This window comes from Atractosteus spatula, chromosome 9, assembly GCF_055471065.1.
Source record: "Atractosteus spatula isolate fAtrSpa1 chromosome 9, fAtrSpa1.hap1, whole genome shotgun sequence".
In the NCBI taxonomy this organism is placed as follows: Eukaryota; Metazoa; Chordata; class Actinopteri; order Semionotiformes; family Lepisosteidae; genus Atractosteus; species Atractosteus spatula.
In genome coordinates, this window is record NC_142714.1 from 8365921 (window position 1) to 8438009 (window position 72089).

Here is a 72089-nt window from a genome sequence, read left to right on the forward strand (position 1 = left end):
CCCTTTACTGTTAAAAATTCAACAAAAGTGCATTGTATGCCACATGTGTACTCTGTATTTACAGCTCCTTAGATATTTGATTATTTCTTTAAACTTTTGGGCAGGTGCTGTGAGTCATTCACTGGGTGTTGCCAGGTTTATCGAATTAAGAGGCAGACTCAGATTTCTATAGGACACAGAATTACTGCGTTCCTTCATTCAGGGACTTAAGCTCAGCAGTAAAAACCACACATCTCGTGTGGTACTATAAACTTGGCTTAGCTCCAGGCTTTAATAACAATATCGTTTTCCAATTAGTCAGGTTTTAGAATTAGTTTTTGTAATACTAGAAGAATGAGTAAAAAATGGCAGTTGGATCTGTTAGAGATAACAGTTTATATGATAGGGAGTTACAAAAAATATGTAAATGTCAAATGTCACAGCATATTGAATACTGTCATCATAAAACAGCATTGTTATTAATAGTACTAATTTTCTATTATTCACAAGCGGCTTATCAAAGATCCTACACATCACAAAAATGTTCTCCTATTTGGATGAAATTCAGAAATTTAAATACACTATGGTGAAGTTTCTGGAAAATGTCTCATGTTACAAGAATACAGGAGTGCTAAACTGGATTGAGATATTATGCTTTCAAGCAGAAATTTTTTCATAATATCGCACACAGGCACAAATCAAATTCATCTTTAAGTAATTTAAAAATAATGAGACACTGCAGCTTTGAAAGCACACAGGAGTATTAAAATCCAGACAATTCGTTTGTTTTTACACCTTCACATGCTAAAGACAAGCATTGTGGGAACAATACAAGTGGGGTGGATGTCACATGACCTGTTGACATCCTGTTTCTAGGCAACAAGTTGTTAAAGAAGCTGAAGCTGAATTTGTTGAGAGCCCTAAAGGCATTTCAAGGAAAGAAAAGTCAGATACACAGCTGAGAACTATCAGCTGCTCTCATTGTTTTGGTTCATTTCCACAGGCAAGATCCTGGGGCATTTTCTTGTTAACGGCTATTTATAAATACGTTACATAATTGTAGTATACATTCAGTGTTTTAGAGTATCGTTAATCTTGATGCTAATCTATTAGTGCTAACATAAAATCACAGAGAACAGGTTGATTCACATGCATGTTAACAGAATTTAAGGTCTTAATTACCACTTTCCCCAAAATACGCACATTTTATATAAGATACGTGATCAAAAGACAATGATAAAGTAGTCTCTACAATGACATTTATGTGGAGGAAACCGAGATACTAATGAAACCTGAAACAAGCAGTGATTATTTTGCAAGTGATACTTAAGCTACAAAAACTGCTTAGGTCTATAAAGTTTAACAAACACTTGAGAGTCCAGAATGGAGAAGAGAAGGCACGTCTTTATGGAAGGAGATGTAGGTGTATATGAGGCTAACTGCACGCTTATGCTGCTGGGTCTTTGCCAAATCTTAAGGAAAGCTTTCAGAAGCCAGGGACTAAGTGACCTCTTCTCTTTTCTTAATTGACTTATGCATAATAGAAATCACATTTGCAGTGTTACTGTAGCGGCCAAGTTTGCTCGAATATATTTTTAAGGGGATATACGCTTTGGTCTCTAACCCTAACTTTCATGTAGTTTTAAGATAAGATCACTTTATTAGCCCTATAGAATTTCTTGCATTAGGAATTTGTCTTTTTCACATACCCCAGCTTGCTCTCCATGAGACACACAGATAGGAAGAGAGAAGCTTGGGGTCAGAGTGCAGGGTCAGCCATTTATACAGCGCCCCTGAAGCAGTTGGGGTTAAGGGCCTTGCTCAGGGCCCCAAAGGAGTAGGATTCCTCTGCCAGCCGCGGGATTTGAGCTAGCAACCTTCCAGCCACAGGCGCTGATCCTTAGCCACAGAGCCACCACTCCACCCCAGTGGAGAATTTATACAGCAATTCTGACATTTCTACTCAATATTCATTGATATACTACACCCTACTATGCTTTCAGGGTAGTATACCACATGAAGTTGATTAGGGTAAACATCTCACGCATTTAATGACCTGTTAGACCTATAAAAGCAATCTATTTAATGGAGCAGCAGGGTGAGGGACTTGCATTAACCTGGCACGTTTACTGACAGTTTAACAAGTCAAAGTGTGGTCATCAGCAGCAGCAGGAGGCCGTTTCGATGCATCAAGGCTCTGTTGTGCAATCTGCCAAGAGGTGAGCTATGGCTGAGCCACAGGCCAAGCCTGCAACCCAACTCCTTCCTTCTCATCAGGGACAGCGTCTATTGTGTTACAGAGCCAGTCTCCTCTGGAGCAGGCAGGTCAGAGCCTCTCACCCACAGGCTCAGGTCCTGGGAGGTGCTTAAGTGCATTTCCTTCAGGAGAGCTAAGAAGATAAGAACGGTTGCAAGCGAAGAGGGGGCCGTTGAGCCACTCTGATCCCAGATCTCATCCAGCCGTCTCTGAAAGGATGCTAATGTACCGGCCTCAGCCCCATGGCTGGGTTGCTTATTCCAGACGCCCAAATAAGGAACAACACTGGTTTGCTAGAGACTCAGCTGGAAGACTTGAACCTGCTCCTCCCTAAGCACTACTACTTATCACTACTACTATTGCTGTCTGTGCAAGATGGAGAAGAAAGTGGCATATGAAAACTGTAAAAATGAATTAATTCTACAGCACATGACTTTGTCATTTTCACACTGTGGTAAAAATACCAATACACTGCGCAGAAAAGAGAACAAGCTTTACAGAGTGTGCTCTGTGACGTTCTGATGAAATGACAGGAGGTCCTGAGATGAGCTCCTTGCTGCACTCTCTCCTCTGTGCTGCCAGTGTCTTATGATCATGACGGTGAAAATCTGGATTTACACAAGCCCTTCTATGCCAAAACCACTTGTGGCATCACAGAAAAGAAGATAAAAACAAAAAAAGTATATATATAGGTGTGTATACAAAAAGCATGGTAAAAACAGTACTGTATTAAAAAAGTACTGTAGAAGGCTAAAATGATGCAGAATTAAAATCTTTTTTTTTTTGTTAACCCGGGAGATCCTGAAATGTTTTTTTGTTCCCAAAAAGCTTCACAACACATGCAATAAGTGCAACAACCCCTGAACATGAAAACCTGACCTTCTTAGTGATGAAGGCTTGGAAGTGTTTGGAGAGCCTATTGAAAGCTCCTCCCAGACCCCTTTGGTGGCCGGTGCAGTAGCTGTGGTCAAGGGGGGGTGAAGGGTGCCCAGGGCCTCACAGCCCTGAGAAGCCGGGGGTAGGGCTGTACTCCTGCCAGGCGCTGTGGAGATGGCCAGAGAGTCCGACTGCAGCCCTGCCAGAGCCCGGGGCGGCTGGCCCACTTTTTCCTTCAATTTAGAGGGGCTGCTTTGAAACTGCAGGGGGCCGTGCAGCTGGGTGGGAACTGAATAAAAGCAGCAACTTGAAGGAGTCTGTGAACCTTCCTGGTGCCACTCTGCTAGCAGGCCCTGTTGTTCTCACTGTGCCAGCGCACACTCCAGCCCCCAGGAGCCTGGTTGCTTTTCCGAGATAAGTCAGCAGCAAAGATATGTTTTGAGGCTTCTCCCAGGAGAGGCTGTAGTGCTTATTTTCTGAAGCAAGAGGAACCTCCTGTTCCAGCTGGAACCCGGGAGTCCTGCAGCCCGGCCTGTGCTGACAGCAGCAGCTGCAGAGTGTGGAAGATCCAAACACAGCACAGACAAAAACGATCAGCGTGGGTTTGCAAGCCTCTTCCTCCCAGTGCAGGGAAAAGCAGGGCACATTCCCCTGGCTGATGGCTCTGTTCTGTCTTTTTGTAGCTGCATTTTAGATCCATCTAATGAAATATCCACATAGCTTCATATCCTAGCATCAGAGAAGGTCTCATTACCCTTTTAATAGTCATTTCCAGTACAACAGTTCCATAAAACACGTTCAACAGTGTCGCTGTTTTAAACATGTGAAGGGCATCTCCTCCCTTTAACAGTATTTATCGAGTAGTAGCAAGATGAAATTGCCCAGTTATAAATCTACAGTTAGACGTCTGCTCTTAACAAAATCCTGCAAGACAAACGATGCAAAGTAGACTCTAATCGAAGCACCTGACAGATCAATGACCCTTTGGTAGAACAAATAGCTCTGTTATCAGAGTGGTGTATCTGAGGGATGAAGAGTGTTGTCAGATATTTATGATTTTAATAGAGAAAGGACAGCATTTCTGCTATTCAATAGTGATAAAACAACTAGAGAAGCAAACTCAGCAGAGCACAGAGAGCATGACATGGCAATCTTCCTACCAAGGCTAGAACATTTGGGTTTGAAATACAGCTTGAGGGCCCAAAGACACATGGGATTTTATCATTCGGAAATGGCAACATCGTCAGTCTCTAGTGACACTTCAAGCCCTGCTGGTGGTCTGATGTAAAAAAAAAGTGTTTGGTCACATGTTCCAGCATTTAGGATAAAGAGACCGTGCTTAATTTGTTTGATTACCTCAAAAACATGCACCCCAAGACTCATATAAGAAGCTCCACATGGACTTCAATGTTGATCCATCCAAGGGTCTTTAAGCAGCAGTTTGATTTGATTTAATAATAATAATAAACCTTATTTCATATAGCGCCTTTAAAGGTGGCTTCTCAAAGCATTTACAGAATGACAACAACAATACAAAAATACACAAGATATGCACGATGAGAATACACAGTTAGAGGAGACAGTAGATGGGGGGACTGAATATGTAAGAGCAGAGGAGTAAAGAACAGAACCAGTTAAGTAAAGGCTCTTTTACAGAAGAAGATTTTGAGTCTGGATTTGAAGGAGTTTAGAGAAAGTGACTCGCTGATATCCTAGGGATAGAATTTGTGAAAAACAGTGGAGTCGGTGGTAATGCTATGAAAAGATAATGTCTATTCTCCAGACATTTATCCCCTACCCAGTTATGTTAACATGTTGTAGCTGTGTTTTTTTACATCACCATCATCATCATCACCACCCCAATCATTTTGAATCCCTCGTGAGCTAGATTGTTCTCCACGAATCCCAAGGTGTCTAATAAGATATAGGTTTTAAGGGTACGTGTTGAATGGCAAGTGATGAAAACCTGAAGGAAAAAGTTCCCTGATTTCTAATCCAAACCATTAGTCAATGTATCAGTTAAGGTTCAATGAAAACCACCAGATCCTCTAGCTCTCAAAGACTGGATTTCCCACCTATGACCCGCAACTACTCCAGCTGTAGGTCTGTCTGGGTTATATAAAACCTTACAGATCTTCACGTATGTCACCTCACACCAATATCACACCATTAAGTTATAAACCATGAGCAAATCCGTGATGTCTACCATACTACTTTGTGCAGTAGAAACCCCTCTGTGGCCTACTGTATATAACAGTCGCTGATGGCAATGCTCAAGTGAGTTATATCCCACTGCTCCACCGGAGATTTTCCAGAGTCCGCAGCAAACCTTTCAATGGAGCTCGAATCAAGATCTTCGAAGCCTCGCCGTCACCATACAGCAAGGGCTGTGCACATGCAAGGAGGAAGAAACAAACTGCAAAAGCGGGTGATAAAAACCTCATTGCAGAGCAAAACTGTCTTCCTTGTCGTCTGTAACATTGCTCTCTCATGAAAAGAACGAAGGTGTTTAGTGCAGCGTATGAGTTCTGCATTGATAACAAATGCTTTGCATTACAACCTAAAAAAAGCGAAAACATCTGGCCCATTACAAATGCAGGGCTGTAATTGCTATTCTGTTCATTTTGTGCCATCAACAGCAAATAAGAGCCACAGAACCAGGAAAAAATTGGATTGCACTCTTGAATTGGAAACTGTTTATTACCAAGATAAAGCATTGCTGGCATCCTGCCTGAGCTTTGCAGATGCAAGCCAATTTCTGCCAATTATCTTCTATGTAAAAACTATTGCAATCAGACGACAAGCTCTTGCACAGTATTGTATTTGCTATAGTACAGAGGCTGCAGTTCCTAAATCTAAATAAAAAAGGATTCATTGTAAGATGCATGGTTTTTCTACTGCCTGGGTTATATTCAATCTTATATTCTTCGTATATGTTGTCTCACCCCGATGGCACACTATTAATTTACGAACCATGAACACACACCAAGCACCAGAATTTCAGAAGACTACTCGTGCTATTCAAAACACTCTCTGGGACAAAGTTTGTCATCTAAATCATTAACTCTGACCAGCTGTGTACAATACAAATACGGGGACTGGCCTAATGAACGTGTTCCCACAACCCACAACAAAAGTCATCCCGAATGACCACTGCTGCAAACAGGAGCTCAGCATGGACCTGCTCCATGGCTGTGGCCCACTCACGCCTCTGCCAAGTGTTCTCCTGTGGCCTGGAATCGTTTCTCAGCTCATTTCCTGCAATCAGCAGGCTTCCAGAAACACCGAAATGGCTGTGTCTGGGCACGTGCAGCTCAGTGCCGCGACAGCCCCCTACCACTCTCCTGGTACTGCTGCAACCCACGAGGCGCCCGCTTTGGAAAAGCATCGGCGCGGGGTTTCACCACGCTGTCCCTCTCGCGCTCAGCCTTTCCGAGTTCGCGGACGTCGCGGCATTACAGCGGACAAACGCCGGCTTGCCTCTTTTTAAAATTCCCTTCCTCTATTTCCTTTGCATTTGTAAAAAAAAAACAACCCCGGGCAACCAGGTGAATTCTCAGCCACCCGGCACATTTATGGAAACAGGATTTCTTACAATCATCACAAAAAAAAGCCCTCACAAATCATTGTGTCACAAACACGGTATTACTACATCCTTCAGGGTTTTTCTCCGGGCTCTCTAACTGCAGGATTGCTTCATTTGTTGTAAGACGTGGGGAGAGTTGTTGCTATAGAGAAGCCAGGGTTATTGTCTTTGGTTTAGTTCATGCTTTTATCTGTCGCTCCCTCCCCCCCCCCCTTCTCGCCATGTGTTTGAATGAGCCACAAGTTTCGCCTAATAATTACCATAAGGTTTAAAAAGTTGAACACAAATATCACCTTGGCAACTTGACTTATCCGACGAAACTCCTGAGTCATGGGGAGAACTGAAAGGGCTTTCTCCCCCCTTGGTCGGCGATGCCGGCGCTGCAAGAGAGAGCCGACAAATTAGCCCTGTTTGTGTTCAGATGACACCGTTTACAGCTGCCACGCACGACGGAGCGTGTGGCTCGGGCCTTTGTATCGGAAGCCTAATCAAACAGGGTCCAGTTACAGCGGCAGTTTCACTTGCACAGCACCGGGGTCAGGGAACGTGACACGTGTGTCACTCTCTCGAAAACACCGCGCATACTTCTTCGGTGTGCCGAAGGTGGGGTTTGTTATACATTTGATAATCAAAGATTGCAGAGCACCTGCAATCGGAGATGATAAAACAGGGTGCTTTCTTGAAGTCTTGGTTTCTACACGTAGGTGCAGAAAATTGCATTTTAAAAGGGCCTCTACCACTAGTATTAATAAATTATCATCAATGCTGATACTTTACTAAGCTGACAGGTTTACAAGAGGCAACATTCCATTCAAAACCAGCAATGGAGTGTAAAAAAAACGAGCGTAGGGTGAAAAGGCACCATGTTTCTAAATAAGGAAGAAAACAATACGAGTTTGATTTTCCCCTCTGGCAAACTAGCTATGGATTGAGCAGTTTGCTCATAATTTAGCCTCGGGGAAAACTGAGCCCTGGATGTTTCACTGCAAAGTACCCATTAACCTTTGAAATCCATTACGAGGACAATTTGAATTCAAAGGGCAGTGTTCAATGGAAGTTCAGTATAGGAGGAGGGAGAGAGGTGGGATTTGAATTTGACTGAAACAGGTGCTTGATGAAATAACGTCCTATTTTTAAACCGAAAGGTCCTCACAAACCCTCTTGTAATGAAAACTGAATAGTTTACCAAAAATTATCCAACACTCTCCCAGAAGACCTCTGACAAAGCTTTCGCAAGGCAAGCCTTGAGCCTCTGGAGAGAAAATGCAGTTTCAAAATGAGGTTTAGCACAATGTCTAAAAAAAAGGGTTCTTGGAAAGAAAGGATTCAAAGGGATTATTCTGAAAGAGAGCAGATTAAGCCCCACATGACAAGGAGTCCTGTTTGTGCTAGGAAGCATTTTGAAGAAGAGAGGAAAATTAGAGTGAGTTTATCATCAAAGGATCTGTTGGCACCAGCAGGTAAATATACACCTGGAGTAATCTTTTGGGAGTGAAACCCATTTATTTACATTTAACGCAAATCAGGTAAATAATGCACATGCAATGAGCTTTATAAATAATGCACTATTTTTAATAAGACAAGAAAATGTTAAAAATAATCACAGATCAAAAATACAAAAGTAAAAAAAAGTACAAAACAACATAAATAGCACTATAAAGTATGTCATATCCACCTCAAATCAAGCTTACAAGGACTTTAATATAGTCAAGTACTAGTACAAATTTAAATAGCAGAATAGATGTGTTCCGTATACTTCAATACTGTTTCTCATACAGACAAGCTAATCAAAAAAAGAAACACAAATCTAGGTATGCTTAGTAAAAAATACGTCACTACTATTAAATTACGAGATTGATTACGCTAGGAAATTGATTTTAGGTAAAACCCACGTGTAAAATGAACTGGCTTGTGGATTTGAGACAAGTCTCTGATTTCCTTACAAGCGTATGATGACCAGCAAGCTCGTTTCATCCACTTTACCTTCATGCTTACACCAGAAATCCCCCTCAGTCTTACATCAGTACAAATCCAGACACTTCAGTCAAAGCTCTGTCTCCTCACTGAAAAAAGGCCTGAGCGCTATACGTCAACATTGATTTATCAAAGAGCTTCAGATCTACACATCCGTCTGGCTACGAGAACAGATTCAACACCCTTCTTTTCCAACAGCAGCATTCACCCAAGCACACACACGTTAACATAAATACACTGTCTATGCGGTACTGTAGTGTTAATGGTGATCCTGACTTAGCTTAGCATAAAGTAACTACCTCAAGAAATACAATTCATACTGCAATAACAGAACAAAAACAAAACACAATCATTGGAAAAAAGCCTGAAGTGAGTTTACGAGCTACTTAGTCTGGCCAATCAGAGCACTTTTAGTATAATAACCAGGCTCTGTAGCACAGTTATAGTGGTTTGTTAACAATAGTCTCGTCAGCCTCCTATTGTTAACAACAGTCTTGTCAGTATGATATTGTTACCCTGATTTTCAGCTATTTCTGTGCAAACGTACTGGGAAGAAAGCTATTTTTATCCCAGCTATTTTGATACTTAATCGTTATGACACTTCTACACATCTGTTTAAAAAGTACTTAAAAGTATACTTTAATTTCTGAAAGCGATAACATAAACGTAGCTCGTAAGTGGCATGCACTTATACACTGGATCCCTGAATGTCTGGTAGTTTTGTCTAACTGGTTAAGACCTGAGTTGGCAGCAAGGCCTTGCATGGATCTGGACCCTGATTGTCTAGCTGCCTGTTTGCTGCAGATTTGACGTTTATACTGTGTTTGCACAACAGAAACAAAGGGCAACTTTTCTTTTCTTACAGATCAAAATCCATTGTGGTTACAATTCTTCTTCAGTTGCAGTGCAGGTGTTAATGATCATGAACATCAGTTCACCTTCCTGGTGCCTTTGATGGCATATTTGTATCAACACAGCCTTCCTCGCACCTTCCACTAAACACACACAGCAGTTAAGTCTCACAAGTTCAGGACTTCTCCTACAAATACTTAGCAGTGTTGAAACAGATGTCTATCCTGAAATTCATTTTGGAAAAATGCGTAAAAAAGGGCAGTATTGAAGGTCACAAACAAAGGAACAAAAACACTATTAAGAACTAGACGACATAAGTGCCAAGGTGTTATTCACATCGATGAGGGGCACAAGGGGCTGATTACACGTTGGTGGATATTTTGTACTTGGGGGACATGTTGCTGTGGAACCAGATGAAGCTGAAGATGACGCCCATGGTCTTTGGGATGCCCTCGTCGTAGGCAAAGTTCATGGACTCCTGGAGCGGCACCTTCACCACCTCGATCAGCTCGCCCTCCTGGGGCCGCCCCCCGCCCTCTCCCACGCAGTTCTCGTCCGACACCTCCGCGTAGAACATGGTCTGCTTGGAGCCAGTGACGCCCACTCCTGACCTGCCAACGGGACAGCGCAGAGACGTGAGCACCCGGCCACTAGCCTGCGTGAGAAGGAAGAGGACGACGACTTCCCGGAGGCTCTCAAAGGGTAAAGGTTCTTGTGGCAGGCTCCTGTCAGCAAGGTGACCCAGTGCCGAAGAAGGGCCGAGAACTGCCGGTTACTTTATTTCAGCTGTTTATTCAGTTGAGGTGCTTTTGACACAATCCTTTAGGATGCTCAGCTGAGCTGAAAAGGGCAATCGAACTCAACGTTGGCAGAACTGGAACTTTTCTGAAGGAGTGTCAAAAGTTGAGAGTATTAAGGCACCAGTGTGCTTGAATTAATGCACCAGGAGGAATTTTGCTTCATGCCTGAACACATTTTAAAAATGCCAGCTATCAATTAAAGCACACACCTCCTGCAATTGCTTAACATTTCTTTTTTCTTAATCTCAACACTAAGAATTCGACAGCTGTTGAAAGGTGGAAACCAGAGCAACCCACTCCCTTGGTTATTAAACATTTGTCCTGAAAAATGTGATGCTTTACTGCAGGGGCCTGTGTGTGCCTGCATCGGAAGTCAGGATTGCACACACTGTGCATATCTTTGGAATGGGTTCATAGGGGCATTAGGGCAGCTAAAAGGCATGCTTTAAAAACTCTGCAGTGTTTACATCCTCTCAGCAAGAAAAAAAAATACATCCAAATAGTATCCACAAAACTAATCCTACTTTCAATTCTATGATTTGTATAATGTGATGTATGTATAGAATATACTGTGTAAGTAGCCTTGCTGATAATCAATTGCTTTATCATGTATCCATCTAAGCCTGAGATGTCTAGTCCTGCTCAAGGAAGGCCATTGTGGTTTTATTCCTGTCTCCTCAAGGCATCAGCATCTGAAAAGCTGGTAGAACTTGTTAAATGGGTCCAATTAAGCAAATACTGAAATGATTTCCATTCTCCAGTCCCTGTAGGACAAGCACTGGGCATCTTTGACTTATATGGGCTGTTGCCTGATAAGCTCAAACAAAAACTGCATGCTGTATGAACACACATCAAGACTGTCTACAGTCTCAGGTTGCTGTCGAGAGAAAATCGAACAGAGAATGTGAGACACCCCCACTGTGGAGCTGTATTTTCCAACAAAAGACTGACGTTAGCTAAAACCAATCCCCAGACTGTGAGAGCGGGTTGGGAGATATCCCCCTTCCTGGCAGCCTTGAGGCATGAATCTACAAGCACATGACAGTTTTCCCTTCACAAATCTAAGGTTTACATTTTTCTTAATATCTTGTACCTACAGCACACTAGTTCTTCTCACGCTAAAGGCAAAACATAAGCTGCTTGTAGTGACTCCCCTTACTGATGGTTATATTTCCGTTTGGTTTTTATTTCTTCGGCACCAATCTGTCAGCCCCTGGAAAAACAGACTACAGGGAGAACACCTACTTTCACATCCGGAAAAAACGTTATTAAGCCCACTCTGGAAATGATTTTATTGTGGACATTCTTACTTCAGCTTGTGAAATGTACAACTGAGCCTGCAGTGGAAATGTTGCCCATTTCTTGCATCTGTTTTTTGTGCTTTTGATTCCCACTTCCACTGGCCTGAATAAAAAAGGTGATCTGCATCAAAAATCAGCACAATATTCTTCAGAGGGGAACTAAATATGAACACAAGGAGAAAACAATCAAAGCATCTCATCTGGTCAAAATATAGAACACTTAGCTTACAAATCATTTATCATACAAGAAGGTGCCTTGCTGAAAATTCCTGCCACGCTATAAGAAGAGCTTGTTTACAGCAGGCTGCTCAGGTTAGCAGTGGGCTTGAAAGATCCCTTAGATACAACTGTGGGTGTCTTATCAGGGAGGTTGATGTTGACAGATCCAGGTGTGATTGATTTCACTGATGGATCAGGACACTTGCCTGCCCAGTAAAGGGACAGACAATCCTGATGACTGAGGATAGATAGATAATACTTTATTAATCCCGTAGGGAAATTGATGAATGACTGAGGATGACTGAGCACTGGATTACATGATGTATCAGATTGTCACGAACACCTACTGTATACAGAACCTTCATCTCGCCTCGAATACCCTACACATCCAGGGGTGTACTTTATCTTCATGATCTAAAGTAGCGCCATTTTCTACTTTCTTTTCTTTGGCATTGCTTTTTCCTATCTGTGGCCTATATGTGCCCAATTTCCTAACGGAGGCTGCCGGACTGCACTGCGAAGACCCGTTGAGGACTAAGCACACTGTACTGGGAGCTCTGTGGAGAAACACTGACACTGAACAACACTGCATTATTGCAGTACAACTCCAACACATAAGAAAAAAAGCAGGAAATATTATCCATTCCCATTCCTTTACACCTTCTTTGTATCGGGAAATAGTGGCAGGTGCAAAAGAAGACCTCCTAGTATATCAATTAACAGCAGGGCAATTATAGTACAACACTTTGCAGCAGGTGCACGGGCAGGTGTTTAGAATTAATTCTAAGGGCTTTATGACTGCAGAGGTTTTACAACATTGTAAAGGCTGATAAGAGCACAATGCTCTATTCTCACAATGGTTAGTGCTATCTGACTTACTTAACAGCCCAGGCAATGCATCTGAAGGAATTTATGCAGGTAGAGTAAGCTCTGAAGTTGACATGATGGCACTGACAAACAAGATTATGAAATCTTTGTGATTTTTGCCTTGCGAAAAAAAAAATGTTTCAAAGGTGTTTGCTTTCTGTTGGACAAGTGCCGATTTTCTCCACTGACGCCCAGAATTCACAGCGATAGAAACGACCCATTGCGCCCTGACATGGTTCCATACATGGCTCTTTTCTATGGGCCATCACCGAACCGAAACTCCGAGTATCTTCAGCTTTTCTCTTGAGCAGCTATCACCTTGACAGTAATGTAGACTGGCGTGGAAATTTACCTATCAAGGAAGCCATTTTATCATAAGTGACCACAGCGTGGCCTATACGTGTTTTTAGTACTGTACGTTATACGCCTTTCAATTAAACTTTGAAATAAGTCATTGTAAGAATCACTCGAGAGCATACGACATTTTCTTCCCATGAGGCCACGAGCGCAATACCCACAGGGGTGGCCTGACACAGACACACAGGGCACGGACGTGTAAGCGAACAAGGACCCTGGGGCGGCCTGTCGGAGGAGCGGCGAGGAGGGCGCACCTGTAGGATGCGATTTTCCTCAGCTTGGTGACGGGCACGTCGTAGCCGCACTCCTCCAGGATCTCCTGCCGGGCTATTTCCTCCAGCGACAGCTCGGGCTTGTCCACCAGCCCCGCGCACAGCTCGTAGGTGACCCCCGAAGAGGCCGGGGGGGGGTTGGGGTGGCTCTCCGGGTTCTCCTCCGAGTCGGGGTCTGCGTCCTCGGGGGGCTGAGGCTTGCTCTTCTCCCACTCGCACATGTACACCGCTGCAGGGAGGAGGGGGCAGCGGATATTTAACACCACCTTACAGCAAGCACCCTGCACTGCTCTGGCCTCTTGTCTCCCGGGGGAGATGGCTCACCCTCGCCTCCTAGTCCTGCAACTGCAGGACCCCCCCAATTACACCAAGAAACTTCACTTCCCACACGCAAGTGTGGTTTTTTTTTGGCGGCCTTTTAGTGCAAGCAAACAAATGAAGACGAGAGAGTGTTCTGAAAATAGGCATTGTTTGAATATTATTCATTTTTACAAAGCCTCACGAAAAACAATCAGTCTCAACGAAATGGCTTCCTTCCATTATGAAGTGAGAAGCACAAACATGGGCAGAACAATACCTTTGGAAAGAAACTGTTCCTGAAGTGCACGAGAAAGCCCTTTTCAAGGCCCAAGTGGAGGGGAGAGTCCACACAAAGACACAGGCCATTTGTACTGCAATTCCTGGAATGGAATCTTTTTTTTTTGCTTTGTTTCCAAAACCCTTACAGAACTAACTAGGTGTGTTTTTTGCCATCTTCTTCACGGGATCATTTACTAATCCATCTAAATGCAAGTCAGACCAAGTTCTCAATGGAGCTGCGTGCCGCATTAAAGGAGTTAAGGCAATTTTAAGATGCCGACTCTCTTACAATTGAGAAGTGGGCTTGACCGTTGTCCACCCTAAACTAAAGCCCGGATTAGCTGAGCACGGAGCCAGCCAGCAGCTGTGGCAATCAAAGATGCTTTCGCCGTGTCACAGATCTCTTAACACCCCACCGTGAAAAGGAGATTGGAAAACCGCAGTGCAACAGTGTGGTCATTTGTATTCCGTGTAAAAGAGACAGTGAACAAGGAAAAAAAATATGCTAACACTGTGTAATCCACTATATTGCAATTACAGTAAAATAATCTCAAAATTGTAATCACATATTGTTTCTCTTTTCTAACCCTTTCAAATTTCAAATCAGCTCAGATCCACGCTATGACCTTCATTCTGGAACAGAACAGTAGGGCCCCTGCTTGCTTTCCTCTATATTATATGCACTTGTCACAGAGCTGCCTCTATTTTGCCGCATGGTGATTCCCACTGTGCCCACTGGAGAGCTGGTGTCAGTTCAGTAGAGATGAAGATCCCACTAATAACACCACAAGCTCCTGGACATGTCCAGAGTCACTGCAGTGGAGGCAAGCTGAAGGTACTCTAGCTTGGGGAATCCTCATCACCTCATCACACTGGGTGACTCAGACTGGGAATTCCTGCAGAACTGTGCTTAGTGTCCACTCTGAATGAGCACTTGGGAACTCCACCATTAAACTTGCACTGCCTGAACACAGCTGTAGGTTAATGTTCATTGTCTGCAAATACTCATAAATTGACAAAAAATGGGTTTATCTGCTGCAAAGTCAGACAGCAAGGAACCACGGAACTGTGGACATGAGTGTTTTTGTCTTTTTTCCTAACAGTACACAGCTCTACAATAAAACGTAACTCTGAGAACCAACCAAATTTTTAAAGGACGAGTTTTAGTAAATCATCCTAACTGCTGACTCACAATGGCGTCTCTGGCCTGAGTCGCTTTAGGCAGCAGGAGAGGGGGAGAAGGAAAGTCTATATGACCATTACCTGGGCGAAACTGCTTGACCAGGATAAAGCAATGTGAAGATGTATTGAAGATCACGACTGAAACGCTGAAAAAAGAGAAAAAGAAAAGTAAATCACACATGGGGAAAAGAGAATCAGAAAATTCACATAATTCATTTTGGCTGTGCTGTGAAACCCCACCCCTCCTTCTGCGTCAGTATGCACAGTGTGGTAGTGTGATGCCCCTCAGGTGTGATGCACAGGCACAGTGCTCAGTGTTTGTTCTATGCTGCAAAAAAAAAGTGCTTTTTAAGTTGAACTGATGGCCTGCAATTGCCTGCTGAAAAAGGATTCATTTTAATAGGACAGATCACTGCCACGGACAATTTTATTAATGCAAGTATAATCTTGCCCCAGCCTACAAAGGAGGTCTTGAGCAGTGTCATCAGTGGTCTATTTCCTACAGGGAAGAATGAAATCCCAATTGAAAACTTATTGCTTGGCCTAGAGGCAAGAGAACTGAGTGAGAGTTACAGAGATTGTCCCACTTCCTCACTGTGAAATCATCTCTGCTCCCGTCTCTAGAAATCCACCAAAACAATGGGAAAGATAAGTACAGTTTTATTTGGCCATAACTTCATTTCCGTACTGCTCTATAATAACACAGACAAACACAGACAGGCTCTCAGTCAGCCTTCTTGTCTTTAATGCTGAGAGAAGAACTCTTAGCTTGCTAAGCTGACATGGAGGCAGAAGACTTTAGTTTACCCAGAGTAAAAACTATGCAAGATGCAAACCTTATACTTATGCACAGCTGCGTCTACCCCCCCCCCCTCCAAAAAAAAAAACAATAATTACACTAAGGAAATCAGTTCAATTATTTTCAGTTTGAAAGGATGCTTGCCCCAGTTTTTAGTGAGTTTGAAATTAATCCTTGCCCAGAAAGTGCATACAGCACAGTTTCCCTTTTTAACTACTGTAGCACAAACATGCAGCAATTGTGTTTATTCCCTACAGTGCATTTAGAGAAATAGTCAAATATTACTCTATCCTAAAGATGTCACAATTACATGGCATTCAGAGCTGAAGGCATGAAAATGAGAAAAAAAATCCTCAGAAAAGCTTGGTGGCAAAAAAAACCCATTGAACCATTATCCATAACTTGCATGACATATGATTTGGAAATATAGAGACTTAGCGTTATGACTTGAGGATCACATTGCATAAGGGGTGTTAATTATGGTAGTAAAGCTTTTAATGGTTTTAATGCACAATGCAGGGCTCTTTCATTTACCACTTAAATACATGTGCTGCTTGTTCTCACACTCTCAGATATGTAAATACCTTGTTTTGAGGATGTAAGAAGCTGCTTTAAACCTTCCGTAAAAACAAAACATAACCCAGCCGACTCCATTTTCAAACCAGACAGTGTCAATTAGGCTGCAACCTTTGATAACTCCTCTGTCAGTGCTGTGTAACTTACTAAAAAGGTGAGGTTATCGCCCTTAATTAATGCCCAGGCAGCTCCGTATCTCCCTCACCCTCTTTTGAAGACCTTTTAAAGAACTTTTGAAGTTTTCTTTTTCAGGGTAGCTTAACGCAGAACCCCTATTAATAATGGTCGGCTGAAGCACTGTCCAGCATTGAGCTGCACAGGAAACAGCGATCGACCCCCCCTGCGGCGCAGTGGGGGGGGGCAGCACAAGGGCCAGGGGCTCCAGGCAGAACCGGGCTGCCCATCACAGGCAGGGATTAACACTCCTCTTTTGTTTTCCGGGCTCACTTGAATTTTAAGCCACTAGCCTGGTAATTCCTTTAAGAAAAACATCAATACGAAATTCATCTTAAGAATCTCACTATAATAGGATTTCTCAAGAAAAGGACAGGTAGCACAATGGGCTTGTAGGCATTCAAAGCCTCTTCAGATCGAGGATGCTTCATATTTAATTAGCTTAAGCGTTTGCTAAGTGAGTTTAACTGGGGCGTTCACATCTATCACCGTTCATGTGCATTATTCCCACCTAAAACCATTCCAAAATCGTTAACACATTAGAACAAGCTCCCGTCTCGGTTTTTTTTTTAAATAACAGCTCTCTTTGAATGTCTGTTTTCATTTCTGCAGTGCCTAAAGACATGTCTTGGGGTGATTGTGGCAATCTCCTAGCAATAGTGGCAGAAAAGGCAATCTTGTGCAAAACATCAACATTAGAGGCTGCCTACATCAAAAACAGCTTGGTCTCCTGCTTGATTTGTTTGAATTGCAGTCTGCGGGTAGCACTTCACTGCACTTTCTGTATGAATCCAGCCTGCGCAGCAATAAATCCTCCAGCGCAGAGAGGTGTTCCTGGGGAAACCTCTTACTTATTTACCAATACACCGGGCGCAGGCAATTCCGAATGATGATGTTCCCCGTTTTTCCACACCAATCCCTCCACAAAAAGAAGCGAGCAGAGAGAAAGCTTACGGGGAAAAATAACAAAGACCTGCAGGTGGCCTGCAGGGTGCCCAGTGGCGCCGTGTCATTTTTCAGACCGAACTAAAACATTTTGTCTTTAATTCGTTTAAAGCAGAGGTGACACGCGGTTGCAAAGCGAGAGATTTAGACGAGGCCCTTGTCTGAGGAGAAGATGCTGACTAAGTGGGAGGGGGGGAGCCTCAGACTCTGGAGTCGGAATATATCTGGGAGCTGATGGGGGGGGGGGGGGGGGGGGTATTCTGATTACATGCTAGTGCACCACAGACGTGAGTCAACGCACCAGTCAAACTGTGATGCCCGTACCAGACAGTCCCATGCAGCCGGGCTGTGAGGAGGTGTGTCTGGGCTGAGTCATGCTCAGCGGTGAGCTAAGGCTGACCGGACAGATGATCAAAGACACGGGCCCCCGGCTCCAGCGGCTCAGCCGCAAGGCCCGCGCGGATCCGAGGAGAAGCCAGCCAATCTCGGGCAGCCTGCCGGCTCCGCGCAGGGCTGGGGAGCGGCGGTGCCAGCGTCCCTGGAGCCGCGGCGGGAATGTGGAAGCCACTGAGGAAGCAGGAAGCCCTGCCCTGAAGCACCAGGCCCCACTTTCCCATGGCGAAAGAAAGCTCTTGGTGGAGATTACGGGCGCAGTAGCGCGCACTTCATTGTGACCAAAATCAAACTTCATAAAGCCCTGGGCGTGCCAGGGGAAGCCCTTTATCTCTAGGCCCCGAGATGCATTTCAATCCAAACCCTTGATAAAGTGAGAGCTCCTTCCATTTTTAGCTGTCCGGGGATCCGCGTGAAAAGAATCTCGGGATCTTGCTTGTGAGGAACCCCCACCCCATAAATAAACATGCAGTCACACTGTTGTCTCTTCTCTCCCAGCCTGGGAACATGTGATAAACACTCCAGTGCCTCCCAGCTGTGTCAGGGCACCACAGCACTGCTGAAGGAGAGCCTCCCTGCTGAATTCAAACATGTAGATGCTTCGAGTCCACTGAGGGACGCTAAAGATCTCAATAATGCACCAAACATTTCAGCCCCGAAAATATGTTTTTAGGTGGTTTATGGGTAGAATAAAATTACATATGTATATATCTGCAAGATCAGAATGTTAAACCTGCGTTTTGTTCATAGCAATTAGCTCTCCCAACCTGCACTCCCAATGCGCGTGTGTTGAAAGTTTCGGCGCACGTTCAGAAACGTGAAAAAAAAATGAGAGCTTTAACTCAGCCTCCCCACCCCCCACTGATCCCCACACAGAACAAAACGAGCTGGCCATTGACACTGGACTACACCACCTCCTCTCTCATTATAGAAACGGCCTCTAGTACAGAGCCGCACTGGAGTACGTCACAAAGACACAGGGTGACACTAATGATCTAAACAGATGCTGGTCTTAATGGCTTTACCTTTCAACTAGTCACTGCGCACCCACCCCCATGTATCCTCTCTGAACTCCATTGTATCCAGGAAGGCTGATAAGAGGATCGATACACCCCCCAGGGAAGAGACCATCCGCTATAGTGCACAAAGAGAACCACTGGACTCAGAGCATTGCATCACTGCCTGTTTCTTTCATGCATTCCATATACTCTTTACTTTGCAGTCCTTCTTATTCTTAATATATCTGCTTCTTTTAAAAAAAATAATCCTTGCATTAATATTGCTCTTTTTCTCCCAAAGGATCTCGAAGCACCTCACAGACAGGTGGCTGAAGTGCGCCCCCCCCCCCCCACTGAGAGGGGGGAGAGGGATGACAGCAGAGTCAGACGTCCAAGCCTGTACAGGAGTGAAATATATCACCAGGACACCAGGGGAAAAACTCAAGCTCTTTCAAAAAGCGACATGGCATCTTTTCATTACTATGGTAACTAGTTACGTCCTCAATCTAATGTCTCATCCAGAGGATAACACCTCCTATTGCAGTCTCCCATCACCATCCCAAGGCATATGGATATTTCGGTTTAGAAGGAAGAGCGCCACCTACTGGCTAACCAACACCACTTGCAGTAGCTGGTTTATCTAGGAGGTCTACTGTCCTTCCTTTGCTTCCGATATCTCACAAGATCAGGCTAGAAGGTAGGAATGCTCCTGTGAAAAACTGCAAAAAAAAACATGTTGGTCTTTTGGTCCTGCACTAGCAGACAACCAGTCCCATGACCCATGAGCTCTACAATGGCATTCTGAAGCTAACCCCCTCCCCCCATGTATCTGATTAAAAAAGTATATGAAAGCATGCCACACAATATAACTACAACCCACATCCCGATTCTTCTCCTTTGAGATGTTTGTCAAATATCAATAAAAAGTGTTTTTTCAGTGAAAAAGGATAGTGTTCGCCTACTTTTAATCCGTAAAGTAAGGGACTAAAAGTACACTTCAAGGCCATTAAAATTAGAAGAACCTCAACAGGTGCAGTCATTAACGACTGGTGACAATGCTGGCTCACAAGGTTAATTGGGTTAATTGAAGCACAGTTCAAATGCAGTTAGGAGAATGTGGAGGCAGTCCTAACTGTATTGCAACTTTGTCTTTTGTCTGCTTTTATCTGGCTGACACTTTTATCCAACTGAATGGAAGCGCCCTGAGGATTTTACTGGAGCAATCTGAATGAGCACCTTGCTCTACTGGGGTTTGAACCCACAACCTTCCAGCCCTGTGTGCAGAGCCCGAATCACACCAGTGCTCCACACTGAATGAATCATATCAGTATGAAGTCATTTTTAATATAGGCAGCGAGTCACACATCAGCACACGCAGACAAAAGGTGAATGCCATGCTGGGGTTTCCTCGACTGTGTGTCTGACCTCTCACCTCTGAGAAACGGCATGACCGTTCACCGAGCAACTCTGAGAGACAGCCCAGTGGAAAACAAAAACTCAACAGAAGGAAACACTCTGCCAGAAGGGATTCCTTTTTTGATCCTTTTCATTGTGAGGGTGGATGTGTTTGATCACGTTGGGAGCAGCTCAGTCAGGGGTTTTTCCAAGAAACTCTCTTAAGAATCTGAGAAAAGTACACCTAGAAACTATCCCACTGTAGGGTCTACACACAGTCCCATTTCAACACCCTCCCCAGTAACTAATGAGCACATTAATTAGGTAACACATGCCATTAAAAGCTGCCAGAGGGCTTCAATCAGGCTTCAGTCTTTGAATGACCATGAGTGGATAACAGAGATTGCTCTTAATTGAACTGGTTGTGAACTCTGAACAGTGAGGGGCAAGTCTAGGATGGCTTGGACAAAGACTCTTCGCCCTCTCAGCTTCGGATCTGGGAACCCACCCCAAAAAATCACAATCTACTATATTCATTGTTTGTTTAAATAAACATAATAATAAGAGCGATCAGAATTGTCCAACAAACCTGTGTATCATGTTGTTCTTCTAGGTCTTAAATTAACTCCCTGAAAAGATTTATGGTACCACCTACTGAATGGCTAATTTGTGCACAGGGGCTTTGCATGCAGATCCAGCCAACAAACCTCTTTGAACTTTTCCTACATTAACTCTAGCCACATGTCTGTTACATTGCGGTGAATGCTTTATCTCATAGTGGCGTGTATAAAGCAAAGCAATGCTGTTAGGCGATCAGCTGCAATATATGTTTCAGTTTCAGACAAGGACCAACAGCTTTATTAAATGAAACTGATACAGGGATTTTAACTCTGTGACAAAACAGCGTCCTTCTGCAATGGAAAGCCTTTTAAAGCACCCAGATGCAATATTCAATGTGACCAAGCATCGCAACAAAGCAAAAATGAACATTCAAACAGATGGAGATTTTAAAGTCTGCGGTTCCTGCCTGAAGACCCAGAGGACTGACACTGCACTGACAGGGAACCCCATTCACAGGCCCAGCACCTTCAGGTCAGAGCAGAAAGGGAGAAAACGCCAGAGGCACACACAGATCCGGATGCAGGTCGCCAAGCGCAATGCTTCTCATGCCTACTCTCCGACCTGCACAGCTCCCAGGAAGAACAGGGCACTGTGCTCTTCTACCGTAGGGCTCCATGTCTCGGTCTTAATGAGCAGGAGTTAAGAAAGTGTCTGGCAGCAGTAGAGGAAGATCCAGCCTGAGGACACTTCTCACCCGGGCACTCTCACACACCTACCTGTCATGAGTTCTCATAAAGTCCCAGGACTTCTTTGTTCCATTCTGTCAACAAAACAAACAGAACAGAATGATTACATAATCATAAGCCTCCAATCCTTTCAAGTGAAGTCTTTCTGCCTAAAGACGAAGAATTTCAGCAAAATTGGATACAGAAAACATACTAATTCAAAGGTTGTCCTCAAACACGGTTCAATTTTATATGTTATTCGGATATTTGAATTTGTATAAAATCACAATTCTTAACAAAATATCAACAAAAGCATTTGCTATCCCAAACGCAGAATCACAATTAAGAGAACTCCCGCTCTTTTACCACTAACTTGCAGACCAAATTCTGGCGGTTCTGCAGAAAAAAGAGTGGTCCTTGGTCAGCTGTTTATAAACGTTATTGAGCTCTCGCTCCTTTTCCTCAACTAGTGTATTCATTCGCCACTTTACGATACGTCTCGCGGTGCCTTCCAAAATTTGAAACACTCCTTAGCAGGCTACCATTGATGTCAATTAGTGAAATTGATAACTGTGCCTCCTCCGGTACAAGTTCCCTTTGAGACAGGATTGGATCTCTGCAGGAACAGGCAGCAGCTGACAGGCAGTACTGGGTGAAGCCACAGCTCTTCTGAGCTGACTCTGATATGGTCTGGGCCAGGAGTAAGTTCCAGAAGTCTCTGGAAACATCCTGCACAGGGAGGTGTCACAGCAGCCCCTCCCTTCTGTGGGGAGTCTGTACCAGTTAGTCACACATTTCTGGGTATACAGTCTTCCAGTACAACTACATCATTCACCAGCAACATTCTCTCCTAAAGACCACACAGTTCATGTGCCTGGGGAGCAGAAATACACATTGCTTGGCTTCTGATTAACCCACAGAAGTCAAATGATGTAGAAAGTATGTTTGACTTTGTTATGATCTACTCTTCCCACAGGCCAGAACGAGCTTGACAAGAAAATAATTAGTAAAAGTTTTACATGGAGCATGAGAAGCTTGAAACATCTCATGTGGTTTAGTAATCCAGGACAAAATATGGGAAGGTCTGGAACAATCATATAGAGAAAAAGAGAGATGGACAAATATGTGAAAATACTAGACAATGCTGCTGGGAGAAAATGTTTTATGTGTGATCAGAACTGAAACCCTGACATTGTAAATTGTACTGGTTCTGTGTCAAATTTAAAATGGACTTTTGAGATTTGTGTGAACTCTGAATGCTTTAGATCCAATGTATCTCTGGAATTTATTGTATGAGTACAGTCCAACTCCTAATCATACTTTTAAACAGACACCTGCTGGCGCAGGACTTCTTACCAGGCCTCACCCAATGGGCAATAGGGCCCTCATGTGCATCATCACGTCCGTGAAACTCGGTATAAAAAGTAGAAAGTACACAAGTGCTATCTTTTGCCGAAAACCCACGAAACTTCTCGGGATCTTAGAGGCCCATGGAAAGTTGTAACAGACAGAAAAATGCAGCTGAAAGGTCACACGATCTCGCTAACACATTGGGTTGATATCAAAGTTTGGGGCTTTTTCTTCTCTGAACCCAATTAAAAGTACATATCCCAAACTAGGCACAGAGTGCTAGATGTTGCCAAAGATTTGTTCCGGTTGATTACCCCGGGACAGGTCAATTGGTCACGTGGCTTGGCTGTCATATGGAAACCACTATGCTACATTTTGAAGTGTATATTTGCACTTTGGCAGGATTCCTATCAAAGCTGTGAAAAACAGGACTACCATAAGCCATAGCCTGCTTGGCATAGCTCACCCTCTAATGACAACTGCTGTTATCGAAAAACTGTTTGGACACTTAACACTAAATGTAGTAGGTATTATTATTCTAATGCCAATACAGATAACACATGGTGAAAAAGGGCTCTGATACGTTTCTTGCTTGACCAACATTCTGTTCTCACAACTCAGACTGCCTCTTGTCTTGGGAACAACTTAACCTCACAAGCTGTGACATGACTTTCTATAACCATAAAAGTGAAACGCATCCAGATACAGCTCTTCTTCATAAAGAGTTGGTGTGGACAAACTTTCGAAGCTGCAGTCTGCTGACAGTGCTATTGGCAAACTGTCAAACAGGATTCTTGCATAAAGCAGGGATGGTGACGTGACCGCCATTTTGTGCAATCTTCTGAAACAAACCAACCCTTGGACCTGTTTGGACCTATTCTTTTTATACTTGGCAGGCATCATTCCAGTGCGCATATAACTAGTATATGTCGAAATGGGGCTCCAGCATAAACCAAGATGGTTGCCTGACCGCCATTTTGTTCTCTTGCTGATAACTTTTCTCTTCCCACAAACCCCCAATACTGAAAGCTTGTTTGGCCAATTAACTGCAGACTTGGTGGGTAACATTTTTAATGCAATTGAAATATAGCAATATAGGAGTTACTGCAGCAGCCAGTTGAACAGCCTCCACTGCCATTTTCCCTGTAAATGCCCACCCCACCGCCTCTTGTCATGGGACTGGCCACTGAGTGCACTGACACTTCAGCAGCTCATGTTGCAGCGGTGCTGTTTCTCATTGTGAAACTCAATAGGCTGCACCACCCTTGCCTGCAGTTTTTTGAGCTTCGCTTTATTCTTGGTTGTGCTATTTGATGTGCTTTTTTCCTCTGCTTTCTTTTCACTGCTGCTGTCTGTATTCTGTGTGTGCAATCCTACCGCTCTCTGAGATCTTGAAATAAAATAAAATCGTCAATAAAACGCTACTGGTATTAAAAATAAAAATGATAATAGCAACGGGGCAGCAGGAAGGCGACACAGGTGGTGTTGCTGCATCATAAATGTTGATTCATGGGATTCGATTCGAAATTCTGAACTTGTTCTTCCCAAGGCTGTGTGGGTGTTAATAAGATGCTCTGGTGTCCTTCCATTGTTCGACTGGCATCTCTAAGTTGTCCCTGTTTTAAGTAAACCCTGTATTAGACTACGCTGTAATTGAAAATGGACGGATAATTATATTAAGTGAATAATTACCGCACAAAACCTATAAAGACTGAGGCCAAACAATTGCTGACAATCCATTCGTCCACTTAGAAGTGAAAACCAAGCAAAATGTGTCTCTGGAGCACACAAACTCCACCTACAGAAATACCAGCTCGGGTTTCGTTCCAGCACGCGCTTGATCTAAATATGGCAATAAATGAACATCGTTACATTTCTTTAAAATCTTATCTAGAGTTTAGAGCTGTTAACAAAAAACTTCAATGCATGTATTTGCTTTTTACAATGCGACAAAATGCAAATTTTGTTAAACATCGAGTGGAACAAGAATTGATATGCGGAAAACAAAATGTTGTATTGACTCAAGGATGTATATATACTCATATAGCACTTTGCCCGATATCTCTGTATCTTAAGGTAACTTAAATAGACTCAGACAGCCATTTCCGGATAGCACCTGCTTAAATACATGATACTGCAAACAAAAGCAAAATTCCATCAAACCACTTTTATCGGTCTGTAATGAAAATAAAACAGCAGAAGAAACACACAATGCTGGTTCCAATTTCCCTGGTTGCTTACTAAATGAATGGAGCTGAAACCAGAGTCCAGCCTTAGGAATACTGTTGTCAATAACATAGTATTCTCTGTTTACGTAATGAGTAACTAAAGAGCTGGTAATTATTAATGGCATTGTAATCAGTTGCCAACGGCCTAGAGTCCTGCATTCAGAGCAGCGGATTAGGGATTGTCCGGCGGATTAGGAATTGTCTGCTTAAAGAATGAAGGAAGAAGCACGGATCTTTCCCCACGCCTGTGTATCCAGTGTTCGAGCTAGCCGGCCCTAAGGATGCACAAACATTTAAACAAAACAACTTTCAGGTTCAAAGCAGATTTTTCCTCTACTGTTTCTCATCTTAGAGTGGAGCGCCCTACCTGCAAATGCCTATTCTGGAATTTGCTCAAAACTATAAACACTTTCAATTCACACCTTGTTTACCAGGTAGATCACGTCAAGATGGACTGTTTACAGTTTATTAATTGTCTGTGGGGCTAAGTTTTGAGTTCCTACTTAACGGGTTACAGGTTCATTTCATTTCCCATAAATAATGGATTTTCCCAAATCAGCAAAAATACAGGGAGCAGAGGAGAAGCTCAGGAACATTCAGGATCAGAGGGAAGTGCTTCTCTACACAGGACTGTAAGAATCTAGACCCCTCTTAAGCATGCCAACTCTTAAGAGGGGCCGAAGTCTTGGATCATTATTAGCAGCCAGACAAGCAAGATGTGCCCAATGGGCTCTTCACATTTGTAACCTTTCTTATGCTTTATATGCTATTAAACTGGACAGGAACAATATGAAGGATTCAGCAACTGGAGCCCTTTCAGTTCAAACACACCCCATTGTAACTGCTCTCCACCAAGACATCTTCTCAGAGGATCATGGTTATGTTAACACAGCCATGACTGCATCAATCACAGAGAGCCCATGCCCCATGAATCTGTAGGGTAGAATTTGCTGAAGAGTGGTCACCACCAAGCTATGCACACGATGCACAAAGCCCCCTGCATATATAAGCCTGGACCTTACAGTAGCGTGCTTTCATTAAAATACCCTTTAAGATGATACAAAGCAGCAGGTTATGTTAGAAACGTGCAAAGGAGAGAATTCTCAAGTCTTGAGGCGCTTTAAGAGGCCTAGTTACATGGTTATCCTCATTTCCTCCAGATCTTTTGTTTCCATTCTGTGCTTTGCTCATTTGACAGCTCTCTCCTGCTCTGGCTGGCTGTGAGGAATGGACAACTTAGCGTAGATTCCTCCTTCACCCCTGGCGATCTATATCTTACCAGGCACTTCCTGCAGTTTCTCATCAAAGCTTTCCCAATCAACGGAATGCTAGTAGGAAAAAGCTGTCTTCAAACCCCACCAGCTTCCCGTTTCGGGTCAGAAAATGGACGCAGCAGGTGGAACTGTGAGGGGATCTTCAGCTTTTTGCCAGATAGCCTTTTCCATCCATGTCTCTCAATGTACAGGTTGACAAGTCAGCAAAGGTACTGTTTAAGGAAATGTTTTCTAGTGTTATTCACACCTGCAGTTAGCATGGTGCTTGCCTGTTGAAGAGTTCATATTTGCATATACCTGTGGTATATGAATACCTGTGGTTTTGCTAAAAGTGAAATCTCTATAAAAACATTTTCCTACACTTATAGTGTCTCTCGAGCTAGTTTCAACAGGCCACACACACAGCTGCTTAGTAACATTGTTTTTTATCATTAAAAATTGGATCTTTAAATATGTAAGAAGGCAAGCATATACTATTTTTTTAAAATTTCTTTAAATAAAACTGTCAGATTTGATCAGAGCAGGGGACTCCTGACACTGTGCCAGTGAAGTTGCACAACTCCACAGCCAGATACAGCTTCCCCTTCAATGTTTGGAATTCAACCACCGTAAATACTGAACACGCATTCCACTCGCAGACAAAGAAAAGACGACTTCAGCTGCTTCATGCCAGATCAGGGCTCTGGGAACCACTCAGTCCAAAACTGAAAAAATAAATTAAACTACTGGTTTAGTGCATTCCTTGATGGAACACATTCAATTATTTAAAATACCCTCCCACAACATGGCACAATTATTTTAATGCTTTAGGGAAGCATCAGAGATGAAAAGTCCATGTGACTCTCGAAGTGGGACATGTATATATCTCACTTATCCAGCATCACAATGTCACCACTTCAGCACACTGTGAGAGGTGTTGACGGGGTCTGTAAATGTAGCCTTCACCAAAGGTTAGCTAAGATGCCATAAAGCTGACTTGCTTTAGCAGCCCCAGTGACTTAACACTACATAATAAAAGACAAATACAACACCCACAAACTGGACAAAGCAGACCAATGTCTGCTGCACATCAAAGGACAGAACCTAGAGCAAGACAGAGTAGGACAAGAAGTAATTACATATCGAAGAACAGGACAAGCACTCAGATTGTGAAACAAACTTTCTTCTGACTGTATATATACTGGGAAACCCTTACAGTTTGTCTGTTCTGTGGGGCAGACCCAGCATGCATTGTTGGACTTATTGAGCTCAATAAAACTGAACCACAAGACTGTGTCCTGCTCCTCTGATGAAGACTTTCCTACAACACTCTGGGCCTCTGAAGATTGTAGGTGACACAGCCCTTGCCACCAGAAGTGAGAAGCTTGCAGAATAAGCTTCTCACTGAGGGATACTGATGAAATGTCAGGGATCACGATGCACAGAAAGCTGGGAAAAGTAAAAAGATCACAAAGTCTTTTACCAGTGAACAGCTGTGAGGTCTTAACACAGCCTGCAAACTAGCCTTTTACATTCTAGTTTGTATTACATTCAAAACCCGCAGTTTGTGACTCTGACAAGGGCTGGATCTAAACTTATAAGCACTATTCATTATCATTTTTTAGAAAAGTTACTAATTTTGTTTCATGAGTAACCAGGTGCCTATGCTGTACCGCTCTGAATTATCTCAAGAAAGCTTCCAAACGTTATTCCTGATGTTATTTATAAAGAACCACCCTGAGGCTTGCAGAGGATGAACAAGGTACAGTAGGATTAAATGCTGTGGAATACACACAGTGCTTGCTATCTGGGAGCCCTACAATAGACCTGTTGAAATAATGCAGAAGTCTATAAAGCCGTCTAGATAAAATGACATTAACTAAAAAGAACATCTTTGTTGTGCTTCCCAGAAAAGCTAGTTCCCATTCTAAAAATCAGATCTCATGGGCCATTCACCAAACAGTCTAACTGAAATCTATCACTATGAGCTTGCTTTATTGGTCAATAAATGGCAAGGCTCTCATAGTATTGTTATTGTCCCTGAATTATTAATACTCCTCTCAGACTGATTGAGAAAACTGAAACTCCTGAAGGGGCTTTGCATATTATATAACTGAAGCAAATACAGCTTGGCAAAAGAGCTCAGGGTCATCTTTGCCTTTGGCTATATCTACATGATAGCTGCTGCCTGTGCCTTTTGGCTCCAGACTGTGGTTATTCTGGAGGGAAACGGGTGTTGAAACTGCTAGCCTAAGGGCATATCTTTGTGCTGTGTGTCCAAAGGTCTCTGTCTTAATGGCTCTGGAGGTGGTTGAGCAAACATGAACTAACACACAATTTGCTGCACTCAACTAGGGTACAGATCACAGCCAGATATTACACGGCAACATGAAAGACAAAATACTCATGTACCGTATGTTGCACACAAAAAGCAAATGCCTTTGTATGTAGTAAAGGAGATGTTCTAACAAGCTATTACCTGTTTTCACAGTGTCTCAAAGTACACTGCAAATTGTGCTTTCGGGTGTTCTGTCCTATAAGCACATTACACATTTGATCTGGCAGTGTCAAATTAGTTTTCTCAGAGGATCATGGTTAACTACTTAGATTAGTACAGTCTCAAACATCCTGCCTCAAAATTACAGGGAAAGCACAATCATCTTTTCCATGCCCATGAGATTAGTGAAATGGAAAGGAAGCAAATCAAAATGCAAAAGACTCGGCACCATGGGCCCCAACCAGCAGACTAGTAAAAAAAAACTCATTCGGGTGCCAAAACGTTGCTCCTAAGAAAGAATTAGCAAATGATACTTCATAGTTTCATAAAGGCCATTCGCAAGCTTCAAGTGAATCCTTGCTCTTCTATGTTCCCCTATGGAGCGGGTAAACTTCATATATGTGTAGGTGTGAGATTAATGTTACAGTTCTGGTTTAGTGGGTGTGATATCATTACATTACAAGTGCATGCCTGTGTGCATATTTGTGGAGGTGGGTGGTGCTTGTTGAGGGGGGGGGGAGTTGTGTAGGTGGCCATGTCAGGCTGTAGGCAGGTATTTAGACAAGGGTGAGAATAGGTCTTCTGTTTCAGATCTCCCCAGGGTGTCACCTGAAGAGAGCAGTCGCACTGTTTTCATGTACAATTCTGAGACTTTAGCTCTGTAGAGCTAGAAGTCAAAAGTTTTTAAAAAACTGAAGGAAACTCGTTCATCTTTTTTACCACTATCAAACATGAACCCTACATTTCTCAGACATCCAGGGTGCTACTACTGAGCAAGAGATTTTCCAGCAATACTGGCCAGTAGTCCTGAAACAGAGATCTGCATGAGGCATAAGCAACTGTGCCTAAACTTGTGAAGCAAAGACCAAAAACAAAACAAACATCTCAGGCCACTCCGGGAAGATTACTTTGCACAGACATCTTGCTGTACAGGGCTACAATAAGAGCCTGGAGATTATAATTCTCCCAGCCAAGGCACTGATAAGCTCAATAAGTGGGACATGCTTTTGAGGTGGAAGTCTGAGGGTCTACTTTCCCCTGAGAATGTAAAGAGTAACCAGATCGCATGTGAAACAGTGAAAGCACGACCTGTTTGAAATGCAATCAGGTAGCAGGGGTGTACAGCTGGAACTGGACGGAACTTCAGTATGCAAATCCTTTCGTAGAATCCAGTCGACGCAGCTCAACAGCTCGTTTAACATGTTCTCTTCATAACCCTGTCTTTCTTCTGGGTGGGAAATATTTTGTAGTTCTAAACATAGAACAGTACCTGGTTTGGGATCACCAGTTGTGCATTTTTCACATCTTAGCCCCCAGCTCCAAACCCTGCACCCCCACACAGGGCAGAGCGAGGGAGCGTGGGCTGACCCCTCCCCTGTGTGTGGCTGAATCTTGAAGCCATGGCGCCTGTGATCGAATCAGTCAGGAGGCCCAATATCTACTTTTTAATTAACATTTTCCAGAAGGCTCTGGCCAGAACAGCCAAATTAATTAAGAAAACAGGTTGCCCAATTCATTAGTGTGGGAGCTGTAAAACAATTTCTATTTCACATTCTCATTAAACAGCCAGATGGCCACACATCAGAAGCAGCCCTCTGCCCAACACACACACACGGGAGGATGTGTGGTCTGAACACCTGCTACAGTAGGTGATGGACTTCAGGACACACACACCCTCTTCATTTCGCCCACCAGCCCTCCTGTCCTGCCACACTGCTTGGCAGTAGGTGGCTTAAGAAACGCATGCCAGTAACCTGGCACAGATGCAATGAAAAGACATGTCCGAGAGATGCTGGAAAGAAGAGCAAACATTACAGAACTAAGCAGTCACTGACCAGAAGTTCTTAGTGGTAGAGTCATTTTCACTGTTGTGTTGGGCCATGCAGAGACCCGGTAAAGACTGAAGAATGCACTGCAACCCAGAAGCTTTTGTAAACCTACATTTCAAATCCAACACCATCAGCTAAAGGAGAGTGGGAAAGATCCCAGGGATGATACCCAAAAAAAAAGTCTTCCCTGAAGATAACCAAGCTCCTACTACACAAGAAGCTTGTTCGCACTGGAGACTCTACTGCACTGTTTCGTATCGGTATGGATCGCTTCATTAAGAGAACAACATTGTAGATATCTGGTTCTGGCCTGAGGTCATTGACCTGGTCTCCTGACCTGGCTAGGGAACACTTTGAACAAACGTGGAATAGGCACTGGACCATTAGAATGTGGACTCTTTAACCCCCATTCATGGTAATAAAATCACTGGACTGGGACTATAAAAACGTCTGTAAAACTTTTGCAATTCGGGGCTCTGTGGGAAATACACCTCATGTGTGTCTCCTTCAGTGTTCTCTGGAAGTGGCCATTTTCGTTACAATTAAACTCATCTCACACCTGCACTGGACTGCGCTGTGACCCCTTGCATCCCTACAACACGAATAATAACTTTCAAGCACCCGTCAAAAACTTTCAAACAAACCAAACTTTCAACCGATCACAAGAAGAGGTTGTCTCAGTGCATCTGGCAAAAGGACTGGGTACAGTTCACTTTAGAAAACCAACTGTGAACAAAATCGAGGGACTGAGTTCGTCTGCAAACAGAACATGAAGTTTGTGATAACGGCTCTGGAATACAGTTCGCTTGGCATTTCCGCAAATATGGAAACAAAACAGGCAGTAGACAAGACGGACATCGCTTTAGAAATATCGTGAAATCGCAACACTGAGATGGAGCTTGAAAAAGACTGCTAAGACAAGAAAAACATTGTGACTAATTTAAGAAAGTACCCACTGTAATGTGACAAAAACATTTATAACTTTCTAACTTGTAAATTCTTTATGCTAATCAAAAAAATCTCACTTCTAATGATGATCTATAGACCCATTTACAGACCAATCTGAGCCAAGTGCCTTGACTCAGTGGTACAACAGCAGCATCCCAACCAGTATTCGAATCGATGACTCTCCAGTCCCAGATCCTGATTCCTAACAATTAAGTCACACAAAGGCCCCAAATTCTCATTTTGACCTGCATAAGGTTTGAAATCTTAACCTTCACATCTGGAGCATCATGTTACCTACTGCCCTCTGACAAGGCAGTCAATGGTCTAAAACAAATCAAGTTCACTTGATTGGTGCAGCGGGAACACAAGCAACCTACACTGTCTGCTAAAAACAAGGAGGTCAGCCAAGAAAACAGCCCAATCCAAGCCTAGACGGACTCGCTGAGGAAAGTGTGAAACATATGTTACTAGTGAAACCAAGCGGTGACATCTGAAAATGGCCCCAGTCTCAAAATAACCTAACATGAATTGTCAACCTTTCCATGCAAAACTTCTCAAAGTATTGAATCATCCATCTATACATTTTCTTTTCCCGGTACAGGGTTATGTACCGCGGGAGGCTAATCTGGCAAACAATGGGCATGAGGCAGGACACACCCTGGACATGACACCAGGCCATCGCTGGGCACACACAGACACATACACACACGTGTACCAGGGCCAAGTTTCCCAGAAGCCAGTTACCTACCAGTATGTCTTTGGACTACTGCAAGCAAGAGGAGCATCTGGTGGAAAACTGGGGGCGCACATACAAACTCCACGCAGACAGCACCCCCAAGGAACTGAATCCAGGGCCCCAGGTTTCCGAGGCAGCAGTCCTAACCACTGTGCCGCCCATTGGTGACACAATGTGTACAAAAATAAAGGTCTCTTCAATGCATTTCACTTTCAATAGCTTACTCTTTTAGACTTGAGTGCTTGGGTAAGAGATTTTAGAAACCGATGTGCTTAAAGTAAACACTCAGAAAGCAGCCAAGAATAGCCCGGCAGCGGCCTATGCACCTCTAATTCAATATTTCAAAGGAACCTACAAGCAATGAAAAGACAAAGAGCTTTTTATACTCGTGTGTCATTCACCTCATACGATTTCCTGTCCTCTCCTGCTCATTTGCTTTCACTGAAAGAAATTTCCTCTACTGGCATGGTGCTGGGCCAATGCTTGAGCCAACCAAACGGCTCTAAATGCAGAACCAAACAAAACAACAAGAAAATCTGGAAGCTTTGATGGCTATCTATAATTTTTTAAAAAATAAAAAAAACACTCCTCTCTCAGTTTCTCTCAACTGAAAATTCAACGATATTCACGAGTCATCATTAACATTTTCTAACTCCCTTGTCAGCAGTGGCTGACAACAGATAAATATACTGTTGTGTGTGTGTAAGGCGGTGAACAGAAAAGGGATTGAAAAGCCTAGCAAGAATGCGACCCAATATTTTTTCATTACATAATTTCAATGACAAAGGCAGCGTGTCTGAATGCAATTCATTGGTCCTTTTTCCCCTAGAGGATTCGTTTTCAAGGCAGCTTGAACCCCAGAAATGTCCACAGATGGCAGGATCTCTCATTAGCAAGGCCACTTGCTGGGTCAGAGTGAATAGCCTGCTGGGACACTGGGAATCGTGGCCTACACAGATCACTATACTGATTACCAGGGGCAGGACCTCGAAGTTAATGTGCTCTCCAAGCCTTCAGTGCGATAAAGACCTCAGAGTGGGAGAAAAAAAAGAAGATCTTGTTCCGAGGTGCTTAAAGTCTAATTATCATCTGCGATCTGCTGCACAGTTTATTACTTGCCCTCAGCAGCTGTGAAAATGGACTCTGTGTCCCGCTGTCATTTACAATCACAGTCAATAATTCCCACCACGTGCTACTGAATTGCTGGGGATTAAATCACTCCTTTTTAATAGAAACACTACTGTAAGGACAGCGAAACTCTCTAGAGATGGAGAAGTGTGCCTGAGACGATGACACACAGCCACTGCTTCGAGTTAGTCTTTGCGCACGCTTCAGGAACAAGGACAGGTGTGACTCCAAAAGAAGTTTTTCCCAGCATTCAGTCCCACTGGCACCCTCAGACGAGTCTGTTCACCTGGAGCAATGTTTTCAAAAACAGCTCATCTGAAACTCCAAAAACTATTCAAAAACCGAATTAAAGAATGCTTACTTTATGCTGTGTTTGACATTTTTGAACACTCTGCATTTTTTCTGTATTCTGATCTTCACTGAGAGGTGTGCAACATGTGTGCTTTAAATATTGAACTTTCTACAATTCAGTTACTGAAAGGAGCCTGAGAAACAGCCATCTGACCTGTGCGCTGGCTTTGAAGTCAAGAGACGCTGTGATTTAGAATTAAAGATCTGCGGTGTATGATCAGCAACTTACTGCATTGCATTTATTTCTTCAAAAGGACAGAAGGGGGTGAACACATTTCCTTCCACCTTACTTTAACTCAGACCGTGAACCTGAAATAGAACAGGAAATTGATGCTAACTCATATCCTTCCCAGGCTTTGAGTCTACACACTGGAAGCCTTTGATTTGGAAGGACATCTATCTTTATCTAAACAGAAAACTTTAGATCAGTCTGCATGAACTCTGCCCTCTAACACTGGTGCCCCTACAAAACCAGACAGGCGTCTTCCTTTAGAATATTTATGGGTTGAAACATGCGATAAACCGACAGTGTACCACGCTGGATTTGTGCCACATATAGGCACAGACCTGCACATGTGCTCAGTGCGGGCAGCTGACCAATAGCTGGCTTTGATTACTGCACCGCAGCCAGGTCTGATCAAGCTGTACTGAAACCAGCAGAGACCGTCTGTGTTGGGAACGGTGTGGTATTGAATAAACACAGCCTCCGCTTTCACCTGCTGGATTTCTCCTGCTGCTCTGAAGCAGATTTCGTGTTGACTGAAAACAAGCCTGTTTCCACAAAAATAAGTCCCCCCCCCCCCCCGCCTCGTCCCCTGCCCGAGTCTAAGAAGAAACGTTCCTTTACGCAGATGATTCATGGAAAAAAGAAACATGCACACACAACCGGCCATCAGAACACCTTTATGGGTGCAACAAAAACTCCAATACCGACTGGATTCATCCGAGTGAAAAACTGGGGATGTTGGCACTCTGCAAGTGTGCCAGCGGGCGTTAGTGCGTCACCCTGGGTCCGCGCGGGCGTGCAAGCGTGCTGAGGGGGAGGGGCTCCTCCGAAGAATAGCTGACTTGTTTAGATAAAAGGGTCTTTTTGTTTTCCTCACGTGCTGCTTCGCAAAACACCAGAGATGAAAGGGCCAGGGCAGGGGGTGATGGAGCTCTTTGTCTCCTGGCGCTGTCTTTGTGTCGCGCCCTGCTCTCTCGGCGGTCTCACAGGTGCATTTCCCAGAGAGACCCTGGCATGCCGCTCTCCGAATCCCCCCTCCACCCCCACCCCCGGTCATTAATCAGGGGGCACCAGACACTAATGAGGTACTGTTTCCAGCTCACAAATTCTGTGATCAAGCCAATTTCCTGAACTGTCCCCACGTTCCTCTAGCTGTGAAGACAACCTAGCGCTCAACACAAACCTGCCTAATCAGATGGTAAATCAGCAGTACAGCCATGCCTAGTCAAGCTCCCTTGTGTAAGAAACACACCAAGAGAAAACCAGCTTCATCGCCGCACTCTGGAAGTTTCCTTACCTTTTACGCTTAGATGGAAAGAGACAAACACGCATTTCTGACTGTAAACTGAAAAGGCCAACATCTACCTTACTCCTTACACAACGTATTAAGATGATTTATGAGTCTCTTGAACACTAATTGTATATCATTGTTCCTCTCAACAATTCACAATCTCACAAGGAAATGATAACGCAGGACACAAACACAATAAAAAAAAGAATGGCCAGCTGAAACAAAGGAGCTGTGTCACCACCTACAGTGGGAAAATATTTAGCACTGTTCTGTCCCCCTCCCAGAAACTGACCTCATGAGCAAATAACAAAACCGGGGTGAGGCAAGAAAGATTTAATCAGGACCTTAGGTGGTCTGCGATGTTTGATAAACCAAATTGTTAATGTAGTCGCCCTTTTATAGAGCGCAGATTTCCTTAACCCTCTCAGCAACGCCACCATCCAGCCTCTGTCCCTCAGTGAACTGCAGGGTGAATGGAAAAACTGGCACACGGGTACACAGAAAGTCACATTCGTACAGACGCATGGCAGAGAGATGAGCACTAGCGCTGTGGATAACAGTACTGAACCCTGATTGCCCACTCTCAGCACTGTTCTGCCTCTCGCTCAGAACAGAGGGGATCCCCTAATCAAGCTGGGCGTCCCACAGGCCTCTCTTTCACAGTCAGGGGGCGCGCCTCAAAGTCTTGGCCTCCAGATGCCAGGGCCCAGCCCCCGAGCCGATCTGGGGGCAGCTCAGAGGCCTTCCCGTGACCGCACTGCCCACCTGCCTCTCCGACGCCCACGCAACCCAGCGCACACAACAGGGCCCAGATGAAAGAAAACCTGACACTTTTCTGTCTTCCTCTGTGTATTAACTTTGCAATATCGGTACGGTCGGGGTAAAGGCGTCACTGACCGAGTGAAAATAAAGGAGAAAAAAAAACACAGGGAGGGACATTTCAGGCAAAGACGTTCCTCCGGTCCAGTGGACCCTGTGCCACCTGCACTCACCCACTGCTGGACTGTGTGGCCTCTGGAGAATGAACTGTTGCACATCCCCCTGCGTCAATTATAAGACGGAGTTTCGCGATTCCATGGGAAGCGCGCTTACTCTCACCTTTGTGCTCGTCTCCCTCATTCGGCTCTAATGTATTCATCACCCCTCATCACATCTGTCCGAGCAAATCCCATTTCCTGTGCTATTCAGCAGGATCAGCGGGCTGGTGCGCCGGCGATGCTGCCACACGTTTCCCATGGCCTCCTCACCCCTGATCCTCTCTGGTCTCCCGGCTCCCATTGTCCCTCATCTGTTCTCCACTGCCGCAAACTGCTGTCAGCCGCTCGCTTGCCCCCTAATCCCCCCCCCCTGCCTTTGATATCGCCCCTAATCCAGCAGCCTGTCACCCGGAGCAGCCGGCCATGTCCTGCCCAGCTGCTGGGGCGAGATCTCTGAATGGCCGCGGCTCTGCATGAGCAGCTCCAAGGATCTGGCCGAGCCGAGCTCATCTCATGCATCGGCTAATCAATTACGTCTTGATCCACGAATCTCTGGCTTTCGGTCTGATGTTTCAGCCGTTTGAACAAAAACTTTGTGTTTTGTTATTTGTTTGTTTGTTTTTTGCTGGGCATGCAGTTGCTTTTACTCCTGCATCTCTTCCAGTGACTTGAGGGGTAAAACAAAACTTTTGAGAATTTATTGTAAACAAACAAAATAACTAAAAATAATAACTGAAACAAGGAGGGAAGAGAACCAAATCCCACACCATCCATCAGGATTGACCAAATAAGAACCTTTAACACCTTAGGAAAACAGCACATTTATAGGGTATGAAGACGAAGACGATCACTTTATTAGCCCTATACAATTTCTTGGATGAGGAATTTGTCTTTTCGCAGACCCCAGCTTGCTCTCCATGAGACACACACACAGAGAGAGAAGCTTGGGGTCAGAGCGGAGGGTCAGCCAATGTACAGCGCCCCTGGAGCAGCTGGGGTTAAGGGATACGAACCGGCAACCTTCCAGCCACAGGCGCAGATCCTTAGCCACAGAGCCAGCGCTCCGCCCCGGTGGTGCTATAGGGCATGAAATGCTTCTATACAAAAGTTACATTAAAATCATCACCCTTCTCTAATGCTCACACAAGTTGGACACCACAGTTCAACACAGTGGAAAAGTTGAAACAGAATAAAATTTGCTTAAAAACACAAGGATACAGACACTGTCAACCCAACCTCATTCCAAAGGCTGAATGCTACTGTTTAGCGATGAGAAATCACTGTCTTCTTACTAAAATCTGAATGAATTAAAGACTTCCCACTAAACGCCTAGGGCACTAGACCACCAGCGGGTTCTGTACAAACTTGCTATGGACAGCATTTTTCCAGGAAAGTGAAAGTGGCTGGGAACACGGGGAATTTCAGACATGCACGCCGGAGGACGGGTGACAGGACAATGGCGGGGGCGGGCCTGATGTGAGGAGCCACGCGATTAGTGGGTGAGCCCATCTCAGGACGCGAGACAAGCGCCATGCCAGCTCTACGCTCCAGCATCCTTCTAATCGCTTCCCAGGAGATCAGGAAGACAAACACAAGAAAGGGAAAGGTGAGATGAGATGAGAATAGATTCTGAAAATATTCTAGAATTCCATTGCCTGGGTCGGCAATGGTGCTAACAGGACAGGCCTCACTCAGAAGAGAGGACATTCAGAGGCCTAGCAGAACATGCATTACAAACTACCTCAGCTGGACAGCAAGCCCTCCCACAAATACCCCCATCTTAGAACATCTATTTCCCTCAACAATTCTGTGTCAATGCTCTTTCATGAGGTCCCCAGATCCAAAAGATTAGGATGCTGAGCCTCCTGCTGCCTGCTGGGGAATCTCTTCATCCTTGCTTACTGTAAACAAAGATTATAAATGTTTTAACCTCCATTTGTTTCTGTTATTTGATAAGATCTTCAGAAGCACTCCTTACAATTTGCTGCAAATTGTTTCCAAAATGTACACAGAAATCCAATATAGCATGTGTGTTTATCCTGTAAAACCCTACTGCTTTCTACAGTGGTCAACATCACATTCTCATGTCCCAGTAGCTCCTGTCTGCCGTTGCATAGGATTCTGGGTAACAGACCTTGCTGGCTCGTCCATATGGTGCCTTCAGTTAGTTGTCAATGACAACAGAGCTCCAAATCTCTCATCAAAGGATACAAGATACAAATGCATTCTATCAGAATAATCCCTTTAAAAAAGGGGGAATTCCAGACAAACCATAATGATCCTTGTAAATCTTTATTCTATGTGACTAGCTGCAATAGTGATAAAAGAGACCTATCGCCATGCAGTTTTGACAAGCCAGATTGTCCCAAAAACATCTCTGCAGCCTTATATCACAGCCTATTTATAAAGCAATTGTTCAAGTAACAAGGTTAGGCGTTGAACAGGTCAGTGCAGCTGTCACTGAGGTATGAAGTCAGTGTAAATGAATGTTCCAGTTCCAGAATGTATTTAAGGCAAACCATCAAAGCAACAGCACTTACTTCCTTTATAGTTCCAGTGAGCAACAATAGACTTCTTTTATACACCGACACACTGGTGACATTTATTGTTGCACGTCTATCAGCCGTAAGCTAAATGTCACAACAAAAATTTATTTTGCAACAGATATGTCACATATGTACGTACATTTTTTGATTTGTCATGAACAAGGAGCAGGCTTTTAAATTCACCTTCGGAAAATGAATGCAGGCATCACGACTCCTTGTAATGACTATCACTGCCTGTCTGCAGTAACAACGGCACAAGAGACATCATTCTTCTGGCTCTGTGGCAGGGTAGGCCTTCTTGACTGGGCTGATGTTATTCCTTTAGAGACAGTCCATACACTGGTCTCTTAAAGTTCACTTATTGTCCATAACCATCCATTCAGTCAGCAGAAGAAGACCACAGGGCGAAGTGGAAATCCTAATAATCCCCATCTGTGAACTGGCTTCATTACTCTGCTCTCCTCCCCACTGATAGCTGGTGTGTGGGGGAGCGTTCTGGCGCACTATGGCTGCCGTCGCATCATCCAGGTGGGGCTGCACATTGGTGGTGGTGGAGGAGAGACCCCATTACCTGTAAAGTGCTTTGAGTGGAGTGTCCAGAAAAGTGCTATATAAGTGTAAGCAATTATTATTATTATTTTAATTCCCAATACTGTATAAAATGACTGGAAATTCACTAAACATTATAATAATAATAATAATAATAATAATTGCTTACACTTATATAGCACTTTTCTGGACACTCCACTCAAAGCGCTTTACGGGTAATGGGGACTATTATGTCAAATTCGCATAGCAGCTAATTCAGCAATTCCATCTTCACCTGTCTCCTTTCATGAGGGTATGTTATGGTGTTATTGCTTGCTCTAAGGTCAGTAACTATAGCTTTGCAATGCAAAATTATTCACTGAATTAAAACAACACAGCATACTCCTCAAATATCTGTCTATACAGCAAAAATGCAAGTCCTGTGGCACGTCACCATGGAATTGTTTCCCTAATTATCTGACTGCAACAACACATCATACCATGAAAGCATCATACCAGCCTTTCTGACAGGCTGTCTTTACTGCGTGATAGGACATCAATTTCAAAACCGGACATTAATGTCACTGCTCAAGCAATAACAATAATAAAAAACAGTATCAGTTCAGTGTAAGCTGACATTCCAGCTAACAGCATCCTCACACCTTATTTGTATGAATACAAGAATCTCAGAGCTAAACTCTGCTTGTGTTCAGACACCAGATCTTAACTCCAGAAAAGATTTAGGCCACATTCAGGAGATGGTAAACACCTGGCAGAAGACAGACAAGAGCACGGTGCTGCAAGCAAGCAAGAAAAATAAAAACTATAGATATCCAATCCCAGGGGCTACACGAGAGAATGACTTAGATACTTACAGTATACAGATCCGCATCATTTTCATCGTCTAAACTCTGGTGAAGCAATAAAAAGGATAAGAGAATGCTGGGATATACAAAGCTCATGAATGGTGAATGTTTATCAAGGTGTCTTATGTTAAAATTGTGAAATGCACAGTCAGTCCAGAGAAGAAAGACCAAAGACCAAATACATTCCAGGGTTCAAATTAATATCCTAAAACTTCAGGCTAAGACAGAGAAATGAATGTAACCAGCCTTACCAGTCCAGGACTAAGAGGGGACCTGATTCAAGTATTGAGAATCCCCAGAGGTCCTGAGAAATCAAAATTCAACCCCAGGAACTGTTTCACACAAACCAGAGGACATGAGTGGAAACTTGGAAGAAGGGCATTTCAAACTGATAAACAGTTCTTTACATGAAGGTAGGCGGTAGTCTGGAACAAGCTAACCCAGCCTCAGTGCTGAAGCCAATACTCTCTGTCTTGTGCTCAAGGAAGAGCTGGGTGGGAGCTTCTGTTCAATTAGCTACTAAAAGCCTGAGAAGGACAAATGACCCCGCCCTCTGTAAATGTTCGATTGAAGCTTATTAAGACCTTATTAGTACGATTTGCTTTATTTAACCAGTTTCAGCTTCAGTGTCACGTATCTTGACTTTAAGTTAATGAAAACATACAGAATGAGCAGAGTTTCTACTGAGAAGGTAGTAACACAATATTAATTTCCAGCTGTCGGTGCATCACTAATAACTAGGTAAGTGTTATACAGGACAACAGCTCGTTACATGAGCTGAGGAGAGACTAAGCAGAGTCCAGTTTATGAACTACTTTGGAAAAAATACTGCAGGATATTTCTGAAACTAAGAAAACAAAATGACTAATTTAGAAAACTGTTCACAAATGGTCAAGGAATAGAGAATCAGACGCAACAAAAAGCAGAAGAGGAAGTCTCCTACAAAGACAAGGACTGAGAATCCCTGGTTAAGAGCTTAGTCCAGGTGTCAGCTCGGAGCCACTGCTTTGACAGGAGAGGACACTAATCGGGTTTTACTCAGCCAAAGGATGGAGGACCAGAACCTGATCCGCATTTCCCAGGTGAAGGAGTCACTGAGAGGCACCTGGGTGCTTCCCGTTAAGGAGACAAAGCGCCGTCTCAGACAGAGCTGCTCTGGCTATGTGGGTGTGAGTGACTCAATCCTGCAGCTCCAGCTTAAATAGACACATCAAAAGAGCCTGGGTACACACTGGGCGCAATCCACAAAGCCATTCAACCACTGTCACCACACACACCCACTCCCAGATTCCAAGGCAGCAGTACAAATCCTTGAATAAACACCTACGGAATTCAGCGTAAGGACACTCACATGTTCATTTTAAATCTTGCTTTACAGACCACCAATACTGACACTGCATTCTGAAGAGTTTAAATTCTGTTGTTGTTGTTTTTTTGAATGGCAGCTCAGTTAATAGCGCTTTAGCTGGCCTAAGCGGTCCAGCATTGGTCTAAATGGTCAGAATCACTACCACTTCCAGCTCTCTGGCCACAGAGGAAGTGAGGTTCTGTATAGGGGCTGTGGCTCACCAGGGCCAGCAGTAAATAGCTGACACACGTGGAGCAGCATACTGTATGACTGCTATACAATGCGGTCACGATGCACCTCCTCTGCACCACACTACCATTTAGAAGTCTGGATTCAGACCTGACCCAATGAGCAAGACCGCGTTACCACAAAGACCATGCTCGCAAAGACATTTTGGACTGCATGGAAGACCCGGGCCAACGGCCAGTCCAATTCGATCGGGGATGTCACCTGGTCCTTGAATTGAACTGTAGTGAATGCGGCGGATATGCTCAGCCAACAAGGGTGACGACTCGCCTGGAAGACCGGAGGACTTGAAAGTACAATGACTGCAATGTGCTGGGCTGGAGACTTCAATGCGCGGAAGTCTGACAACCACGCAAGAATGTCAGCGCCGCGGCGCGGACGTCAAAAACAATTGAAAGGAAACACAAACAGGTGCCCCAGAAAAGAAAAATAAATAAGAGCTGATTACGAAGGCATCCAAAGAAAACAACTGTTTTACTAGAAAACACCATTACATGTGACGACTGGAACTGCTAAACAGATTCAGAGAGAAACAAAGCATCATGGTATTGTTTTAGAGAATTGGGGGCATCTGTGTGTGCTGAGCTCTGACTCTACAGTGAGACATTACAGCAGACAATTATCCAGTAGCTTTCAGGAGACCTTTATTGGCTACTGATTATGCATGTAGAGTATGTAAGGTGTTTTTAAGGTCACAAGAATACTTTTATTTTTGAGGCGACACGCCAACTTAATGCATTGTGAAAAAAGAACAATCAGATCTTATTTTAGGACATAATTTCACTCGCTTATTCAAGGGTCACAACACCAGAATTGTGTAAGTCAGTTGCCACGTGGTAATTATACAGATCTGGAACTTCTCCGTTAAAAATCTTTACGGAAAAGTTTCATTCCAATCCCCAGTTGAGCCACAACTCTTACCGGCATCATGGATTTGGCTTTGCAGAGGGGAGGCTATCTGTTAAGCTCGCTTTAGGGGGGGTAGCAGAATTTAGAACAGGGATAATATCTCCCCTTAAAAGACAGATGTAGACACGGCCAGAGCCAGAACATTGACAAATGATCAGAGCAAATGGCATCGAGGAATATAAAAATGAGATCATGCAGAGCTGGTACTGCATTTGAAATATGATCATCCTTTCATTTAGAGGCTGTCCTAAGGTTTTGACTGATACTGGTAAGAGCACTTATTGTTCAACATGTATGGGTCGGCATAACCACTTAACCGTCTGATTTATTGCTGTAGGGCTTTAGGCATATCGTTGACAGAGCTTTGCAATCCATTTACCAATTAAACAAATGTATATTAATGTCGTGACGAGCTAGGCGAAACGCGAGATCGCAGAGTACGTTCGTGTTTTAGGGAGATGACCTCTATTTACAGAAAATCAAGGAGATGTGGAAAGCTGGAATTGCACGACTTTTGTCCAGATCACGAAGAAGGTACCCTTCTCGGCGATGCCCGCTGCAAGACACTGTGTCGAATGATCCTCGAATCCGACCGTAATGACAGAAGCTGAAGCTAACCTTCCGCTTCTATCGTTGAATTTATTCTCCTGCAAACGTCTCTTAATTCACATAATGTGCACAAAATCCCACACGCGCGCAAACAGATAACCATTATCAGCTAGTGTGTTATTATCAATATCGATATAATAATAGCAGTGTCATTGTAAAACAGGGAATGGCCTGTTGCGGAAATGAATGGGACAAACGACACAGTCCGGTCAGGGGAGCACCCACTGCACACAGATGATCATGCACAACGAGTGAGCTGCACTGACTCACCTGGCTATAATTCACCCTGAACGGTTTCAGGTAATTGGAGCTGGTGCACGGAACGACCTGGATGTTATTAATCTGCTCCATGGATGCCAAAGATTGGTGCCCACCCGGTATTTCTGCCTGGATAGCACAACCACCACAGAACAGGGAAACAGGAAGACAGCTATCTACGGGTACCCATAAGGGACAGAAGAGATACGGAACGGCTGTTACTGTTTCCACTCTGAGGCACATAAGGTTAATCTTCAAGTGATACACCGTTTTAACACTAAATAACTAATTCATTCAAATATACAAACACACCGTTACTTTCAATTTCACGTAAAAATGCGATCGTCTTGTTGTACGATGAGGAAAGGAGTCGCCATTTAGGTTTTGAACAAATTTTTTTAACTGCTCTTCAGCAGCATAATAACATGCTCACACTAGGAGAAGGCTCCGCGGCCGAAACGTTGTGTTTTCTTTCTTCTCTTTTCAGCATGGAATAAACCTATTACTTGTTCTTTTGCATAATAACATGATGTGTTTTATGTGACACCTTTCATGTTAAATGAACATCCCAAACCTCTTCAGAGAAATAAAAGTCATAATAGAAATTGTCAATAATATATATATACAGGAAACAGCAATTGTACCATAACAGTAATAAAGCAATAAGGCAAATCAAGATATGAAAGTGACGTATTACTGTTTTCCTTGTTGTAGTGTCTGTTTCACTTGTTTTGTTTGCATTTTGCCGAAGAAACGGAAGAGTGTAAAAGTTTATATTTTCGATTAGTCTCTGCTAGAGGACGTCAAATCTTAAGAGGAGCCAGCGGCCGAGGGAAAGACTGAGATTCACCTTTCAGAGAGCAAGAGAGGTAGGGATTTATCCCAGCAGCAAACGGGGCACCGGTTAAGGCCCAGGAAACTAAGTCTGTAACCGGCACTCTTCAGCAGCAGGTGTGGGGAGGACGCAGCCCAGTCTGCCCCCGACCTCATCCAGCCTGCGGGACACTACATCTGGATAGACACGGCCACCAGCTTTCATGTCATCAAAGTATCAAGTTCTACACTGTTCTAGTCAAGGCTAGGATTGGCACCTGACCTGTTCTTTTTTTATTAACCTGAGCCTTTTCCCAGCGCTGAGAAAATACTGAACGAGGACAATTTATTTATTTTTTTTGAGAGAAATTGGCTTTTGCCCGAAGCTCCTGTCGTACATGGACGATTGGAATGAAAAATACAATGTAGAAGAGACGTTTTTATATTTAAAAGGTGGCAACACCACCAAAAGCTCAACGTAAAAAATATAAATATTAGTCTTTACCCCACTTAACCATATTTATTTATATCATCATCGTCATAATCACATCTATGTATAAATGTATACATTTCAAAAATATAAAAATATAGATAGATAAGACTTTATTAATCCCGTAGGGAAATTGATGTGAAATTGATGAAATGTAAAACTAAATATAAAAATATACATATAAATTAAATAAATATACGACGTGAAGTCCTATGCAACTTTTAAGGAGAGGAAAGCACATTCATGCGGACTTACTGTCGCTCCAGTTAGTGTGATTTGTACAGTATTGTACTTCAAAACTCAGAACGACGCACAAAATGATTAATGCACTACAGTTTTCTACACAATACTTAAAACCTCCTCATGTTCACGCGGGGCACTACCAGGTTTGCAAATAAAATGAAATTATAGTTCCGCTACTGTCGCAGAGCAACAGAAAGAGGAAAAGCAGTTCCAAGTTATTGTTTTTCAGAGTACAAAGATCTTTTTGAGATCTGTATGCGCACCCCGTGCCTCAATAGTAAACGTTTTTGTGCGGTATGTGCTTAGGTGCTAAAATAAACAGCCTTCAGCCATTGTATGATACTGTACCTTTGGACCCTGACTATGAATTCCGGTGGTCTCTTTCCATAGACGGACTTATCGATCAGCGATCTTATCTTGAAAAGCAAACTACTCTTTCTTTCACTCTGCAACAGCTGTTATCGACCTACTGGGTGTGAAAAGGCTTTCATATCTTTAATTTGCAGAAGATATATCTTTTTTCGTGAACTATTTTTTATCAGCTGTTTTTTTTTCTCAAAACAGAACAAAATGAGAACAAACTGTATAACGTGGATATTAAAACAAACCCCCAGTAAAAATCATTACATTCCAAGATAAGCCCCTCCAGAATTTCAGAACTTCCGTCTGGTTAAAGAGTCACTCGTTAAGGCACAAGATTGCATTAATATAATCTTTTTTAAAAACCCTAAAAAATACTAGCGATAAATGCAACTATTATCTTAATTATATCTTATTAATACCACTACTATTACTAATAATAACAATAATAATAATATTTGCAAACATTTAGCAGAGTAGAGTAAACATTTATGGAGAAAATTATTACAATAAATCACAACCACTGGTAGTTTATTAAATGAGAATGTATTTTATTGAAGGATAATTGTCAACGGCGCATTCTGATACGAATTTCGCGAACCAACGTTTGATGCACGACGGCCGGTTCTGACTCTTCTGAGTTTTGCTGCGATAAAGAAACCAAACACTCAGGTTAAGCGATCGAATTGCAGTTATGGCATAGTGAGCCGGTCTCTCGTGAGAACTTCAATCTACTACATTCACTAGCAACATCTACTTTTTCAAAATACAAAAACCGACTGCGTGGCCGTTACTTGTTGTTGTTGGTTTTTTTTTCCAAAAAGCAACCAGAATAGCCCAAAGCTCCAGTACCGTAACTAGGCATCGCCTGTGAATTCCCGGTTAGCGCCTGTTTTAAGCCCGTGCCTGCTCAGTTAACATTGCCGCCGCAGCCTGGGGCGGGCGCCCGCCTCTCGCTCCCCCCCCTCCCCCTCGCGCTCCCGCCTGCTCCTGCCACGGGCGCTCGGGCTCCTTGCATCACTCCTGGAATGTTTCCCGCGCACGCCAGGCGCGAGGCTCGGAGCCCGACCCGTGCTGCCAGGGCTGCTCGCGCGCTTCCCGCCAACCCCCCCCTCCATAGATCACTTCACCTGCCACACCTGCTGCCCGCTCGCTCGGCGGGACTCACGTCGAGGGGGTGGCTCGTCGGCTATTTCAAACACGAATTGCTTCACACACGGCACGTATTGTACCACTAAGTAACTTATTAGTCACCCAGCGCACCTGGATGCCTGTGTTGCCCCGGAGTGCAGTTAGCTACCCAGTTCGGTGTTTTTCCAGCCTGGCAGTGCCACAGTGTGTCTCTTGTGGGGAATAAACCCTCCTTCTCACAGAGCTCTGGTACAGCATGTGTTGTAAATACTAAATACCATTAGCACTCGTGCCGTACATTTCCCCAACTCTTAAAAACTGGTTTGTTTTGTCTCCTGGCTTACAGTTCAGGAACAGGAAAACAGGGAGTGTTCAAGATAAACAATACCTGCCGCGCCGCATGCTAATTCAAAACCACCAGAAAAGCGCCTCAAGGAGTGACCCTCTAGAGGGCTCTCGGTCTCAGTTCCCGGGGTGTCTTGAGGGTCCCGGGGTGTCGTTTTCTGAATTAGACATATATAAGGTATTTATGAAGTTCAAGCAGGGAGCTGCGTCAGCATGCATAGGCTATATAGAAAAGCGCTATATAAGTGTAAGGATTGTATCTATTGTATCTATATAGGTGTAATTATTATTATTATTATTATTATTATTATTATTTTGGAACATACATGTAAATGTCTGGGAGTATCTGGGGCTCCCTTAGGAGCCTCACGTTGTCTCTGGGCACGTATGCAGTTTTCTTCCTTCTCAGGGGTCTGGACTGGTTCCAGCTGAGAACTGGTCCCGACACCGGTGGGAGAGGGGGCTGGAGCTGCAGGCTGGCTCTCCCTAGAGTACTCACCTCCGTCCCTTTCGGACTCTGGATATCAGCCATCTCCTGTCCTTCACCTCCAGAAAATCTTTAGAAGTCGCAGCAGGAAAAAAAAAAAGTGTATTGTTTGTTTCCTTTTTGGCTTCACCTGCTTGTTATATTTCATGCCTGTGGAATGCAAACTCCTTAAATCAGCAGAGGAAACTGGGGTCTGGGTTAACGTTTCAGCTCCTTGGGTTTTCTGTTTGTGTTCCTGGATAGCTGGGATGCAGTGATTCAATATTGAACTGTTTTTTTTTTTCTTTTTCTGGGTTATTGGTTGTGAGCTCTCTTCGTTTTATAAGTCAGCCATAGGAATTAGGAAGTATACTTGTCCACGGCACTAATGTTATATATGTTTAGTTTTTCAAGAATGTGAAACTGCATTTTATCCACCTACAATAATAGTTATAGTGATTCTTGGCTTTATGAATTTTCACCTTTATATTTTCAAGATGGGCTGTGCCAATGTTAACACACGGGGATTATTTTATTAAGAGCATATGTTTAAAAAGATATGCAGTGGAACTCAGTCATGGAGACAGCAATGATTATTTACACGCAAGCAATTATCTGATGGTAATCTTTTTTTTTCACAGCAACGATGTCAATGATATTGAAAAGACTTTTTGATCCAGTTTGATTTGAGAAAGATCCTAATGTTTTTCTTTCCTATACTGTATGCCCTGGGGGTTTTGAATGGTGTTTAACAATTAAAAGAAAAGGAGAACATGATTGCCATCGTGGTCTGCCTTTCCCGAATGCACGAACGAATCATCTGCGCAAATGGCCGTGCAATCAGTTTGTCTCCAATCTGTTGTGCTTTCACAAAAGCTAGAGAGCAGTGTCAGCACCTCAGGACAGAATCAAACTGTCTTTTTGAGCAGGTGAGAAAAAAAACGCTCCAGATCTTGTATAGGCCTAACACATCATCAGTCATGTCTGGATGCACGCTCTAGGTGTAACTCTGGGATCCGAAGGCGTTTTGAGTTCAAAGTTCAGGCAGTTGCTGTCTGTGTGACCTTCTGAAATGACATACACATGACCAGTGCTGCCAGCGATGTGATTTCTGCCCAGTGCTCTGAATGTCAAAGTACCTCCCTTTCTGCAAGAGATCCACAATGATCCTGCCCACAATCCCTGTGGTGGAAGAGGTTGCTGCCTGCGCTTGGTGAGGATGGCAGGTTGGCGTTTCAAGGCAGCGTTTTAAGCATGCCGGAGTGCTTGTTCTTTGATAGTTCCTATTATACAATGTAGCATCCCGCAGTGTGGGCAGAGCATCCCTCTGATCTCTCAGATTTCATGCTGCTTTGGTCTGGCTTCCAACAGCACTGCCCGTGAGCCAGAAGCTCTCAGCAAGCAGATGTTCTGGGCAGCACTCTATTCCCCAAGGGTCTCCATCGGTCTTCCCACAAGCAGATGTGGATTGTGATTCATATGTAAACCCAGGCATGGGAGGCACTGACACACTAATGAGACAGCAGGTGCTCAATGATCACAGACAGACACAGATCAATATATTATGCGTACACATGATTACTTTTTTATTAACTGTAAGTCAAGCAGCTGGCTCACAGCTCTTCTGCTTATCATCCCACGCATTCGGCAATGCCGAAGAAGAACATGCTTTTTGTCTGTGGTCCAGTCATGTCGCTGTAAGAAAGCCTTTCATTAACAAAATCAGTTTCAAATAGAAACGAGGCAGGAATATTCAAGAGTGTAGTGTGACAGCCTGAGATTAGCATGGTGCAATAGTGAAGGTGTCAGAGAACAGAGACTTTGAATGTTGGCAAAAGTTCAGGTGCTATACTGCTCCTCTATCACCATGCTGATGTGGAATTAGGACACCTGGAAGGAAGCTGATGGTTTGGTGCCCTACGCCTAATAGGTGTGTAGTGCATGATAGAGAACCATGCATTTTAAACTGCTGCTTTCAATTTGGAGTTTTTTTCCAGGCAAATGGGTTTTGCAAAAATTAAACAGAGGGGAAAAAGTCAACCCAGGCTGTTTAACAGATATGTCATCGAGTTAACAGCTATGAGTTTGATAAATCATTTAAATGCTCTGTCTTGGTGTCTGTCTCTGCGTGTGAGTCATTTCTTTAGGCAGGGGTACACTCTGATTTGTAGTTTTGTTTGGCCAAAAGCAGTAATTGTCTCTTTTCGAGATGTGTCTCAGTTAGAGCTCGCCTGCAGATGTTATGAGCCTGACCTTCACCTTACAAGAGCCCTTTAAAGAAGACATGCCAGTACAGTATAATAACAGACAACAGCCAGCTGAGGACTGCAGTGTCCCAGTAGTGAGTACAAAGATCTGCAAAATACTCTGAATCCATCAGAAACATGTCTAAAACCTTAGATTGAATAAAGGTTTTATAACAGCTGCTTATGTGATCTCTTTAGTATTGCACACAGAGAAAGCTAAGAAAATGAAAGGGCAATAAAACCTTGTAAATCCCTGCTTGTGATGTTTGTGTTAATTATGTTCAGATTTAATTGCTTATGATGTGTCTTCTTAGGTTTTGCTTTTGTTTTTACATAGATTCACTTAGCAAATGACTGGCTCACTTCTGTTTGTCACCAGTGTCTATTATTAATCTACCTGGGTAAGAAGGGATGCGTTCACTTCACAAAACATCCTCTATGGCTGATCAAATGACAGACTACAAAGAACGTGTTTTTTCTGTACAACTAAATTTACAGTATTAGAATCTGGGGCCTGTGTTTGCTTGTCCAGGTGTACTTTTAATGGATATTTATGACTTTCTTCATAACAGAGTAATTAGGTTTTCCTAATACGTCTTGTCAGGATTTAGAAGATTAAGATATTTGAATTTAAAAGACAGATGATTATGCTAATACCATCTGAGAGCTCAGGAGCACTCACTGTTGCCATAAACTGTCTGAATAAGATTTTACTTTTATCTTTAATACATCACAGAATAATCCAATATATTTACAACTATGTTGTTTTTGATCTAATCTCCAACGCACAGTGAATGAAAAACCGCTGGTCATTTTTTTTGCATCTTTCTTTACCCGTCTGTTGGACAGTTGTATTCAAGCAATGCATGTTCGCACAGACACATATATACATATATCACACACACACAAAGAGCATGCTTTGTACTGTACGAAGGGTGCCTTTTCCTGCACTGCACGGCTGTCAAGCAGCTGACATAATGCTCCTGTAGTATTCCAGTTCTGTGGCATTCCAGTACATACTGTGTATGTTTTTACTATTTTCACAAATAAGATTACTATAGTTCATTACAACTGCTTTCATGCATGTTGAGAGATGTGTTAAAATGTTAAAAATATGAGAGGACAGTTATAATAAATTAAGCAGAGCTGAACATGTGGCTAAAACTCTTTGGATTCCTGAATTGTTCAATAAGGATGTCATTAGCCTCAATGTGAGTTAATACTGTATGTGACTGTAACTCCTGGCTTCTTGTCACTCTGACAAAAACTGTGGTTTAGTCTTCATCCAAACCATCTGTGGTGGTTTATATGTACTTCATCAGTCACTGTCTCTCTGGATCTTCACAATCTGAGGAAAGTTATAAATTATCAGGTGTTCACTTTCATGTGCTTGAAGGTCAGAGACTGGAAAAAGATAAATCCCAGTTCTGCTCTTTTATAAACTTATAACATGCATAGGAGCCCCATCTGTGTGCATCTTCTCTGTGTTTGACTTCAGCAGGAGAAACTTTTGCTCCCCAGGCTGTTGGCAGGCAGTAGAAATACCTGAATAAAACAGCCTAACAACATTTGTTGTGGGTTTCTATGTGCAAGAAGCCTCTGTGTTAAATAAAAGCTTTTTTGAAAGTAAGTTTTGTCATTGTCACCACTGCCTTTTGAACAAGAAACAATATTAAGTATATCAAGTAAAAATATTAAACATTTGACGTAGAGTCTACAATGTCAAAGGTACCGTTGTCTGTGCAAAGTCACATTGGCACAAAGTTCTCTTTTAAATTATTTCAACTTTTTGTTTGGTTGGGTGTCAGTTTGGACCCAAGAAGAGCTGTACTCTGAATTATGCTTCTTTTAGAAATTTGTTTTTAAGGTTAGAGAAAAGATCACAGAATTCCACCAGGTACTGATATTGATGTTCATTTTGACATTTAGAGCACATTTAGAGCATTAGCTGGGGTACCTTGACATAGTACACTTTCACTGCAGACTACAGACAGCAACATATTCTTTTTCGACTGGTCCTGTGTGGTTCACTCTGTACCTGCAATGCATTTTTTCAATTGGGTATGTTATAACCTCTTTGGTTTTTGCTTTTAAACAATAGTTTAATGTTTGACAAGAGATCAGATGTATTGGGAGTTATTTAGAAAAACATAGCATTTCAGGAAAATACCAAAAACTTTTTAAAGTAGCCAGTCTGTAGCATTCTCCTGTGTGGGATGACTAGGATTTGGCTTTTTTTGATCTAGCTCTTTAATCTGGAGTGAGCGGAGTCTATTTTGAGAGCTTATCAGTGAGTAAACATGCAGTATGGCAATGCAGTATCATTGTATTACAAATTATTTTTCCAGATATAAATATAAGACAAGGGTTTGTAACTATGTGCTCTGTAGTGTTGTCTAGTGCTGTAGTTGAATACTTTATTTGTTCAATTAAAAATCATAAAGAACATTGCTTTTTATGAATAAAGGTCAGTGTGATTGATGAATATATTTCCTGCTTTGAAAGCCAGAGTTGTATTTTATAAGCATAACAATATTTATTCGGCTAAGCCTTTTCAGAAGGTGAAAAGATCTTTGTTTCGAGCGTGCTTTGTGCTGGCCGAGGAGTGGCTTTTCTTGCACCGCACAGCTGTCCAGCAGCTGATGTAATGCTCCTGTGGCATTCCATTCCTGCGCATATCTCCAGGTTCCAATCTGTCCATACCAGCTTCCTGTCGGCCTCAACCCTTACGTATCAGCAGGATATAACACTTTTGCTGCTGATTTACTTCTAAATAAACACTGCCAGACAAAACAATGTGTTATTGAAAATGAATGTTAGCTTTTTATGGCTGATATTGAATGATTACTGCAGCTGCTGGAACTGATAACCCCCCCCCCCCTCCAACTTGGAGGATGCTGACTGGCGAGCAGTTTCATTGTTTTGAGACATTCTTGTCCACAATGTCATTAAAAATCTATATCCTCTGGAGAAGTACTCTGGGGTTCACGAGGCTCTGCGCAGAGAAGTACAGTATGGCTTGTATCCTGCTTTTCCGCTGCTCTGTGAAGAGAGTGCACAGCTGGCTCGCTTGGCTCTCTGAATACAGCTGTTGAAAGCTAGGTCTGTGGAGACCTGTTACAGGGAAGACAGGCACCCATTGGTCGCATCAGTCCACCAACCGACACAGCTTCCTGTGGTTCTTCTTTATTATGAATAAAACCGCGAGATAAGTTGTCCTGCTATGAAGGGGTCAGTGCAGAGTGCAGCAGGTAGGGCTCTGGATTCATAAGGGGAAGCTTGTGGGTTCAGCTCCCTATTATGCACACTGCTGCCTTACCCCCAGCTCAACCCTCATTGCTCAAGTGCACCCAGCTGTATAAAATGGACACCAGCATTGCTTGGGGTATCCAGCAACGTAACTAACCCATCCAGGAGACAGTTGCAAGAGGCAGGTCTGTTCAATGCAGATAAGATCTGAGCAGATGAGCCTATGAGCTCAAGCATGGCTCAAGTACGAACTTTTTCCTTTTTTCCCTTGTGAAGTGAATCCCTGCGAGCCGGGGAAAGGGGGGGCGACAGGGCATGTGTCTGTGTGTGTGAGAGAGAGTGATGGGGGTGGGATGGGGCTCCCTTTGCAGAAAGAGGATTATTAGCGGTGTGATAAATCCATGGAGTAACCTTGGGTCAGCAGTAAAGAAAATCCACTTGAAGAAAGTAAATATGTGTTAACCATTCTCTTCCGCTTATCAGGTTATGGATTCCCAGCCTGCACTTATTCCCTAGCTTATCAGGTGCTGGGAGAGCTGCATCTGGTTTTCACTCACTGGGGCCATTATGCCTAATCTGTTCTGCCTTCAGCCCTGGGCACCAGCCCTGTGCTAATCCTGCACCTCTCCAGAAGCCCTTAGGTGAACCCAACTGAGCTGTCCTCCTAGAGGAATCTGTACATCTTGTCTGATACAAGTCATGGAAGACAGAGGAACAGGTCTATCACTCCAAATTAGCTTCCATCTTAGCCTGATGCTAGCCAGGCTATGGAGGGTTTAGCAACATGCCAGAGAGAAAAGAATGGTTAGGTAGGCTTTCCTCTTAGGCTTGTTTTTTCTATGCATGGGATATCTACATCTACATATATCTACAGAGGGGCACAGGGTCAGTTGAAGATCAAGCTACCGATGAAATGGCACAGACACTAGGAATGAAACTCTCAGCTGCCTGCAATCTCTCTGTTAGCTATTACTTTACATATACACGGCAGCTCTTTTAAGTTTAAAGCAAATTCATTTTCTTTACATGGTGTAGTATAATATTATCGTACAATTCTTGATTTGTGATACCAAATGCATTAGAAAAGATATTGACTGAATTAATGATGCTGTCACGTAATGGGATAACTTGTTTATCCTGGAACTGTATGTAGCAGTGCAAAGATCACTAACAACACAACATTCTTAAGAATCCTGAAGGTTTATAATTACTCTGCAGCTCCTGTAGGGCTTGGCTTCTTTTTTGATTAAAGGAGCAAATTGTTGCAATACTTAAATGCAATAACAAGTCACAGCTGAAAAGAATAGCCAAACAGCTATTAAAAGGCCATAAAAGCAGAGAGTGATTCAAAATCGTTTTACCAACACAAGCTAACAGAGTGCTGCCTCTGTGGAATTTCACTCCTGGTAAAAAAAGATGAAGTTCATGCCTGTAAATATCCTCACCTTACATGGGGTCAGGCAGCTTTACTGTGACCAGCGAGGCTTATGTGAGGTTAAAGACAGTCATCCTGCCTTTACAGTCATTGAAGAGTCTTTACCACAGAACTGATAACCTCTGGCACACTCTTCCTTTTTATGAGGATATATTACAACATCCATCAATAATGAACGAGACAAGGCTGTTCTGCTCATCACGCACATGGAGACGATAAAACCGGGTGCTGGTCAGTCCACTTTTTGAAGGATGTCATAAAAAAAGCACCAGGGATGAAAGGACACATCCAGATACAGATACTCTTCCTGCCAACGTGTTACTAGTTTAAGAGCAAGGACAAGATGATTTTACAAAAAGAAATCAGTTTAGTAACCCCAAAGACCAGCTGAGCAAGGCATCTCCTGTTGTCCTACAGCACACTGGCTGCTGCCCTTGGCTGAACTCAGCTGAGCTGCCCTCCTGGAGCCAATCTGTGATTGTGATACAAGTCACACAGGCATTGTCAGAAACTGAAACTGCTGTAGGGGAAAAAAAACCATTTGCCTTCAATATGTTTGTCAGCAGGTACTGCTGAATTATACCTTTAACTGCCCATGTGCAATGGAGCACTTAGAGAAAATCAGGGTGGCAACCAATGTGCAAAGCAATACCAATAAAGAAGTCTGGTAAATGCCTTTCACCCATCCATTTTCTAACTCGCTTCATTCAATAGGGTTGTGGGGGAGACAGAGCCTATCCTGATGAGCAACGGGCGCAAGGCAGAATACAGCCCGGAAGGGATTCCAGTCCATCCCAGGGCAGACACTCACCCACACCAGGGCCTGGTTTCCCAGAAGCCAATTTTCCTGGGAGTGTGTCTTTGGACTGTGGGAGGAAGGTGGAGTGCATGGAGGAAATCCACACTACCACGGGGAGAACATGCAGTCTCCACACAGACAGCAGCGCAGGTCCAGAATTGAACCCGGGGCCCCAGCGCTGTGAGGCAGCAAAGCTAAAAGCTCTCCCACCATGCTGCCCATAGTCTGAAAAATGGGGAAAAAAATATTCCAGTAACTGTGCCACTCTTTGCGAAGGAAAGCAACCGGCTTCTGTTTAAGTCAAGATTTCCAGTAAATAGCTAAATAGCAAAATGAATTTCCCACTAGTCATTATTTTCCTTTCATCGGTAGGTGCTGGTCAGACACATTTCACAGCCCTGCCTTAATGGGTTCACTGGACCAAACTACATTAATAAACGGAGCTTTTAAAAATGATTGTTGGTACTTATCAATGGCAAACACGCAGTCGTTTTTTTAACGGACTCGCTGCTGATGCCGATATATTTCGGAAAAACAAATAAATCCGCGGCAACCCTGAAACCGCTTCAGGATTTATTCTTCGGATTCAAATCGATTTGGCTCTGAAAAGGGAGCGGTGAGGCTGAAACGGCGTTGAAGGTAAGGAAAACCCGGGATCGCCATGGGATCCCGTGCCTCCTTCTGTCCCTCACACGGCTAATGGAAGTAATCTGAAACACTGCTGTGTCCGTAGGATGAATTAAGCAGGCAGCACTAGGGGATCAGCTGGGCTGTAGAAGCTCTGGCTGCTGCTGTGGAAGCAGGTATACAGTCTACGCCTGCAGTCTCGTCGCCTACGAGAATGGCTACTAACTGTCACTTCAAACAAGCCACTGCAACTTTTTTTTCCAGGTAGACTCTAAATAAAAGGAACCTGATCTCCAGGGAACTTTGTCTTGTGAGTAGTGTTCAAAGCAATGGCTGTCCTGCCCAGTGCAGACCTTTGTAATAGAAGCCTCCACTGTTATTTAGCTCCTTTATTTTTAGGCAGGGCTATTATTGTTCTCATACCCTCAGCCTTTGTTGCCATGACAAGGTCAGTTCTTATTTAAAGACCCCCACCCCTCCCCCCACACAACATCTGTCCTTCTGTCTCTGTTGCTGTTGTGAGACAAACAGAGTAGTGCACAAATTTGGGCGGGGGGTTCAATCCAGAGGGAAGAACGGTATGGCGGCTCGAAAGTCCGCCTGTGTTATCGGCTCTGCTTGCGAACAGTCCTTTATTTTAGCAACCTGAGTGGAAGTGCACTGCAATCGTCCAGCTGTGAGAGGCAACAACCCCCAGCCACATCCTCACCAGTCGACATGGGCTCCCTGTGCAGCTGACAGGCTTGCTGAACCCTGATCCTCTTCAGTTTGCAGGAGAAAAGTAAGACGGTGCTATAGAGAGGACACTGGAACTCAATATCAGAAAACTCAGATGACTATTGAAGGACAATGTGACTGTGTCTCTCTGTGCTGCACAACAGTTTTTTTTTAAATTAGATCATAAAAAGTGAATAAACCCGAACTTTGTATCTCACTTTAAGATGTTATTTCTGGGGAGTGGATGTCGCATTCCTCAAGAGACATGTACAGTATGTCCACTTCATTAATGATAAAATGAGCGCACAAGGTGCTCTCTATGACACCTACTGTCATGGCACACCTCTGACATGACCACACATACTTTGGGGATGCTGTCAAACATATTAAAAGGACAACTCACAGCAGAAAACTTATGAGCATTCAAAGTCATTTAAACAGCAACAACCGAAAATTCCTGTGCATCTCTATAAAATTAAAGGGATGACAGTCACCAGTTAAAATTGGTACAGTATATAGCATTGAGAATCCTTGGCTGAAACAATGTAATCACTGAAATAAAACCCTTAATATTTCATGTTACTGAGTTGGGCTGAATGACACTTATGTAGTTTATGCTGTACCCTGGGTGACATCATTACACCTCAGGTTATCAACATTTGGATTAGAATAATTACTAGTTTTGCTTCCTTGTGGTATTTTAATAATATACTTCACATAGGCTCTAAGTTGACGCCCGCAGTAGTAAGAGTGGGTTGACAATGCACTGTTAATTGTTTGTTAATGAATGTGGAGATACAGTATGGAGAGCTGTGTCCAGCAGGGGGGAATTGAGAGACAATAGCCACAGATAATGTTTTCAACCGTGCCAGAGGCTGGGATCCAGCAGGTTTCACTTGGCAACATTTGAACAATGTCTAATGTAAGCATACCACCCAACAGGACAGTGTCCTAGGTCATCGAGGCAAAAACCGCTCGAGTTACACAGTATGATAGATAAACATGTCAAAGGGCCACTAATAGCTTACTGGCGATCTATCACTTTCTGTCAGGACTGTTGTCTTCCAATCTCAAAATTAAAAACACCTTTTTAGTTTGTTTGTTCCACAAATGGTTCTCATGATTAATATGATCTGTCTATGAGATAACAAAGGCTTCATGAAAATTCGGTAATCAGGTTGAAATGCATAAACATATTAATTTAAGTGCCTGTTATTTTAACAAGTACAAACAGGCACCTCTTGCAGGTAAAATAATAAAGCATTGTTCATACTGCAGAAGACCTATAGCTCCTTGCCATTTAGAAAGAATGTTTCCGCCAATATGTATTTAATTGTAGTGAATGTTTAATATTGTTTAGTGTTTTCAGTATGGAAATGGAATATTCTTTTAAAATGTAATTTTAATATCATCTTTAAAGTGTGAGGCTTGGTATGGACTTCATACTTGTATACATCTGCACATATCTGCAACATGTCACTCAAGACGTATCCTGGCTTTACAATGTAGTTTCTATTGATATTTTTGCATGGTAGTGTTAATTCTGTGCAGCAAAGGGGACTAATTATTATATTTAGGTTTGCAAACTAGAAAGACTGCAAGCTTATTGTTTTTTAATGATTATTGTTCTTTCCTCTCACTACTGGGAAGAATAAAAGTCTTCTGAAGCCATAAACATTACCAGATACATTGCAGATATTCCCTGAAGCTTCACAGAGACGTCAATGGCGCTATGCAGTCACACATACCACTTGCACCTTACCCACCAATTCTGGCATCTTGATTTTTCCATTTTTGCCTTTAAATGCAATTCACAAGGTTTCTTATTAAACATGAGCACATTCAATGTTCTGCACATCTCATGTTCTATGTTTTTGCACATTTAATGTGATGTGTTTTTGATGATTCAAGATGGCTGAAAATGGACAAATCAAAATCAAGTGTCAAAACTGTTGCTCAGAATTTCACAAAACATCAGATGCTGTTCGAGAGCTCTGCAGACCTGTACCTGTGTGAAAATGGTGCTATTGGGCCTCATGGTCTGGGTGACATTTTAGATCTCGAAGAAGCTCATTTCTCTTGAACATTAAAAAGTACGTAGCCTTCTCGTGTCCACAGTTGACATAGTCATGTTTATTTAAGAAAACATGGATAGCTCACATAATGAAGTGGCCAGGTTGAGATTAGTAAGCATGGAGGCAAATGGAATTTAAAAAGATTTAGATAAAATTCAAGACCGTACAAACACCTGGCAAGTGCAAAGCTATAACATACTGTAGGCTGCAAATACAAAATGGGAAATGCTGAACTAGAAGAGGCTACTTATGAAAAAGACTTGGAACTGTGGAACAACCTACCCACAAATCCAAAACACATTTTGATTTTGTGGCCATTGGTAGAGTTCAGTTTGGTGCTGAATATCATAACTTGATCCAACAAACTAAGATGGCCACCATCAGCCAATCAATAAGTCTACTTTTTAATAGGTGATACAAGAAGGAAGAATGTATTTTGAACATTAATAAGTCGGTTGTTTCCTTAAGAAAGCAATTCCTTGAGTCAAAACATTTCATGTAGGTTGTACCACCACAGGAATGTAAGACATTGTCACATTCAAAAGTCAGGTTTTAAACTATTAAACTTAATGTGCCAGAGTTAACACATGCACTGTACTGTATGTCACCTAAACAGGATACACTGTTGCTTGAAACTTCTAGTTCTAGAATGTTAAACATGCATATACATGTATACATATTCTCCATGTATATTATGTTAAATCATGAAGATCTAAAATCCTGTTCTCATGAGTTTCTTTCCTGACAGAGTTTGTGAGGGTGAGTATGAAAGAAAAGAAAGCATTTTTTTTAAGAGTGGGAAAGGCAAGGCATCACAGGTTCCTCTGACTGCCAGCATTCATTTTCACCTTCATTGCGAGATCACCCAGGTACAGCGAGAGTTGTTAACAACAATGTGTTGAAAAAAAACTTGGCGTGATGTTGCATGGTTAAGTTAATTACTTTAATGCAAATGAATTTCTAACATGCATCATGCATTGTGAATAGATGTTATGCATAATGCACCAAAGTGATACAGAATTGTAGCTTTAGGAAGATCACTGCACAATAAGACTTCAACTGAATGGTTCAGTTTGAAGTTAACTAGGACAGAGGATGGTTCTATTTAGGTCAAACATATTGTACATTGAAATACAATTTTGACAAATGTTGTTGTTGAAGAACTACATTTTCTATTATTTTTGTTAACCTGAATATTTTCATGTGGCAAAATCCCTCTTACTCCCTTCTACTGTAATTTCCAATCCTTGATGACATTATAAGAACATTTTTTTTCCAATTGTCATTTTGCGCTGTGTTTTATAAAACAAATTCAGTGTGGGACTGGAAATTATTGCGGCCAATGTCTCAGTAGCACATGCTCTCCTGGAGGTTTTTAAAGATTTCTGCACCAGAACAAAATTGCGCTTGTAAAATTTTAAAGGCTCTTCTACCAAGAGAAAGGTGTGGTTCTTTTCCATTAGCTGCATTCCCTTTGAATAAGATTAGCATCATCAATATTTTACCCTAAACTATTAGCTTCATCCGAACCAATTCCTGAGTCATCGCTCTGTACTTAAACTAGCGATGCTTCTCTAATTTCTTAATCCATCTCCATTTTAAGGTTTTGAATTACCCTTATCGGCAAGCACATTATTAAATATTTAGAGTTGAACATCTTCCCTGTAAGTGCAGGTTCCAAACCTTCTCACACAGAAAAAGAACAGACACCTGGGTTATCCTTGCCTGAGGTAAATGTGTGGTGGCTAGCAGTGACTTTAGCACTATAAAACAGAGCACAGTTGAATTAAAAACAAAGTGTGCTTGCGGTCACCCTACGGATAGCGCACGTGTGTGAATATGGATACAATAAGCAGAGTGGATATCTTACCCCAGATGATGTTACACAACCTGTTACACTGTATTTTTAATGAATGACAAACAAAGAACCTAGTACCATACAGCAGAGCAGCATTTGAGTGACAGTCCACAACCATTCGATTGTACATCAATAATAGATCAAGGTTCTTGCCACAAGATAGGCTTGCTGTGCTCAGCCCTAATACAAAGAGAGAGAAAAACACCATGACTGAACATCAGTCAGAAAGGCTGGAGAGAGCTGAAGGATGAGATCTGCTCCCCCAGTAGTTGCTATGCTTTGCTGGTTGGATATGGTGCATGTTATTCTATGCAATCATTTACCCCTGTGGGGCACTGAGTAAGTGATTCTGGTTTGTTACTCAGTTTCTTGGAGTCTAGATTGATGAGTCTTTTGTGTGTCAGTATGTGTGCATAAGATGAATATGCAGAAATGGGTGATGGTTTTGGCCAATAACTTAAAACGGAATGGAATTCCTCTCTTTTGCTTCACCCGACATACTGCCCAACATTAAATCTCTTCTCCTGATAGCAATGATTTCACAATAGCAAGATACCAAACTGACGTCCTGAAATGAAATCGTCCCTTGATTGTCCTGCAGCCGCCACTGGCCTGCAGTGCAGTATCCTGAAACACATACAAAAAGCTGATGACCTTATTGGCAAAAACTACCACATTAAACGTCATGTGTGAGAGAATTATTTCACATTGTTTTAGAAAACATACACGAGAAAATGCGTTCCTCTGTGTGTCGGAAAAGGACGTGCTGGACATGCTATTAATAATGTAACTGAACATTTCTTGTTAAACAGCTGGAGACTAATAAATATGCTAAGGCCAGAGAACTCCCCTGAGAGCTCTGGCTGTAGTTGTGGGTATCACTCACTGCCACCAGTGTTCCCTCCTAGTGTATGACTAACCTGAGAATACTCAAGTTTTCTGCACAGACCAAGAATCCATTGTACTGAATTACAATAATCCCTTCCTCCTTGAAATGTTTACAGCCGTTTATGTTATATTTAAATAGTAGGTCGCTTTATCTTCATCAAACTTTACATTTTAAGCTGTCAACATGAGACTCACAAATACAGTATCGTAGATATGCGTGATAAGAGACTGCTTTCTGAACAAACAGCTTTAAACAATGGCTGGGTGGCAGTGCAATTAAAAACAATGGAGAAATATTTCAAAAGCCGAAAGTGTTTTAGTCAGTATTATTGTCCTTACAAATATCAGTAAAAATGTGCTTCCCTATTTCTCTTGAAGTTGCTTTAGTTTGATTTACATGAAGACGTTCATATTTCAGGTTTGAAATGCACACGTATAATTTAAAACAGACCAAACAGACGAAAAATCAATTGCTTGAATGGCACCGTTGTGAAAACTAAAAACCTTCCCCACTCATAAGGCAAGTTTCCATTTTACTACCTTGGCTGTGTGCAACTTGTGTATTACTCTAGACGTAGCGTGCCCATGCCTGTCTCGCATTCTTTCCTTGACTCCGAGTTCTTTGAAAAGTAATTATGCACTCTTCTTGCCAATATATCTCATGCACGCTTTTACGCAACATTAGCAATCAATGTTACTGGTTTAACCATGTAACACTTCACATTCCATCTAAACACATTATTAAATTAGAATTGTGCTTTTCTTACCTTCCCCTGGAATTTAACTTGGAGTTTGTGTGGACACAGCAAAGCTAAAACATGGTTAGTAGACAGCAGACACACAGTTCTACCACCCATTTAAAATGTAATTTTGAATATGACTCCTTTTATGGATATCAATTTTCCATTCGGCGATCTCTGCAGGGAAGTGTATTGAAATGCTCGTACACTGTATCAGTAGTCAGATATAAGAAAGTACCTGTCTACACTTAGTTTGTTTTCATTCATTTTTCTTTTTCTGAGTGTCTGTCCTCTTGCCCTGCTGAGTTACACCAAAGGCTGACACAAGGTAGGCCGTCGCAAACAAATAACCAAAAATGTCAAATATTGCGATACACACACACAAGCCTGTGGTGGGCCATGCCTCACAACATGTTGGTTAGCAAGCAGAATTAAACAATTCACCCAGGACATCATCAATGGGGTACGGACACTGTTGCTCAGTAGGCTTTGATGAGACTGCCTCTGTATAACATTTACATATAAAGTCCAAGCTAATTGCTTTGATACACAGTCTGGGTGACATGATTTTAGTTTTCATTGCTTCTAGATTGCAGCCTAGCAGGCTTTCTCAAAACAAAGTATTATAATAAGCATGGCCTTGGGCTTTCTCATTATTTTGTTAATAATAAACAGGTCTTTCTGAATGCAGGTCCTAAGTAACACAACAATGTAATCATTCTCCATACAGGTGCTGCCATTGTGACATCCAGCATGCCTTTTTTTTCTCTAGTGTCAAACAGGATAACCCATGAATGTCTTAACGTCAAATTTACAAAACAGAACAAAGTTTTTGTTTGACTTGTCTGGGAAATCCCACTTCCTAGCATGTCTTGCAGAGAATCATGTAGACCTGCTCATGTACTGTAGTTATCTTCATGTAAATGTAGTAGACCATCACATATTCACACATGAAAGGTTTGCCTTCATTATCTGGTATGAATGCAGAAGAGCCACATGCTACATCAGTCAGCTTGTATGTCCGTGTCATCCACAACAAAGACATTGCAAGCCCAAAGTTTCTTTATTCAAAGTTTCTTTACAATGATAGAAATCTACTGTTTTCAACATCTTCCTCTCATGAATTCTTCCACTGAATGTATTCTTTTAGTCATACTTAGTCTTGTAGTCCTGAGCTTAAGAAACCACTGGCACACAATTCAACACAAACAAACTTTAATTTGGGAAAGTGTTGAAAATACTGCACACAAGCATGTTAATACAATGAATGCTACAGCACACCGAGTGCTGACTATGGCAAGTGGCAGGAGTCAGAGTGTACAGTGTGTGTGCTAAACTCTGTGGAATCAGCAGAGCTGCACGGTTTTCTCACAGGCTGGGTTGCCCGTTAAAGAGGTATCTGTTCCACACTGGCTGTCAATCTAGGGTCACTGGAGCATTTAACAGTTCAGTGCAGATTCCCAAAACCTTATACTTAGAAGGGTCAAAGCTGGTTAGAGTTCAATGACGGTGTTACATCTAAATTAAGTGCAGCATGAACTGAATTTTGTATCACGTGGCCATAAAGAGTACCTCTTTTTCCCTGTGCTTTAGATTTATTGATCAGAACACGGTTAAGATTCAGACTTTGTGGTTAAGGCTAGTGTTTTATCTTGTTAATCAGTAATTGCATAGGTGCATCATTACCACTGTTCACAGTTAATATATATTTAAAGCTAAAAACTGAAAGTAAATTGAAGTAAGTAAAGTTTAATGCGCTTTTTGTTGTTCTAGTTTAGTGAAGTGTAGCAAATCTATGGTAAAAACACTCAAGCATTCATTTCCAAACAGTCAAATGCTTTGAAATGGTATCACTGTGTTCAGGATTAGCACTAGAAAAACAATATGTAATAATTATGTAGTTTAAACGCCAATATATTAAAAGCAAAATGTGTAAATATAATGTTCTTTTTTCTATGGCTAGTACTAGTGCTGTTTTACTTGAGTGAGTCCTTAATGTTGCTTTCAGTCAGTGTTACAACTTAGATTACATGGCATTTTAACTTGCTAATTTGTAACTTTTCTGAAACTATTCTCATTCAGGGAATTTTCAATTCCCCCCAGAGGTTATGTACCTGAGACCTGAGACCACCAATAGCTGACCATAGCAGGTTAACAGAAGGGACAGAGGGGAACACTTCCACAAAAGTCACACAAAGGCCAAGACAGTAAAGCTTGTTAACACAATCCAAAGGAAATGCGCCCATTTGTAAATTAACAATCAGAACAATTCAGCTTTGGCTCCCAATACATTTTCCTGCAAATAATCATTTCCTGTTGCCTTTGAAATGCTTTTGAAGATATTGTTTTTCAGATTAAGACTTGCCTGCTGAGAAACTTGGAATGTTTCAGAGCAGGGCACGTACCAAACTGTTAAACACGATCATTTTGTGAAGCCTGTTATGTCAGTCGTTGTGGAGGGGAACTGTCTTTACACAGCAGCATGGTGAATGTGTGGGTGGCGTGAAATATGTTTTCTCGGCAATAAAGAGTGTTTACAGTGTGCTTTTCAACACTGCATTTTTTAAAAGAATTCTCCTTCGAAGGGATTAGGGTGAACATGAAAGTTATCGTTATATGCAGTAATAGACAGAAGTAATACAAGCTGAAGCTACAACAAGGTAGCTAATACTGTATGTTCAAAGATACAACAAAGATTGTTGTTTTAAAATGACTCCCTGCCTGTTTTCATATTCTATTAACTCCAGCTTTAGTTTGTGGTTTGGTGAATGTTTTAAACTATAGCTTGTGGAGTTTTTCCCTGTTGTTCCTTTGGTTGGGATGGTTCCAGATGAATAAAAAGATACATCCAACTGAGTGTGTTATTCAGCCACTTTGTTTAATGTCTGATTATATTAGAGGAAACATTTGGGAGGCCCTAATGATGAGGATGGGACCTGAAATAGGTCCGTTGCTTATAAGAAATAAGTTGCTTATTATTTATTATCTGTTTCTCTTAATTTTTTTCATTTATAATTAAAGGTGGAGAAAGAGGCTAAGTTCTAGTCCAAGGGTAGGCTATCTTCACAGCTCCATGAAACTGCAGGTCAGGTATGCTCTAGCTCATTCCCAATTATCTCACAAGGGTCAATTAAGTAATTAAAGTTCCATTATGAAATGACAGCACTGGTTGTATTTTTTTATCATTGTCCCACGATGATCAGAAGGAGGCCCAAGGTTGTACATACTCTTGCTCACTAGTGTCTCAGCCACCCTGAGGGGGGAGGATGAGGTCATATGCAAAGTCATGCCGGTAGGCTGGCTTCAGGTTGTACAGTACACCACAGAACGAGTTGATCATAACCAGTAATGGAATAGGGATGATGTCAGCTGGAGATTCAAAGTGTCTGCTCAAACGGTGTCTTTAATGCTTTAATGCTTTAATGCCATATCACCCTGCAACTCACAACTGGCAACCCACTGAAGCTCAGCAGGTGTGAGCCTGGTCAGTACCTGGATGGGAGACCTCCTGAGAAACACTAAGGTTGCTGCTGGAAGAGGTATTAGAGGGGCCAGCAGGGGGCGCTCAACCTGTGGTCTGTGTGGGTCCTAATGCCCCAGTATAGTGACGGAGACACTATACTGTAAAAAGGCGCTGTCCTTCGGATGAGACGTAAAACCCAGGTCCTGACTCTCTGTGGTCATTAAAAATCTCAGGGTGTTTCTCGAAAAAGAGTAGGGGTGTAACCCTGGCGTCCTGGCCAAATTTCCCCCTGGCCTTTACCAGTCATGGCCTCCTAATAATCCCCACCTATGAACCGGCTTCATCACTCTGTTCTCCTCCCCACTGAGAGCTGGTGTGTGGTGAGTGTACTGGTGCACTCAGGTTGCCGCCACTTTGAGTGGAGTGTTCAGAAAAGCGCTATATAAGTGTGAGGAATTATTATTATTATTTAGATGTGGCCGCTGTTGGCCGCACTAGTTGTTTAAAATGTGAAATGTGTTACTCCAGTGTACAAAACCTCTTTCACACTTGCTCTTTGATATCTCAAAATGCTTTACTTGATATTTTGCAGTCTTATAAACAAACAGAAACCTGATGCACATTATTCTCATGCTATTGTGTTAAAGCACTTGCACTGCACACTGGGCCATTAGAGCACCGAAGCTGCTGGTGCTCTTTGGTCTGGGATTGCTCTCTCACTGTTACCGGAGCTGGTCGACCCACCTTGTTTGCATGTTGGTCAGTACGGATGGCAGGGTCTTCTTTATGTGTGATAAAAGGAGGTTTCTGCTTCTTGGTGAATCTCTGATAAGAATATGATGATGGCGAATATGATGATCTGATAACAATCGAGCAGAAAGCCAATGACAAGAAAGGAGTGGTCACTCAGCCTGCAGTGGTCATCCGTTTCTTGCAGCGGATGGAGTAACCCTTCTGTCTAGGACCATCTGTTGTAAGTCATTATTAACAATCCCTGGGTTTTGTGCACTAAGCTGTCTTAATATCTTTTAATAATTAATGTCTTAATTAGGTCTTGAATATCATTTGAACTAGTGAAGGTAATAGTGATAACACTTTCAGCTTTGCAAATAAAACTTAGAAATGCACATAAGCTATTAACACTTCTTATGCATGAATAAGGTAGTTATGAAAACAATAAATCAGTCAGACCCTACCGATTATTAACAATCTATCAACCCTCACTCTTGCAAAGGTCAATACAACTGAATTAGTGCATTAGATGAATTAGTGTGCCTGTAAAGGTAAGGACACATCCACTTCCACTTGCATCATTTTGATTGGAACGTTAACAGTTATATGATGAGTCTAATAAACCTCCTCATAGTGTGTGTGATAAAATTACACTGCAAGATATGCAATTGAATTGAACAAATAGTGTTGAAAAATTCCAGCACTACCTGGTTACAGTACTCCTATTGCTATAGTGGAATTATAAGGCATAATTTGTACATAGTCCCATTCAGGGTGTATCCTGCCTTATTCCTATTTCTTTTCAGGATAGGCTCCGGCTCCCCTGCAGGCCTGTATTGGATAAAGCTGTTAGAAAAGGAATGGATGGATGAAATTTAGATATTAAAGCTGCAACCCTAATCTAAGGACCAATGTTCTTTGTCAACTTTGGCACTTTGTTTGCAAAGATGACTGGCAGGAAGTGCACAGAGGAAGCCAATTAATGACGCGCATAGTTGGTCCATTAGAGAGCATGATGCTTCCTTTGTTTTAAGTCTGGAGTGTGTGTGTTTTTTTAGCACTGTTTGCTTTTTCCAGCTGGGAGCATCTGAAATGTGTTTCCCTTACACATGTCCTACCAAACAGTTTTTGGTTGTTGTTGCTTGTCTGAGCTATATTTAACACCATGTTTAGCTGTCAGGGCAAAAAATAATGATTAAGAAAAAAGGGAGTCATACAAAAAAAGACATAAAAGGATATACAGGAAGATGCAGATGTTATGCCTGTAAAGTGATGTAAGAAGATTATGTTTAGATGTTTTTTATCTTCGTCTGAACAAAACAAACACTACCGACATGATCATTAAAAACCCTTCCCTCTGTCATCTCTCAGCTGGTAAAGTAAGTTCATTTCCACAGTCATATACTGTGAGTGGCAACAAAATGGAACAATATTACAGAGGTAGTAGTTCAGGTGGGTAACTGCGTCAGCATGCGTAGGCTGCAAAGGAGCAAGTAATACAGTAGGTTTATTCTATGCTGAAAAGAGAAGAGAGAAAACACGACGTTTCGGCCGTGGAGCCTTCTTCAGGTGTGAGAAAGACAGGGCAGTAGTGGGATGTAGCGGAAGAGTACATTAGCTTTGCTTACTGCCCTGTCTTTCTCACACCTGAAGAAGGCTCCACGGCCGAAACATCGTGTTTTCTCTCTTCTTTTTTCAGCACGGAATAAACCTATTACTTGCTCCTTTGCAGAGGTAGTGATTTGTTTCTATCCCACCATATAAATCCACCAGGATTTCTTTTATTGGGTGCTTTGAGATAATGTAGTGGTAAAATTATGACTACATATTGCGCAAACCTCCACAGGATACCTAATACGTTTCACAAAACAATACAAAAAGCACCAAACTGACAGGAAACACTTAATACAAACAACTTGCAAGCTGAAGGATTTCCGGGATGATCTGTTTAAGACAAACTAAAAATTGCAAATAGTTTAGAGAGAACTAAAAAAACAGGATACACTTCTTAGTAACAGAGAAATCTACACTGATTAAAGCAGTCAATAACAGGAATTGCATTGGTTCTGGCAAGTATGAGCTCTAGGTTAATTGTTTGGTCCAAGCATTAATGAAGAGCTACTGTACATGCTGCCTCCCAGACTCACTCTTTTCAGAAAAAAAAAATGATCATCACTGAAGAGGGTCTTGCTGAGACATAGCTATACTCTGGCAATTTGTGGGTGTGATCAGCATGAAATTAAACTCAACTTGTTCCGTTAGACATAGCCGAACAGAATCAGAGAAGACCATTTCCTCATTCAGGGGAAAGGAATCAGGAAGGTAAGGCACCAAAGCAATATGTCTGAAGGACACCAGACTGTGAGTGACCTTGCTGATGTTCAGAGTTTGTTGGAATACAGTATTTTTCTAAGGAAAATAAAATGTAGATTATCTTTCTTGCGCGCACAAACTCACAGACCTAAGCACATGTACACAGACACACGCGTCCAAAAAATGAATAATTCATAGACTCTAATCAATGAAGAGTGCAATGCAACTCTCTTTAAGTACACATGGGTGAGGCACTTAACTAAATAAGAGCCGTTTCGTATTGCGTTGCTGTGTAAGCATGATTCTCCTTGAAGAGCCTCAGCGAAAGAGAGGGTAAAAACAGTGGCGCTTTGTGTACTAACCTTTCAATAAGAGAAATAAAGGAAATGCATTTTTCGAAACGGTAAAAGAGCTGAGCTCTGCAGGGGTTCCTGTGTCTCCTTAGCCACAGTGATAAACACTGCGCGTCCATGCTCAAAGCCAGGTACAGGCTCGTGTGTTTCTGAGCTCAGTGGGTTACGTGGTGCCAAGATTCCCTCACCACCTCCTGTTTTCTTAGGTCCAGAACTCTGATCTAACACTGCACAGATCAGATGCGCTATTTCAAAGAAACTCAAGATACTTTATGTTACTTATGATAAATTGCTAAGAGTCACTGTATTCTCAGTTTAATTATAAGGTGAAACGCTTGTGTCAGACACCTGAGGCTATGTTGTTAAATCTGCATGATTTAGAAAAGTAATGATGAATAAGGTAGTCATGCAAGAAACGCATACTACAGCCTCCCCACGGGCTCCAGAGTGCAGAGCCTTCTTTAGCATGTCATTAGCGCCACCTGCTGTCCAGTTTGAATCTTAACTCTTTTCCCATCATCCTCGTCTTCGTGCAGAAGGTAAGAAGCTCTTTATGGGTGGAGCTCGGTAATGAGCTTGGCCTGGGGCATTATTTGTAGTGCAATGAAGCACAACAATCATTGAAAAATATTTTCAGGCGGAAAGAATGTGTGTTTATGCACCGTTTTTGTGTTGGAGTTAAATGTAAACACTCTCATGAAAGCAGCGCACCGTTTTCACAACTGGGTAAACAAGCAGGTAACGAAAGACGTAAAGCACGCCTGCAACAGTAATGGCTGTTTGTCTACGAACCGAATGCATTTCGGTCTCAAACGGTGAAGCGGAGAAAGGCGTGCTGATGACTGATGGTGTCACAACATGCCTTGACCGAGGAAGGGGTCAGGTGTGTAAGAGATAGAGACTCTGTCGACAGATTTCGGCTTTGTCACAGAGTTTGTGCTCTTCTAGAGAAGGTTAGTGAGACACATTCAAGCAGGCCTACAGCACCAATAAGTTTCAAACAACAGATGGAAGAGTAGGGAATGGAGTATATGATGACAGTAATAAAAATAATAATAATAATAATAATAATTTATATAAGATCACTTTAATGGCCATATACAATTTCTTGCATTAGGAATTTGTCTTTTTTCACGTACCCCAGCTTGCTCTCCACGAGACACAGGCAGAGAGAGAAGTTTGGGGTCAGAGCGCAGAGTCAGCCATTTATACGGCACCCCTGGAGCAGTTGGGGTTAAGGGCCTTGCTCAGGGGCCCAACGGAGTAGGATTCCTCTGCCGGCCGTGGGATTTGATGTGAAAATGGTAGCATGATTACTTTGCATTTTGTCTTGTTTTTCTAGAAATCACAATTTTGGAGTTTTTGCCAGTCTTTCTTTTTTGGGTCTGGAAAACCAGTGTCCTTTGTCCTTTATAAGTGTTAATAAGCAAAAGTTTTCAAATAGAAAACAAGGCTGCAGTGGTGTATGTGTAGCCTTGTTTACTGTGTTTTGAACTACTTAAGGATATTTGTGGACAATTTAACAGAATGTATTTTGAAATATGTTTGAAGTTAAACAAATATGCAAGTAATCCTTAAAGAGATTTTAGTACAACTCTTGGAATACCTTGTATGAGAAAGAATAGCTGCTCATCCAGTAACGTCTTTTTACTATCTCTTTCCTGTTTTCATTTGAATTTAGAACTGGTGGAGTGCAGTATATCATTCGATTAAAGAGAAAATTACCTTTGTGGCCTCAGTTTAAATGTTACTCATAGATTGTACAGGAAAAATTCCACAGGAGAGAAGAACAGTTTTGTGTAGGTACCACAACAGCCTTTTGGCCTTTGCCACTCAGAAGAATTAGCAATAAAGAGGTACTGTATAACAATGTGACACATGACTTTGAAAATTCCATGCTGCACTTTTTAGAAAGTTAATCAGACACTGGAGTTTTAACTGCTTCCATTGAACATCAATGCTTCTCCCAAAATAACAATCCCAAAGTATTGTGTTTTGGAGGTGCTTACAAAATGGGGAACCTTACAAAAGTCTGTGCTCCCTGCTTTGCCTCTCTGGGCAGCTTTTTTTTATTATCCAATGAATGTAAAACGCCTTTGTGTTACAGAGAGCTGAAGGCAAACAGGATGTTGTTTACTGCAGATGCGGGGATTGAATTAGGATAATTAGGTTATGATCCAGAAGAGCGATCACAGTGAATTTTGCCCTCTGTTTCAAATTCTGCTCACCCCATCACAGCACGAAGATGGACATCTTCCCTAGCTCACGTTCACATCCTCTGTTAGTGAGAATCACGTGAGCAGGAAACCACGACAAGCTTGCACGGGTCTAAAAATCCAAAAGATATTCCAGTTTTCGTTTGTCTTCACTACATGTGTCTGATGATGAACAAACAATATTACTCATCATGAAGGCCGTGAAGGCACCACGGCTGAAACGTTGTGTTTTCTTTCTTCTTTTTTTCAGCATGGAATAAACCTATTACTTGTTCCTTTGCAGCCTACGCAGCTACCCACCTGAAATATTACTAATCATATGCAAGTGTATTATTTCAACAAATCCCATGGGTTTCTTTCATGGTAAAATCATCTGTATTTGTAGCTAATCTTATTTAGACTTTTTGTGCAATAGAATAAGAGTTAAAGTTTCATCTTAAAATAGAAGACAGCAGCTCTGACTCCAGTTGTGAGGGTGCCGACTGTTATAGGAGAGAGAAGCTTGGGGTCAGAGTGCAGGGTCTGCCATTGTACAGCGCCCCTGGAGCAGCTGGGGTGAAGGGCCTTGCTCAGGGGCCCAACGGAGTAGGATTCCTCTGCCGGCCGGTCACTGTAGTGACAGGTACAGGTTGTGCAGCAGACATTTCTCCACAGAAAGTTTCCAAAGTGTCCTGCATCCAGAGTTAACAAGTGAGTAGCATTTGTTCAGAGCAATATTTGTATTGGATTAAAAGAGATT

General features: G+C 42.6%; 1 protein-coding gene across 1 annotated transcript; it reads right to left on the reverse strand.

The window, feature by feature from the left end:
* Positions 1 to 8179: 8179 nt before the first annotated feature.
* Positions 8180 to 43966, reverse strand: nudt14 (nudix (nucleoside diphosphate linked moiety X)-type motif 14). Its single transcript, XM_088925344.1, has 5 exons — positions 43804 to 43966; positions 21719 to 21762; positions 15183 to 15247; positions 13323 to 13569; positions 8180 to 10135 (listed from the first exon to the last, which is right to left on the reverse strand). Exons 1-5 carry the CDS (start codon positions 43882 to 43884, stop codon positions 9886 to 9888), a joined length of 687 nt encoding a protein of 228 aa, XP_088781470.1. The 5' UTR covers positions 43885 to 43966; the 3' UTR covers positions 8180 to 9885.
* Positions 43967 to 72089: the final 28123 nt, after the last annotated feature.

Coding starts and splice junctions, on each gene's coding strand:
- nudt14 (XM_088925344.1), bottom strand. CDS start 43,884: ATGGAGCAGATTAATAACATCCAGGTCGTTCCGTGCACCAGCTCCAAT. Junction 21,763..43,803: donor TCAGGGTGAATTATAGCCAG/GTGAGTCAGTGC, acceptor TTTTGTTGACAG/AATGGAACAAAGAAGTCCTG. Junction 13,570..15,182: donor GGTCAAGCAGTTTCGCCCAG/GTAATGGTCATA, acceptor TCCTCCCTGCAG/CGGTGTACATGTGCGAGTGG.